At 36.2% G+C, this 72,089-nt stretch overlaps 2 protein-coding genes and 4 pseudogenes across 5 annotated transcripts; 2 read left to right on the top strand and 4 right to left on the bottom strand.

Moving 5' to 3' along the window:
• Nucleotides 1-18,352: 18,352 nt before the first annotated feature.
• LOC149195087 (endoglucanase 19-like) lies at nt 18,353-19,386 on the top strand (annotated as a pseudogene).
• A 566-nt stretch (nt 19,387-19,952) lies between these two features.
• LOC149195088 (cytochrome P450 714A1 pseudogene) lies at nt 19,953-20,300 on the bottom strand (annotated as a pseudogene).
• Nucleotides 20,301-21,554: 1,254 nt separating this feature from the next.
• Nucleotides 21,555-21,983, bottom strand: LOC149195089 (cytochrome P450 72A14 pseudogene; annotated as a pseudogene).
• Nucleotides 21,984-22,787: 804 nt separating this feature from the next.
• On the top strand, nt 22,788-23,872 carry LOC149195090 (endoglucanase 2-like; annotated as a pseudogene).
• An 18,588-nt stretch (nt 23,873-42,460) lies between these two features.
• Nucleotides 42,461-55,025, bottom strand: LOC149195091 (uncharacterized). Of its 4 annotated transcripts, none has more exons than XM_089405242.1 (5): nt 54,214-55,024; nt 53,659-54,050; nt 43,151-43,237; nt 42,965-43,057; nt 42,462-42,792 (listed from the first exon to the last, which is right to left on the bottom strand). In XM_089405242.1, exons 2-5 carry the CDS (start codon nt 53,800-53,802, stop codon nt 42,595-42,597), a joined length of 522 nt encoding a protein of 173 aa, XP_089261368.1. In that variant the 5' UTR covers nt 53,803-54,050; nt 54,214-55,024; the 3' UTR covers nt 42,462-42,594. The 4 variants fall into 4 exon arrangements, with proteins under 4 accessions (XP_089261370.1, XP_089261368.1, XP_089261367.1 ...); XM_089405241.1 differs by having other exon boundaries at nt 53,659-54,076; XM_089405244.1 differs by lacking the exon at nt 43,151-43,237 and having other exon boundaries at nt 42,461-42,792; nt 53,659-54,076; nt 54,214-55,025.
• LOC149195092 (pentatricopeptide repeat-containing protein At3g22690-like) lies at nt 53,819-54,694 on the bottom strand. The gene is made up of 2 exons (XM_089407883.1): nt 54,260-54,694; nt 53,819-54,076 (listed from the first exon to the last, which is right to left on the bottom strand). The coding sequence occupies exons 1-2, from the start codon at nt 54,692-54,694 to the stop codon at nt 53,819-53,821; spliced, it is 693 nt and encodes a 230-aa protein (XP_089264009.1).
• Nucleotides 55,026-72,089: the final 17,064 nt, after the last annotated feature.

Below are 72,089 nucleotides of genomic sequence, written 5' to 3' on the forward strand. Positions count from 1 at the left end.
CCACCTTGTGTTTTCTCTTTACGAAACTTCGCAAAAGCTTGTGTTAAAAGTTTGGATTTCATTTTTACAAAAGAAAACAAAAATTGGTTGTTTTTTGACTGATTTGTGATTCTGGACAAATTAGTCCTTAGTTTGCTTGTAGCTAAGTAAAACATCCTTGAAAAAGACATATCGTAAGCTTTGACTTCAAATAGGTTTTTATAGTTTATAGATCTCAAGATTAGTCATTTCCATAGTTTTGAGTGTTTTATAAAAAATAAAAAAATCTCTTTTGGAAAAAACTTTGTTTTTGTAGTGTTTGAGTGTTTTGAAAGAAAAGGGAAATTTTTGTGAAAATAACTAGTTGTCTCGTTTTGAGTGCATTGGAAAAGACAAAAAGCTCTTCTTTTAATTTGTTTGTTAAGAAAGATTTGTGTTTACAAGTATTTTCATTCTCAAACTCTCTCCTAGCTAGAAGTTCATTGAAGGGAAAAGGTTGCTTAATCATCTTAAGTGCATTTTTTAGTGATTTCGAGTCGAGTCTTCACATCACGAGTTTCATCTCCGCACCTCTTGACTTAAACAAAAACCAATAAAAATAACGCTTAAAGTAAAATCTATCTAGTAATATTTTTGTTTCTAGGGCTCTGATACACCAACATAGCTTAGGCTAGTGTCTTGGAGTAGGGAGTAATTAACTCTCCAAGACAGTAAAACAAGAAAGTAGTTGTATCTTGCGGTAGGAGAGAAATCCAATTGTTGCATTTATGCTCTGGGAAAGCTCTTCTTAAGGGAGAAGCACGAGATCGTGTCCAAACCAGTGTGGGAATCAATCCTTCCTCATTGGGAACGACGCCAGATATTCACGTATTAAAAACGGTAAACCTCGGATTAACCATTGTCGAGGAGCCTGGAGTCACTTTTTGGTAAACCTTGGATTATGTCAAGGAGCCTTCAAGGGGATTGAGCTTGTTACTCTACCCTTGCGTGCGTATCGGATCGTAGACTGTTCCCCCAGGTATATTTGTTTCCGTTGGTAACCTTAGTGACCATATTCTATAGGATTCTTCCTAAGGTGACAGTGGTGGGAAGATCCCACTGTACCTCGAGCAGACGTCGGCTAGACTCACTTGGATTTTCTGGGGGGTTCTCTTCACTCGAGACGGTTTGGTGGAGAAACTTGTGCCAGTCTATTCATTAAGCAGGTTGCTAGGGTAACTGTTCCAATCGCCATTTCTGTATTGAACTCTGCGACGTTGGGCTTCATCACCAACTAGTGTTTTCAGTACGGAAAGTTACTGTTTGTGTGTGTTTGATCTCCTAGATTCTTTAGGCGCGTGATTCAAATTTGTTTGGTTCTTTACAGGCTTTAGGTGGTTTTGATTGAGATTTTACTTTGTTTTCGTGTGAAGTAGTTAAAATTTTTAATCGTGGCTGAATTATCGAGGAAGTCCCGTAGACTTCGGGGCCAACCTCCTGAGTTTTCACTGAGCCAGCTTGAAGGGTTAAGAGCCCTCGTAACTCCTAGAGACAGTAGAGTTGGGTCACCTGAAGAAGGAGAGTCTTCTTTGGTGGCACATCCTGATTTTCAAGCTTTAGTAGCAGATTATAATCCACAATCAGTGTCTGTTTCCAAAATTACTGGTAGCTTTTCATCTACTAGTGATATAGGTGAGGAACCTGAAATATTCGAGCCTGAAAGTGAATTTGCTGCTACTCCAACATCGGGGTTTACCTCTCCAACTTCTAGTGGTCTTGATTCACCCAGGGTAGAAAGAATAATTACCCAAAATCTTCCTTCTGGACTTATTGCTATCGAAGAACTTGCTACTTCGGAAGAAGAAGTAGGCATCCCTATCCCTGAAAATCAACCTGTTATTGAACTTCGGGAGTGTGAATCAATTTTTTACAGTCCACCTAGGAGCAGTGCTTGGTATCTTTCATTGACTAATTTTTTGGAAAACCCAGGGCTAAGTTTTTCACCACCTCGTATTCCTTATCACCCAACACCTAGAGGTTACTATCCTCCGTTAAATATGTCAAGACAGTCGTCAATGTTTACTCAATCGCCAGAATCCTTTTTGTACGGTGGTCCTTCTATTCCCTCTGGGTATCAGTCACTTTCTAGTACTTTTGCGGAAGCATCTCCTCAACCCATTGAACAAGGGTTATTAACTGGAAACAATGGTACTAAACCGTTGAGTGTAGAAGATATTCTCATGATGTTAGGTACTATTCCTAATCCTCAACCTCAAGGTGGCCAGTTACCGCCTGGGGGGCAGCCTCAAAATCCTCAATTATCGCCTGGGGGGCAACCTCAAGGTACCCAATTTGCGCTTGGGGGGAAACCTCAAGGACAGTACATACCTACGGGACAGTACGTTCCTCAAGGTCCACTCCAGACTCAATATGTACCTCAAGGTCAACCCCAGTATCAATATGTACCTCAAGGTCAACCCCAGTATCAGTACGTGCCTCAAGGGTATCAACCCCAAGGTCAATATTGGAACCAAGGTTTCCAACCACCCTTCGGTCAATCATACGTTCAAGGAACGGGAAGTGTACCTTTGAATTATCAACCCTACCCTCAACCCGGTTATGGTCCTCAATATTCTCAACCTGTTATGGGTCCGTACCCCGGAATGAACTTAGTGTGGGATCCATCTAAACTCAACAGGTCTTGCAACCGAATGTACAATTGTCATCTCAAACTGGACAACCCTTAGTTTCTGGTTCACCCCAGCAATCTGTCTAGTCTACTATTCAAACTTTTGTACCTTCGGTAGTTTCTCAGCCTGGGCCTAGTACGCCTCGTACTCCACCTCAAACGGCTGCTACAACTGCTGCAACATCTGTTCAATCTACCCCACCTACTTCTGGAGTATCGACAGCTCCGGTTTCTACTGTTCCTGTATCTACTCCTCAGACATCTTTACCTCAGTCTGGATCCACAATTCAAACTTTGGTTCAGATGCCTGTAGGACAACCTGGTTCAAGTACGGTTGTCACAAGTCAACCACAATTTACTTATCAACCGTACCAGGGACAGTACCAATTCGGTCCTGCTGTGCAGCAGCCAGTCTATCAGTATCAACCGTACCCTGGGTATACATATCAACAACCTCAACAACCCCAGTACGGTCCGGTTAATCTTGGTTTTCCGGGAGGATACAATATCCCAAATGCAATTCCTATTCCTAGTTATCTTGGATATCCTCCTCCTGGGGCTGGTCTCATGACCCAGAGTTTTAGGGACCCTAATCGTCAGTTACCATTTATCGCAACTTTGGACTTGCCTGACTTGTTGCACCTAACAAACGATCCCATTAATTATCTTCCGTTTTGGCCGCCAATGCCGAATAAGTTGCCTAGTGATATTCCTAAGTTTGAAGGCAAATCAGGAGAGGACCCGTCGAACCATGTGATGACTTATCACCTCTGGTGTGCGTCTAACTCCATTTCAGATGATTCAATCCGTCTAAGGCTTTTCCAGCGTGCTCTAATTGGTCTTGCGGCCAAGTGGTACATTGAGTTACCGCGAGCCACTTTTTATAACTTTAGTCAGTTAGCTACCTAGTTTTTAACTCATTTTCAGTTGCTAGTCAGATATGACAATGGCACAGAATTACTAACTTCATTAAAGCAGTCGACGTCCACTTACATTTCAGATCACATTCATGAATGGAGACGTTGACGGCGTTTAGTGAAGGTTTTTATTTCGGATCAGATCTTAGCTGAATGGTTTGTAAAATCTTTATTGCCAAATATCACTGAGGATGTAGCTAAGGACAGAGTCGTTACTGAGGAGCAAGTAATTTCTCAAGCACAGTACCTTAACTTGGTTTATACTCAGTCAGGTACGTTACATGAGAAAATCCCCAATCTTCCTAAGCAAAATCAAATTGCTGCAGCTCCTTTAGGGTCTTGTGCCATTGATAGTATGATTGGTACGGTTAACACCAAAAGTAAGAAGACGTCTTCCAAGAATTATTCTCCTATCATAACCTTGCTAGATTCCCCGATAGGAGATTCTTCCGCGGAGATTTCCGCCGATATTCATGTTGTAGAGTCATCTACAGTCAAATCAAAATCCGGTGGTAAGAAGAAAGGGAAGAAGAAAAATAAAACAGACAAAAATTCAAAAGAGAAACCAGAAAAAGCAGAATCAAATGATGAGAAACGCAGACCTCGTTATCCTTGTCTCATTTGTGACGAAGAGCATTTTACAAGAGACTGCCCTCATCGTGCAGAGGTTGCGAAGATTGTCAAAGGTTCCTAAACGCTTGCTGTTTTGAAGGATCCTTTTCCAAGCCAAGACAGTAAGATGATAGGTTCTTCCTCGAGTGCCAATGAAGAACCCATACTGATGATGTCCCATGTTAGGATTGCGACTCGATCGCATGATTATGGTAGTAAAAGTCCTTTTGATGGTAAAGAAGCAGAATCTTCTCATTCTAATCCATCAACCTCAGCTCCCGGTTCCGATCCACTACAGATCGAGAAACCTAATCCAGACTTAGTAATCAAACCGCCTGCCAAGGGTATACTTCGAAAGTCAGCTTTCAATCCACATGCAAGAGCGGCTCAGAACTATAACATTGTTGAGGATTTAGTTGTTTCACCTTCAGCAATGTCGGCTTTGGAAGTGCTGCAATCATGTCCAGCACAGCGCAAATTACTTTTGTCGGCTATAGGAGCTGTTGACGTTCAGGACTTGAACCTAATATTTTTCGATCTAGAAAATGTTACACCGCGCTTACCTCATCAAATGGCTTTCCAAATCCCACTGATAGTAAAAACAGGCCTATTCATAGGACTGTGATCGATGAAGGAGCCTCAACGTGTATTATGTCAATACAGTGTTGGAGATCGCTTGGTTCTCCTTCACTAAATCAATCCCTGATGATTCTAAAAGCCTTTGATGGTCGTGGTTTTCATCCTTTTGGCATTCTACAGGATTTACCTATAGGGGTTGAAGGAAAAACTGTTAATCTAGATGTGGAGGTGGTTGATGCCCCTCTAGATTACAACCTTCTCTTGGGTCGTAGTTGGTCTTACGCTATGACAGCTGTCGTTTCATCGGTCTTTCGGGTTATAAAGTTTCCTCATAATGGAAAGATCGTAACAATAGACCAACTGGCTTACTTTTCGTCCGACCCAGCCTCTACTGAAAGCATTCAGCATGTCGGTAAAACGACTATCCCGTATAAGGATGTTGGAGTAGGACTAGTTAAAGATGTTGGTTTACTGGGAACTTTTCCTTTTCCTCTGATCAACGCATCGTCTTCTTTTGCAACCATTCATACGATTTCGTCAGACACCATTGTTTATGACGATCCTTGGATCGTACCTTCTGAATCTGAGATAGACTCATTTGGTGATGTCATGCCTTTGAGTCCATATGAAATTGTGTATGAGGCCATGTAATCTTTTTCCGACCCATCTTCAACCAAAAGTGACTTAATGAATGTGGTCCATGAGGAATCATTTTTCACATCAAACTCGGATTCAACAACGTTTTCCAAACTTGTTCACTCTGATGAGAAAATTCGTGAAATCCTATGTGTAGATGATTTACCATGGGAAGATCTCCATCACAGATCTTCATTCTTACCCGAGAATGATCATTTTAAAAATGATTTTTCATCAATTTTTACGACTGAATATGTCAAGGAACCTCAGAATCCAATGAAAAATCCTGATTCAGAGTTAAATTTGGGAAACATCTCTCGAACTATTCCTATTGACATTTCGGTTAAGCCTGGAATTGTTGAAAACATTCATATAGGTGCCTCGTGTACAGAAGATGAAATTTAAATATATAAGGCCCTATTTCAAGAATTCCGCGACGTGTTTGCCTGGTCATATGAGGAAATGCCAGGAATTGACCCCGCAATTGTTGTTCATGAAATCAAGACTTACCCGGACGCTAAACCCGTCCGGCAACGTTTGCGTCAGATTCACCCAAGAAAAGCTGCTGCTATTAAAGCAGAAGTTGAAAAATTACTCAAAGCAGGTTTCATTTATCCGATTCCGTTAACGGATTGGGTATCGAATATTGTTCCGGTTAATAAAAAGCAAGGGAAAATAATAATATGTATCGATTATAGGGACATTAATCGAGCCTGTCCAAAGGACAATTACCCAACTCCCTATATCGATCAAATCATTGATGATTGTGACGGCAACGAAATATTCTCCTTCATGGATGGTTTTTCCGGATACAATCAAATCAATATTTTACCTGCCGATCAACCAAAAATGGCTTTCATTTCTCCATGGGGGACATTTGCTTATTGCAAATTACCTTTTGGGCTCAAGAATCTTGGGGCAACTTTTCAAAGGGCCATGTCTTATGCGTTTCATGACATCAAGCACATTGTGCAACCCTATCTCGATGATTTGCCTGCTCATTCATTACATCGAGCTGATCATCTCATCCATTTACGAGCAATCTTTATGAGGTGTAGGCATTATCGGATTAGGTTGAATCCACACAAGTGTGTTTTCTGTATAGAAACGGGTCGATCGCTGGGGTTTGTTGTTTCGAAAGCTGGAATTCGCGTCGATCCCTCGAAGGTTGAAGCTATTGTCAAATTTCCTCCTCCTTCGAGTCTTCGCCAACTCTAAAGTTTGCAAAGGGAAAGCAAACTTTTTACGACGATTCATTCCTAACTACGCCGAGGTTACAAAGGGGTTTACTCGGTTGTTGAAACAGAATACTCCATTCTATTGGGATGAGATAGCTCAGAAATTTTTTGATGCACTAAAAGACGTGTTGACCCATGCACCGTTATTGCATCCTCCCAAATACAACTAGGACTACTTCTTGTATCTCGTCGCCTCTCATTCCACCATTGGAATGGTCTTAGTTCAGGAAGATGAATTCGGTACTGAACATTTGATATATTACCTTAGTCGAACTTTAAATCCAACTGAGTTAAAATACTCACATGTGGAGAAATTGGCATTGGCAGCTGTTCAAGCTGTCCAACGTTTTCGTCACTACATTTTACTACGTAAAACTACAATAATTTCTGATTGTAACCCTATGATCTACATTTTGACCAAGCAATTGCTAGGGGGCAAGTACTCCAAATGGATTGTGATCCTGCAGGAGTTCAACTTGGAGTTTGAAAAATCTAAGTCTAGGAAATCTTTAGTTTTTGCGGAGTTAATGTGTGACTTCCTGCGTGCTGACACGGAAACTGTGGCGGAGGAGCCCATTGCGGACAAATCCTTGTTTCTAACCAGCACATTAGATCCATGGTATGGGGATCTCATCATTTATCTCTAGACCCAATCCTTTCGGCCAGAAATTTCAAGGTCAGAACGCCAAAAAATATGATTCCAGTCCCAACAATTCAGGATTATTGGAGATACTCTTTATCGCCGTGGGGCGGACTCTATTTTTCGACGTTGTTTAACTCACGAGGAAGCTGAAAGGGTTCTTAATGTCTGTCACTCTGGAGCGTGTGACGGTCATATGTCTGGGTATTGCCACAACCCAAAAGATATTGCGCGCTGGCTACTTCTGGTCGTCTTTGTTTAAAGATTGTATTAATGCGGTCCGAAAATGCCACAACTGCCAAATTTTTGATCGTAAGATGTGCGGTCCACCTGCTCCTCTCCACCCTATAATTGCCGTTGGTCCTTTTGCCAAATGGGGTATCGATTTTATTACATGTAACCCTCACTCGGTCGGGGGGCATGCATATATCATCCTTGCGGTAGATTATTTTACCAAGTGGGCCGAGGCGATGCCTACATTTGAGGCAGACAGCAAAACAGCTGCAATTTTCGTGTTCAATCATATAATTGCTAGGTTTGGTGTTCCACAAGCAATTATCACTAATCATGAGCGTCATTTTCGAAACGTTATGATGACCGAACTTACAGGCCAGCTTGGCTTGCGTCACAATAGTTCAACTCCTTATTATCCACAAGCTAATGGTTTGGTTGAATCCATCAACAAAGTTTTAGTCATCATGATCCGACGAATCATTGGGATTCATCGGTCGAATTGGCATAACATGCTATTTCCAGCACTTTGGGTGTATCGAACCTCAGTAAAAACGTCAACATGGTTCACTCCTTTCCAACTAGTTTATGGTCTGGAAGCTGTGTTACCCATTGAATGCGAAATCCCATCATTGCAAATGGCCATCGAGTTACTTCCAGCCACTTTCGAAGAGGAAAAACGTTTGTTATACTTGGCTCAATTAGATGAGAATCGACGTGATGCTGCATTGGCGATCGAAACTCACGCAAAACGTATTAAAGCTCAGTATGATCGAAATGTGACCCCTCGAAATTTTTCGGAAGGAGATCTAGTCTTATTGTACGATCAAGCTAATGATAAATTAGGCGCTGGAAAATTCGTTCCTATGTGGCATGGTCCCTATGTTGTCAAGCGAAAGCTAGCAAAAGGGGCCTATGAATTGGTAAACTTTGACGGGGACTCTTTAGGTAAACCCAGAAATGGTCTTTACCTGAAGAGGTATTATGCTTAAAGAATGGGTATGGAGATTTTTAGTTAGGATAGTTTTCTTTCTAGCTGGTGTGTTTTAGTTTAAAAAGTGTGCTTAGCTTAGAGAGTGTTTTTCGTCATTATTCCTGCTTATCTTGGTTTTACTCTTGATATTGCAGATGTTGATGCCTCTCCAAACATACATTGGTTTCGCTGATGGTGCTTGTCGTAATACATGGAACATTTCTTCCGCAACTTGGGTTATCTATTTGCCCTCTGACGAGTTGGTATCTAGATTTTGAACTCGTTGTATTACAACTTAATAGAGTGTATGCCATTAGAAATCCAGTGTTATTGAGATTATTTTTGAGAGTGCGTCTCTTGGAACGTGAATTTGATTATATTGAATATCAGCATATTCCAAGATCTTTAAATACATTAGCAGATGCAATTGCTTCTCGAATGTTAAGTAGACATTTGCAATAATCATACATGTAAATTTAAAACCATCCCATAACATGATTTACAAGATAAGCTGGTAATAGTGATATATAGGAGTGTGTCAAAATATACATCGTCCTCGATCATAGGTTGAAAAACACCTTATGATCGGCAAAAATGATAAGTACAAAAAGCAAAAATGTCATATGTGTCTACAATAGGCGATCATCCTATCACTGGTGATGATGTTGATAAGAAACCACTGTACGAGCCACCTTACAAAGGAACCTCCTAAAAGGTCCTGGGACCCCAATCACATAGCGCTGTAGTCGACGAGGAATGTCATCTATGCCGGTCTCTGTAATGTCCCCTGTCAAGCGCTCTAGATGACTCTCCAACTCGGCCAAGGTCTCTACTGATTCGTCCTGTGGGGTTGGTGCCGCTGCAGCTGGTTGTTTCCTCTCGTAAGGCCAGAGAGCGGCTGGTCGCTGTGGACCCACATCTGCATTGAAACTTTTACTATCAGTTTTGGGACGACATAAAAACAAAAAAAAAAATTTAATAGGAAAATGTTGAAAATATTTTTACCTGAATCATCCCATTGCTCTCCTGGTGGAAGAGCCATGTCTGGGTCACCGCGAAAATCTACCCCAGCATAAGGGAAGTCCTCAATAGCAAAAACCTGGTTTTCCAACCAATGGAAATACTCAGGTTTGAATCGAACGACCTCTGTCCCCTCGTCCGGATGACGGGCCATAACTGCAACCCATCGCATCAGTTTGGGCTCTCGAGGAAGCCCAGCTCCAACAGTAAGGTGCTGCGGGACCAACATTGGGACCCTCTCCAGACCAAAACTCACAACCAAAGCCCCATAACCAAAGGTATTCAGTTGTCCGTTCTTGGCTCTGGTCAGTTGGCCTTTTACATTAGCCAACACAACATCGCACCAGTTGAAGATGGTGCCTCGAAAGCAGTCAACTGCCATCCGCATCTGGGATCCGGTGGAAATATGTAGTGCGGCACTCCCGCAAAGTCTGGTGATAGTAAACGCGATCACCATGAGTTCAGGACGAGATATGGTTTTAATGTCTATCCCTTTGTCTCTAGCCTGGTTGTTGCAGAACTCTAGCCGGAGGCTATCGACAGACTGGCCACCTGGGCTAGTCCCGAATAGAGTCAAGTCTTCACCTCTCTTAGGTAAACCAGTCAAAAAGTATATGTCTGCCAGCTCAATTTCGAGCTGGTGGCCACCAATGAAGAAGCACTGGTCCTGTATGCTCCACCTGTCTACCAGCCATTGCAAGAATTCCACCTGGGCCCTCATGCCAGGTATGGCCTAGAATTTGTAAAAGCCGCATGCCTTCAATGCATCGATCAAAGGTTGGTGATTCAACGCGGCAAGATCCACGACCTCATGCTCCCGTTCTCACCAATCAAGCATGATGTACACTCTACATCCAACAAAAAGGCAAATTAGAATGCAAGAAATTAAATTGTTTGGGTCAATTTTGAGAATTTTTGGGTTAAAACCCTTGCTACGGGGACCGCACCCTCTCTATCAGAGACAGTGCGTGGGTCCGCACCTTGCCTTCATGGAAGGTGCGGACCCCTGACTTTTTCCCCATTGAGAAAAAGTCGGGGTCTGCGGGCTGCTAGTGTTATGCCTGCGGGCCCCTGCGCGTGGGTTTCTAGCCTAAAAACCCTAAAAAAAATGAAATAAAACCCTAAAACACAAATTGAAACAGTTGAAATTAAAGAGTAGGATGATGTGGATTACCTGGAGGAGACGACGTTCGATTCCGACGAATGGATTTTCCGCAATATTTACGGGAAGATTTGGAACAAAAGCAATATTTTCTCACCCAAATCTTCAACGGTAAAAATGAAATGACGAAAGCACTTTTTATAAGTTTTTTGAATAAATGAATTGTAAATTTGTTTATGTTTCACTTTAGAAAGGTAACTTTTACAGCATTTTTATCCATGTCAAACAGGTATGAGTAATGTTTGCAATTTTTGTTCAGGATAACGGATTGTTCAGGCGAAATCGATCATTTTCGACAAAAAAACATTTAGAGTCACCTTTAAGCTTTTTTCTGACTCCTAAAATATGAAAAGATCACCGAGTTTTTCTTTTTAACTCGTTAAAACGGAACTAAAAAGACGGTCCACTTACAGCTCTTTTCTGACCGTAAAAACATGAAAAGATTGCCGGATTTTTGTCGTTTCAAATTCGATATTGGTTATAAAACGATGTGTCATTGATCGTTTTTTTACTTTTTAGGATCAGAGGCACTAGTTACGAAAATTACTCCTTGGACGTAAAGAGAAAGCGGTTCTCTCAAGTATTATTTTATACTTTTTCGGGCTTGGGAGACACAAATTTACGAAAAAGGTCAACCCTGGAGTCTTCTTAAGTTTTTTCAGACTCTCTAAAATTGAAAAACGCCGAGTTTCTCCTATACTGGACTCGTTAAAATTCCATAGTAAAGGACCTGTTCAATTACAAACAGGAACGAACCACTACTTCTTAGGATTCGAATTTAAACTAAGTTGGACTCATCCGAAGGATGAGCTTATAATCAAGAAAATGTTATCCTCCTTAAGCTTGTCAAAAATAAAGAGGTACGTGCCAGAAATGGTGGGGGAAAAGAGAGAAAAATGAGCCTGTTTTTCATACTTTGTAACCACTCTTGAACATGACACTTTTATTCACCTGGGTTGGGAAATCCTTTGCCTAACAGTTGATCAAACCACATTGAAAGTCTTCAGCCGGTTTCTGGGTATTAACTTTGGGTCAATTATCACCAAACCATCTGTTGTGTCGTTATGTGTTCAAGAGGTCACTGCCAATAAAGCCATTCATCTACAAAATAGCTGTCATCCATCTTGACCATCCCTGAGTCAGTCCTTGCAACTAAATTTCTTCAACTTGATCTATGATTTCGTGTTGTGGGCTTGCCTGCGACGGATCACTTTTTATCGACTTCAGCTCATTATCTAGAAAGATGATCTAGAAATCATCAGTACCTTGGGACCTGCATGCCTCAATGGCAGGTTTCTCGCCTTTGACGATAGGTTGCATCATTGACCTTCGATCAAAGGATTCCGTGACATGTTCGACATCAACACATCTATTCACATCTCATGGATTGTACTGGGTACTTTGAGAGCCATTGACATCACTGGTGGTTTCTCTCACACTTGTTAACAGTTTACATCCTTGACTAGTAATCAAGTGGTTTCTACCATGTTCGACTTCAACACATTCATTCGCATGGATAGAATCGTATTGTTTCGGGAAGTAGAAATGAAGACCGTGGATCTAGTTTCCACAATCTAGGTTGCGAGGAATTTTGTATTCATTATATTGTGGACTATTCATAAACAGATGGCTGCATCCATACTGGGTCTACATGAGTCTATACTTGTGATGTATTACAAGATCATTCCTGTATCAGAGCAGTAGTTAGTTTTCTAAGTCAGTTTTTATCTGAGTATGGGAATGCCTACCTCAGCGATGATATGATCTCATATATATATCTTGCATTGAATGTTTTTACAGGTTTCGACCGGGCTCTCCACAAGATGATCCTCGAAATGATAAAGTACTTCACTCTTCCTAAATGATAAATGAAATCCTCATCTACTACAGACTTCGCACTTTAGGGGGCAATCTGTTACACAAAAATATCGTCACCATGATTATTTGCAGTCAGTATGGGTCTATCATCACTTGTACTGTCCTTCTAAGTAAGTCTCAGACCTCAGCTCTTCAAGTCAAGCTTTCAAAATGAGAGAAAGAAATTGAAAATCAACAAAGCTCTGGTTCCGCACTTTCTCTCACTGTTGCCTGCGGTCCCGCACCCCCTGTTCACAAAAACTGCAGACCTGCCCGTTCTGTCCCTAAAGGAGTGGGTGCGGACCCCTGTGAAAGTAAAAAAGGCGCAAGTTTATTCTAAAAAAACTCACTTTGGGTTAATTCTAGAAGGAATTTTGACGTGGATTGGTCGCTCTTAGGTGGTTCATGCATCCCAAAAGAGAAGGAGCTAATCCCTTGATGAGAGGAGCTATCCCTTTGAAGGAGGGCTTTATCCCTTTGAAGGAGGACCTAGTAACTTCCCTCCATTGCACTATAAATTAAGGCATTGGGCTGGTTGCTAGGGAGGTTAGAAGCTGAACATTTTTTAGGGTAAATGCTGGTGGAATTGAGTCTTCCTAGTTAAGCTTGAGAGGAGAGATCACATACCTTTTTGGCTTCATTGGGAAGAGAGTGAAACTTGTCAAAGTAGAGGAGACTTCTTGTTGGACCCTGGGAGGAGCTTGTACAACATCAAGGCACAGGTTGTAAAGTTCTTCTTTGATTTGAATTAATAAAATCAGATTCATTTTTCTCAACAAATTGTCTTATGTCATTTGTTTCATGAATTCCTTGATCATCATGTTAAGTATGCTTTATGATATTGGCTTTTCAGGTGCTATTTAATTTGTTTGCTTGTTTGTGTTTGCAGATTCGCAACAAGGGAGCTCATCGGATCAAAGGAGCGAGGCTTCCACAAACTTGCATTGGACCCAAGGTAGGCCTAAACACTTGTTTGCCTTTATTTATAAATGCATATTTAGAGAAAGATAGTTTTTGATTGGCTTGCTTGTCACTAGATATCGTTAGATTCTAGGAAGGTCTATCTTGTCCGCAAGATCGACTCATTCTGTGTGACAAGGTGTGATCCAAAATGGATCTTGGATAGACTTCTAAGTCTAAAGTGTTCCTCACAGAGGAAAATGAAAGTCAAAGGATGCTCTTGGAAATAGTCCCATTGCGTAGATCTTCTCATTCTGAATCTACTGCAACTTGAATGGGCTAAAATGGACTTTGGACAAAGAAGTTATTGTAGAAATAAGATTGCCTTTGTCCTTTGGAAAATGAGGCATTTGTTCCAAAAATGACCTAAAAGGCTCCTTAAGGAAATCGCATCGCAAAAGGCCAAAGGGAAGGACTTAACGCAAAGGTGGAAGGACCCTCGATCAGTGATTTCCGATATATCGGATTGGAGGTAGGCCTTAGCCCGATATCGGGACCCCAGACAATGCGACATGCAATAATGTGATAATGCGATTGCGATATCGACGATCAGAGCGATCAACTGATCGATGATAGAGGGGTAGAAGGCATAGATCCACGTCGATACTATACGCGAGGTGCGATATCGGCGATTGGCGATCGGGGCGATTGACGGATCAGCGGATCGACAAATCGATGGTTGGCATACCCAAAGGGTAGACCCTCGAGCCGTTGCAATTGCGATTAGCGATTAGGACCCGGACCCGATAGGGATTATAGACCCGATTGCATAAAATTTGAAGTTCGGTAACTTCAGAATTTCAATGTATTTCCCATGTATTTGGGTTTTGGCCATTGCGCCATGCGATAGCGATTTGCAATAGAATGGCAGACCCGAAAGGTTTATAAATGTAGCCCTATAAATTTTGAAATCCGTGGTAAGCGGGATTTCGGGCGAGCCTCAAGCGGTAAGGGGTTTTGAACAGGCGCGGCCTGAACCCATACACTAGCCAACACGTGACATGGTTGAGGAGAGAGAAAACCGCCTTTTTAGGCGGGTAACCTCCGTGCACGTAAACCACTCGAAACAGACTCTCAGCCGTTAGATCGGCGATCACGTAGATCAACGGTGGGCTTGTGATAGCCATAAAAGGCAGACCTAATAGGGTTTTTAGGGGTGATTCAATAATATTTGAAGTCTGATTAAATGCTCCATGAGGCGTTTTCCTATGTATTTCTGGTATATCTCTGTGTATAGGGAAATATGGCTTTTTTCAGTTTTTCACCTGAAGAAAGGCCCCCAATTCCTTGTAACTGCCCCTAATCATTGTGCCACGCTGCAAGCAGGAATTTTATAAGCAATGATGCGTTTGTAACACCGAGAGAGCCACAGAGGCATAGAGACAGATGCTGAGTCGAAGAGACAAGGAGAAGAAGAAGCTGCAAAGCCACAGAGGAGTGATTACACGCAGAGAAACGACTAGGGAAGCCACAAAGATGGAAGAGGCCTCACAAAAGCCAGAGAGCACAATTGCTAAGGCAGCACAGAGAGTTTCGAGAGTCACTTGGAGGTCGAGTGAACCAGAAATCTTAATTGACAGCAACAGAGATTGCTGAGGGCCGTTGGAAGGTTGCTAAGGGGCGCTTGGAGGTCAAGCGATCCATTGATGCACACAGAGGCCGAGGGAGAGCTCAGAGAAGCCAGAGCCAAAGAGCTAGAGCTAGAGCGAGAGCTAGAGCCAGAGCCAAGAGCCAGAGCCACGAGCCAAAGCCAAGAGCCAGAGCTAGAGCCAGAGCTAGAGCCAGAGCCAGAGCCAGAGCCGAGAGCCAGAGCCAGAGCCAGAGCCAGAAAGCCGAGAGCCAGAGCCAGAAAGCCGAGAGCCAGAGCCAGAAAGTCGAGAGCTTATGAGCCAGGGATGAGATGGTGTTTTAAGCCCATTGTGTTCTGTGTAAATCAGTGGAGTTGAACGTGGAGCTTGTAAAAGAATTGTTGCCATAATCCCAGAGAGCCTAGTCGAGTTGGCTAAAGCTCAAGGAGACGTAGCCCAAGAGTTTTGGGTGAACTCCATATTATATTGTTGTTATGTGTGATTGTTATTTGCTACATTGTTCCACTGTTATATGTTTTATATCAGTTCAAGAAAATCATCTTACAGCACATAAACAGTTTTAAAATAAACACAAGCATGCACCTATTTTCAAGAATATTTAATTCCGCAATTGGTTAATCACTAGATCTTGGGAATAATTAAGCTTTGGAAGTGGGAGAGGTTCTTGTAAGCTTGACAAGAAGCCTTTAGCGCCCCATTTTCAAATCAACAAGTAGGACTATTAACATGTTATATGGCAAAGCTAGTTATAGTGTATTTATGACATTGTCTCCATTAATGGTTGTGTTGAATCCTCAAAGGATGGAAACTCGAATGCAGGATCTTGAATGATCATGATTGATTCTTTTCTTTGCAATGTGATGTATAGAATTGCTTGTGTCAACTTGGTTTATGAGATGCCTATATATAGATGCATGTGACAACTATTACATATAATCCAAGCTAAATTTAGTGAAGGAACATAATATGTGGTTTTTAATATTGTGTCAAGGAGGTATCTGTCAATAGTATGTGGTTTTTAATATGGTGTTAAAGAAGTATGTGACACTCCTTAAGGGTCAAGAGATCCAATCACTCGAGAATTGAGGCTTGATATTGGTATCATTCAAGCCACATGACATTAAAGAATGGAGAATAATTAATTGAAAAAACTGTCTCAAAATTATCTAAGATTGAGAACATCCCAATTAGTTCTTTAACATAACATAACCATTCTTCTTATATCATATGACACCTTGATAAAATAAATAATATAATAATGTTTCACTCTTAACTTAAATTTTATAATAAATATAAACTAATTAACTTTTTATAAATAAGACCAAACAACATAATTTAGTTATTAATATTAATATTTTTATTAATATTAATATTATTTATGTTATTTGTATTAAAATTAAAATTATATTATTTATAATATAAATATAAATTTAATTTAATTTAATATAATTATAATATTTTATAAATAAAAAAAATATGTTTTCCCCAAGTAAACTTTCAATTTACTTTTATGTTCCAACTTAATTTAAATAAAAACGCGAACCAATCACAACTTATTGGTACGTTAAGCTTAACCTTACAAATAAGCCCACCGTTTACTTACCTTCGCGGCCATTGAAACCACGGTTTACTTGACAATAGATGTCATGGTATTGGTTGCTGGACAGATGTCATTTTCATATGAAAATGGTAAATGGTAGACTAAAAGGTGAAGTCAACTAATTTAAAAGAAAAGTTTATTGGCTTAAAAATATATCAATTTAAATAAATTAAAAATATTGCTTGATTAATAATTTTATTAAATAAATAGTAAAATAATTTAATTCAAAAAATTATTATATAATTGTTTTTTTCCCACCTGCAAATATTTTTTTAATAATTACACTTAAACATGTTTTACAAATATTTAATAACCACCTTTTCTAGGAATTTCAATGACTTTCAAACCACTACTTTGAATATATCAATGTAAAGAATTATTCCATATTTTTTTTTGCACTTTGTTAATAATTTTCTAAGAATTAAACTTAAACATGTTTTACAAATATTTAATAACCTTGTTATTTTTTTTTGGGAATTTCACTAACTTTCAAACTAGTACTTTAAATATGTCAATGTTATATGAGTAATGATATGAATAATTCTCTTTTATTTAGAAAAAATTAAAAATCTGAATTTTGTATTAGTTTTATAATAATTTTTAATTAATTAATTAAATATAATATATTTTTATTTTTAATAATGTTTTTTATTGGGTCAAGTTGTCTTTGATATTCCAAGTTTGACTTGTGCCTTGAGAAACAACCATTTAGGGACATCTAATCTGTTAAAGTCACCCAGGAATCGCACCTGGCCCAGGCCACACTAGCCCTAAGCTTATTTTTTAGCATGTCTCCTGCCCTTAGCACAAGAACAACCACCCCCGTGATGTTTAATATTGGGTCACATTACAACAAGTTGTGCTAGTAAGACTTGACTTATCTTTAATAATGTAAAAAATATTTTTCTTATAAATTTTCAATTTTTATTATTTTTTATTTATAGAAAAACATATTTAATATTTTATTTTGTACATTATATCAATAAAATTATTAATAATAGTTTTAATATTAAAAATATAAGTAATTAATAAATTAAAATTATACTAAATTATTTACAAGCCAAGGTGTATTGTTAAGTCACTTCATGATGTGAAGGCCACCAATTCTAAACTTAGTGGGCAAAATTCCAGCCATGTTAAGAGTTGGTGTAGCCCAAGCCAAGTGCGCCGGGTGATTTTGATGACTTAAATGCCCCTGAGTAACGATTTTTCAAACCACAAATCAAGCCTGAAATAATCTTTGGAAAACTCAAACAACTTAACAAAAAAATATTAAACTATTTACAATATTTATATTAATAGTTTATATATCACAATAATATCCATAATCTTACTTATACTAATTCCTCTACACAGTAATTATAAATTCATACTATCTTTTTCACAAGTCTCTATATTTATGCCGTAAAGCATTTCCCTTTGAAAACAACTCCCTTAGCTGCCATTGCGTACCTGTTTGCACCATTATATCCAACGTTAGACGATTAAAATATTTTAAGTCATTCAATCATTCATCCACGGCCTCTAACCACCTCCACCACCTCTAACTACCTAACTAAATCTTGTAAGTTTGATCGGTATTGTAGGTTCTTTAATGGCTTTGGTAGCGGTTCATTTCTTGCTCACAAAGCTACACTGCCTCTAACTACCTAACTAAAATTGGAAGTTTGATTGGTTTTGTAGGTTCCTTGATGGCTCTGGTAGCGGTTCGTTTCTTGCTCACAAGAGCTATGCTGTGGCAACAAGCTGGTCATGACTATGGTGCAGCATTGAGCAAGAGTATCATGTTTTATGACGCTCATAGACCTATAAAGCTTCATTGCAATCAGAGAGTCACCTGGAGGGCTGACTTTGGTCTCATTGGTCTAAGTGATGGATCGGCCAACAGGGTATGAGGTTTTTTGGGGTTGGTTTAGATATGTTTTTGCTATATTTTTTCACTTGGGAACTAATGTCAGTGTTAAATCGAAATCCTTGCATTTTATTTTTCTGTAGGTGGGTCTAGTAGGAGGATACTTGATGTTGATGATAATGTTAAATTCGCCCTCCCAATGGCATTTAATATCACCATGTTCTCGTGAAGTGTTGTTGAATATAGCAAACAATTGGATAACAGTGGTGAGTTGGGTCATTCGATGGAAACTTAGAATATTAGATGGGGGACTGATTATTTGCTCAAGGCACATACATGATGTACTGTATGGGGATGTTAGTTTCTGAAAAGGAAGATTTCAAAATCCATCTCATTTAGCTTATAAAAATATTTATACCAATCTCTGATCTGTGGATTTTCCTGGTGTTTCTTTCCCTTAGGTGAGTGATGGCAACTCGGACCATAAATGTTGGAAAAGCCCATAAGACATGACAACACCTCGCCAGGGAAAAAAAATTAATGCAAACAATTCTTGCTCGGATTTCACCGGTGAAACAACAGTTGCAATGGCTGCTGCTTCAATTGTTTTCAGGCAATCTGATCTCGCTTACTCCAATGAGCTTCTCAACCATGCCAAACAAGTCAGTTTTTGCTTTCAGTTTTCAGTTTTTCCCCTGAATGTTGCCATTATTATAATTTTATCTATGTTATTTCGCTAAAAGATATGCTGTGTGAACTCTGCAACTTTTCTCATTTGTTGACAAGTACAGAGGCAAATATGACAACAACATTATTGTTGCACATAAGTATTATGCCGCCAAGAGGGGATATGCGATAATCTTGACTGCTTAAACCCTAATTCTACTCTGGCTTTATTGTTTTGAAATGCCTTGAAGTTGTTCTGTTTGGGTCATTTAGATATGGAGGTTATCTGGAATGGTACTTGTTTGTGGTTATTCATATTTCTCTTCTTGTTGATGATGGTGTAGTTGTGTTCTTCAGGATGAGCTTCTTTGGGCCTCGACATGGCTTCATGATGCTACTAGAGATCTGTCTTAAATGAACTATGTGATTGACAATGCCGCTTTTCTAGGTGGAACAGGATGGAAAATGACTGAATTCAGTTGGGATGTGAAGTATGTTGGAGTCCAGGTCCTAGCCTCCAAGGTGGGTGATGATGAAATCTTTGTATTTATGTTGGACACTATGTTTCCGTTGAGCCAGTGTCACTGTCTTTCCCTTTAATTCGGAATATGTTACTTGTTTCTCTAATCCAGTGATATTGTCTGCACGATGTGAATGATTTTCACAGGACTGAATGTGACAATACATATCCCTAAGTCATTGAACAACATCGGTGTCTTAGCAAGAATTCAACAACATCTTATCTCTACCATGTAAAGTAAGCAAGCAAGATTTCAGTTTGAATCAACCCGCTCGACGATAATTAGTATCATGTGCGGCGGAATGATATTGGCGAATGCCATTGTGGCGTGCCTATACAACGGAGAAAATGTGAATTTGAAGTGTTTGCGAATTATGGATATAGACAACTTGGCTTCCAGAAGTGCAAATTTATGGCCAATACAGACTTGCGGCCCACTCGAAAAGTGCAGGAAGGCCATTGGATGATTGCCTGCAGCTGCTGCTACTCCATCTTTCAAATGCTCAGGCCTGAACTCATTTGCATCATCACCACAATACTTTGGATTTTTGTGGACTGATAAAATGTCGACCATCACATTCACACCTTTGGGAATCACCATATCTTCTCCCAATTTCAAGTCCTTAAATGCCTATCTTATGGTCCCTGCAACTGGGGGATATAATCTCAAGGTCTTGTTCAACACCGTTCTAATCTGCATAGGGGAGATCCAATCTTGTTAGTTAAGAACCAAAAGTAGTTAAAATTGTGATTAAGTTGTGCAGGAGCTGCCCATATTTATGTCTACAAGTTAAGCAACTTAGGATGGACACTAACAGAAGTCTATCTTCATCTTCATGGATTCAAATTTGAAGAAGTTGAGTAATTTCTAGTTCCACAACTTGGATTTTCTCATCTCCTTGTTGTGCAACTTAGAACAAGCAAATGGATATTACAACATATCCATGTACATTGATTTAAACTCAAGGAGTTGTGCATAGGAGAAACAACAACTGCAATGGTTGTTACTTCAATTTTTTTCCCGTAATATGATCTCGCTTACTCCAATGAGCTTCTCAACCATGCCAAACAGGTCAGTTTTTGCTTTCAGTTTTCAATTTTCAGTTTTTCCCCTAGATGTTGCCATTATTTATCATTGTATATGTGTTATTTCGCTAACAAATATGCGGTGTGAACTTTGCAGCTTTTCTCATTTACTGATAAGTACAGAGTCAAATATGACATCAACATTACTATTGCCTAGAAGTATTATGTCGCCAAGAGGGGATATGCGGTAATCTTGACTGCTTAAATCCCAATTCTATTGTGGCTTTGTTGCTTTGAAATGTCTTGAAGTTGTTCTATTTGGGTCATTTAGATACGGAGGTTATCTGGAATGGTACTTGTTTGTGGTTATTCATATTTCTCTTCTTGTTGATGATGGTGTAGCTATGTTCTTCAAGATGAGCTTCTTTGGGGCGCGACATGGCTTCATGAGGCTACTAGAGATCTATCTTAAATGAACTATGTGATTGACAATGTCGCTTTTCTAGGTGGAACATGATGGCAAATTATTGAATTCATTTAGGATGTGAAGTATGTTGGAGTTCAGCTCCTGGCCTCCAAGGTGGGTGATGATGAAATCTTTGTATTTATGTTGGACGCTAGTTTCCGTTGAGCCAATGTCACTGTATTTCTCTTTAATTTGGAATATGTTACTTGTTTCTCTAATCCAGTGACATTGTTTGCATGATTGAATGATTTTCACTGGACTGAATGTGACTATACATATCCATAAGTCATTGGACAACATCAATGTCCCAGCAAGATTTTAGCAACATCTTATCTCTGCAATGTAAAGTAAGAAAGAAAGATTTCAACTTGAATCAACCCACTCGACGATAATTAGTATCCCGTGTTGCAGAATGATGGTGGCAAAGGCCACTGGGGCGTGCATATACGATGAAGAAAATCTGAATTTGAAGTGTTTGAGGATTATGGATATAGACAAATTGGCTTCCAGGAGTGAAAATTTCTGGCCAATGCAGATTCGCGGCCCACTCGAAAAGGGTAGGAAGGCCATCAAATGATTTCCTGCAACTGCTGCTACTCCATCTTTCAAACGCTCAGGCCTGAACTCATTTGCATCGTCACTCCAGTACTTTGGATTTTTGTGGACTGATAAAATATCAACCATCACATTCACACCCTTGGGAATCACCATATCTTCTCCCAGTTTCAACTCCTTAAATTCCTGTCTTATGGTCCCTGTAGCTGGGGATCTCAAGGTCTCGTTCAACACCATTCCAATCTGCACAGGGGAGACCCAATCTTGTTAGTTAAGAACCAAAAGTAGTTAAAAATGTGGTTAGGCTGTGCAGGAGTTGTCCATATTTATGGCTACAATTTAAGCAACTTAAGATGGACACTAACAAAGGTCCATCTTCATCTTCATGGATTCAAATTTGAAGAAGTTGAGTAATTTCAGGTTCCACAACTTGGAGTTTCTCATCTCCTTGTTGTGAAACTTAGAACAAGCAAATGGATATTACAACAGATCCATGTACATTGAGTTAAACTGAAGGAGTTGTGCAACTTCATGTTAAGCAAGCAACTTAGAATAGGAAATGGACATATCCCTGTACATTGATTTAAATTGAAGGATTTGTGTAACTTCATGTTAAGCAATATAGAGTTTCCCATTTCCAGGTTTTAGAAACTGAAGTTGTTTAGTTAGGGCTATCCCATCTAGCCCATCTCCAAGTTTAGAAGTAGATATCAAAACTATGTTTAAATTGGTAGCATGTTTATTTAGATGGGTTGGTTTCAACTACAATACAGTGTGAGTTCTCTATAATTTTTTCTAAGTGCTGAATTCATTTATGCATTCAAAAATGCATTTTAACTAACAAAAATTGAAGATGTAACCAAAAATTGTTTTGCCAAATTGACTTAAAAATTCCAAAATTTTGAATAATTAAACAAGGCCTTTGTGTTAGCATGGAGAGGTATTTATATAGAAAAAATAATATTGTGTTAGTATGAAAAGGTATTTATATAGAAAAAACAATATAAATATTTAGAGATTTTAGATATATCAGATTTAATAATGGGTAATTTTTTTTAAGAATATATATTAGAAGATTTTCATAAATAAAGGGATAAGGAAGTTCCAGTAACAAGTAACAAAAATATTTATAGTACAATGAATTAAAAAATTCTGCACTTACTATTTTCAACTTCCCCACAAAATCCATGGAATGAATATCATGATTTTGACTAACTAAGATAGCAATCAGAGAGTCACCTGGAGGGTTGATTCTGGTCTCAGTGATGGATCGGCGAACAGGGTATGAGGTTTTTTGGGCTTGGTATAGACATGTTTTTGCTATATTTTTTCACTTGGTCACTAATGTTAGTGTTGAATAGATCAATAAACTGATCGAAATCATTGCATTTTGTTTTTCTACAGGTGGATCTAGTAGGAGGATACTATGATGCTGGTGACAATGTTAAATTAGGCCTCCCAATAGAATTTACAGTCACCATGCTCTCGTGGAGTGTTGTTGAATATAGAAAAAAATTGGCCAACAGTGGTGAGTTGGGTCATTCGATGGAGGCTATTAGATGGGGGACTGGTTATTTGCTCAACACACATACAAAGCCTCATGGAGAGCTTAGTTTCTGATAAGGAAGAACTCAAAAGTCATCTTATTTAGCTTATCAAAAGCTTTATAATAATCTCTGATCTGTGGATTTTCTTGGTGTTTGTTTCCCATCTATGAGTGATGGCAACTCGAACCATAAATTCTGGCAAAGGCCAGAAGACATGACGACACCTCACCAGGCATACTAAATTGTTGCAAACAATCCTAGCTTAGATATCATAGGAGAAACAATGGCTGCAATGGTTGTTGCTTCAATTGTTTTCAGGCACTCTCATCCTGCTTACTCCAATGAGTTTCTCAACCATGCCAAGTAGGTTAGTTTCTCCTTTCATCTTCCAGTTTCTCCCCTGGATGCTGCCATTAGTTATGATTGTATCTATGTTATTTCACTAACAAATATGCAGTGTGAATTCTGCGAATTTTCTCATTTGTTGACAAGTACAGAGGCATATCTGATAGCAGCATTACTGTTGCACAAAAGTATTATGCCTCCAAGAGTGGATATGCGGTAATCTTGACTGCTTAAACCCCAGTTCTACTGTGGTTTTGTTGTTTTGGAATGTCTTGAAGTTGTTCTGTTTGGGTCATTTATATATGGAGGTTATTTGGAATGGTACTTGTTTGTGGTTATTCCTCTTCCTCTTCTTGTTGATGATGGTGTAGTGTTCTGTAGGATGAGATTCTTTGGGCAACGACATGGCTTCATGAGGCCACTAGAGATATGTCTTACATGAACTATGTGATTGACAATGCCACTTCTCTAGGTGGAACAAGATGGCGAAAGACTGAATTCAGTTGGGATGTGAAGTATGTTGGAGTTCACGTCCTGGCCTCCAAGGTGGATAATGATGAAATCTTTGTATTTATATTGGACACTTTTTCCGTTGAGCCAATGTCACTGTCTTTCTCTTTAATTCAGAATATTTTACTTGTTTCTTTGATCCGGTGATATTGTCTACATGATTGAATGATTTTGACTAGGCTGAATGTTCATTTAAATTGTTGTAGTTCCTCATGCAAGGCATAGGTGGGCAGAGTAATATTGTTCTACAAAACAGTCAGGCAAATGCGGATGTGAAGTATGCTACTACTTTTATAAAAAGGCAAATGCACAAGTTGACAAGTAGATTAAAATGTATAAGACAATGGTAATTTTTAGCTATATAAAAAGGAAAATACATAAGTAGATAATTACTGCAGTGACTTCTTGTTCATAATTTACTAGATAGAACCTCTGAATTAAGGAATTAGAACCTCCGAATTAAGGAATTAGCTGGTTTAAAATTTGTCTAATTAAAAAAAAATGGTCTTTTTTTCCTAATTGGATAGTTAAATTGGGTTGGGAGTAAAACTAATTTATTGTTATAACTTCTCAAGGTTGCATTTTGTCTTCTATTAAGTAATCTTTACCAGGGTCCAAGTATTCACATCCTCAGAAATCATGTGGAATTGATTCAATGCTCCCAAGGATTTTGTCTACTTCCAAATAAGTATCTTCTTTCCAACTTGTTGCTCAACCTGAAAATCCTCATGGATAGGTCTTTCTCACAAATTTTTACAGACGCTCCACAAAAGTTCTAGGTAGAGTCTTCCTCACAATTCCATTCTTCCAGTGAACAAGAATATGGGAAGTGTGAGCGGGAACTGATTGTCACTTTGCTGATTTAGAAGAAGAATAACTTTCGAGGAAGGGTCAACAAGTATTGGCTCTTTTTTATTGCAATAAGTTCTAACATTTCTGATGGGGTAAAGAATTATAAAATCAAGTTGTCCATGCATTATGAGAAAAATGGAACCTTTCCAAATGGGTTGAAGTGCAAATTTTCCCATGGACACAATGAGCTTAGGCCTTTATCAACTTCATCAAGTCTTCTATCACGTGCAAGAGTTGGAACTATACCTTCAACTACATCTTCTCTAGGATCTTATTCAAGTGAGGAATTTGATTATGTGAATTCTCCAAAGGTCTTTGTTGGCTCGTATTTCATTGGCCATGGGAGATGATGTGGGAAGGAATTTTTCTTTTTATCTTTCGTGTTATCATCACTACTACTACTCAGCCTTCTCAACCTTCTCTATCTTCCAATTTTTATATGTTTGATGGCGGATTACATTCACTAGGTTCAGATGTAGTAGGTTACCATTAGCATTTGACACAACTATATTCATCTGTTGAGCTCCCCTAGTCATTAGTTGCAGATGTTCTTTAATCCCTGCAACCCTTTGCCTACCAAACTGCAGGTTATGTTCTGAAGAATAACAAGTTGATTCCAACAAGAGAACAAATAAAATATTTTGAAAATAATTCAAGACATTTTCCCTGCCATTCATGAAAATTGTATTTTGGAAACTTGTGTGAGCTCTATTACTAATGAAAACTATCCATTTTACTAGCAAACTAAACACTCATTGAAGGTATAGGTAATTCCCTTTATAGTTTTTCACTTCATTCTTAAGATTTGTTGTCTTCACCAACTCCTAGTACTATGCCTTCAACATTGTTTACTTCCTTTTCAAATGGTAATAAATGCACGAGTATCTTAAGCAGTCAACCATTTACTTACTTTATTAGTGGTGCATCTGATGTATTTTTTAGCATTATGCATGAAGCCAGTGGTTCAAGTCAAATTAATGGTGCTAATGATGATAAGGATCTCTAACTGATGCTTTAATTGCCAAGGGTGAGCCTTGTGCCAGAGCCAAAGCAACCAAAATGTTTTTCATGTAAAACATTGGCTTCTAACTGTGGTGTCAATGTAGCTATACCTAGAATTTATTTTCATAATGTTTGGGAACGAGATACCTTAGCTAGTCATAAAAATTGGGATTCTCAGTTTTGGTATTGTGAAAATTGGTATGGTTATGCTCAAGAAAAAGCAGAATATGAATCTCAAATTTTAGGTGCTTCAAGGTGTTATTATATGCTTGAAAAGACAGGACCCAACAATTTCTTAGGTGATTTTTTCTATAATGGTTTTTTATCTAAAGGTTTTGGATATGGTGAGGATTATCAAATTTCAGTTGGGTCACAAGGACCTCCAAGAGTTTCTCCAAGAGATATGCCACTGAAAATGGACACTTTCAAGGATTTAATAGCTCACATGAAATTGTTTCTTATGATTTAAGACAGCTAAAAAATTTCGGGATGTTGAATTCAGGGTTTTGGGTTATAGGAGCCTGTTGGATGATTCATTTTAAAGTTTGAATTGCTTCTTGTAAATGGTTTTCAGAAGAGCTCACTGAATTATTCATAATAGAGTTTGACTTGCTTCTTGGAAACAATTTTGAGATTATTGCACATGTAGTTTCTTTTGCATCTTTCATTTTTGTACTTGTAAGTGCATTTAAGCAGCAATGTGTTATGAGAATGCTACATATCTTTCAACCACAGGCTATAAGAAAATTTGTATTCACAAGGAAAAGCTTTATAATCTATAGTAGATTATTTTGTCAAAGGTTCTTTGATGATGCACCATATTGGTTGTACACTTATCTTCTACTTTTGAAAGGCATTTTGTTTACTAATTTGTATCTTCAGTGATTCTTTATATGTCATTATGCTTCTCGTATTTATGCCTTACGACATTTCCTTTGCAACATTTGGTTCAATTTCTAGTTGTATTAACATTTTATATATACTAATTCCGAGTATGGACCATGGTTGACCATGCTTATCACAATGTGACGTTCGACCATAAGATGATCTTTTTCAGATTGTGACCATGGTTATTGAGCATGGATGATCATGATTGACCATGTTTGATTTTCATATTGAGGTAATATTTCTCACAATGCGACGTTGGACCATGATTGACCATCGTTGACCATGGTTGATCTTCATATTGAGACAATCTTTGTCATAATGTGGTGTTGGAGCATGGTTGACAATAATTGTCCATGGTCAACCATGTTTAACCATGTTTGACCAGTGCTGACCATGATTCACCATGGTTGACAATGGTTGAGCATGATTGACCATGGTTGACCATAATCGATTTCAATATTGAGAAATTTTGTCACAAACCCAAGGCATTCATATTATAAACCTAAGAGATATAAACCCAAGGAATTAATATTAAAAACCCATGGAATTATAAACCCAAGGGAATAAAATTGAACCTTGGCATTAATATTAAACCACGTGAATATAAACCCTAAGATCAATAAAACCAAGGGAATAATATTAAAAAACCAAAGGATTAATATTGAAAACACAAGAGATTAATAATATAAACCATTGAGATTAATATTATAAATGTAATCAATTATTAATATTGTAAACCCAAGGAATTTATATTATAAACCCAATGGATTATAAACCAACATGATTTATATTAAACCTTAGGATAAATATTACAAACCCTGTCAATAATATTATAACCTAACAATATGAACCCTTATATTAATAAACCCAAGGGATTGATGTTATAAACCTAGGGCACTAATAAACCGAAGCGATTAATACTAAAAATCCAAGGGAATAATATTAAACCCAAGGGATTAATATTATAAACCCTATGATAAATATTAGAAACCCCAGAACAAACATGGTTAACTATGGTTAACCATGGTTAATTTTCATATTGAGACAATCTTTGTCACAATGCGATGTTTGTTGGCATTATGACAAATTTGTTGTCCTTGATGGCAAACTACTTAATAACGATGTCAACGTGATAATAACAGGATAAGTATTCAGGCTAGTATACATGTGACATAAATATTGGACAAAGGAATATCAATTCAAAGATAGAGGAATGATAAAGGTGATTTTTTAAGAAGTATACGCAAGTCCTATGAACAAAGGTCGCATACATATGCAGGTATGGTGAATAAAAGTCATGTACAGTTTATGCACCATGGTATTCTAAATACCAGGGGTCTTTACTATGGTATTGGCCCATAGCAATGAGCGTGAAAATGGATATTTGATCTCATCAAAGAATACCATCGGCATAACTATGGAATTGGCCTAAGGTATTGGCTAAGGCTTAAGCTATATAAGGAGATCAAGATCAAAGTGCTAAGTGTGCATGTATTGGGTTTTTGATACTTGGTTTGATCTGAAATAACTGTGCACCAAGGAGTATGATCATGGATCAGATCTATTAGATCTAAAATGACTATATATTTAATAATCTTCTTATGGTTTGATAGATCTATGATAATGATTTTATGATATGTATCTGTTATGGTGTGTGCCGAGATTTGGGTTTGACAAGTGTTCTAAAGTGCAATGAAGGTTTGACTCTATAATTATAGATTTGTACATAGGTGTGCTTTATAAAAATCACATACATACACAGATCTGATTTTGGATAGTCCCGTATACATTCTACAGAATAGACATACATGTACACGAATGTCAAGTATAAAATGCACGTACATATGCGGAAGTGCTTTATAAAATTTGTATACATCTACCAGGGTTTTTTAGTATCAGCTGATGATAATGGTTGATCTATTATGTTATGCTTTTTGTTGTATGTCTATGAAGTATATTCTAAATATTTGTATTTGACAGTACTATTTGGCCTGAATTGATTGTGAAGTAAAGTATTGAATTGTGATGATGCTGCTAGATGATAATCTGTATTTGGTTCAGTGATTTATGTTGGTTTTATTATTTGTTTGGGTGATTGATTCAATGGTACAGTGATACAGATTTAGATAGCAATATTTTGATATTTTTACGCGAGTATGCTTCAGGGGAAACATGTACATACACAGGTATGAGTAAGAATAGTAGCATATATATTCTAACATGTGTTTAGACAAAGTTTACAGTGACAAAATCTGGTTTCAGTGATGAATAGTTTGTGGTATGATATTCTGATGAATGGGTGTAAAGTGATATAAGGTGGCCTTGTTTGAATAATTTATTTTTATGTTTGACCTAGTGATACAATTGGTTCAGTGATTAAGTGACTTGGTACAATGTTGGTTGTAGTATTTTTGTCTGATATTTGAAATGGATCTAGTTTGAAACATTTTGAAAAGTGATCCACAAAGAACACAGGATAAGGGGGTCGTAGCTCCCTTCCAGTAAAAGTTGGAAAACAAGAGAAGGTTGTGGCCTTTTACATGTGGGTGCCTACATACTGGTATGAGTCTGTGCTAGTACAAGTTTGTAATAAATTTCTCTTTATAATAAAAGAAGAAGAAAGAGACAACAACAATGGTGGTTTTTTCCCACATTGGGTTTCCACCTAAAATCCTAATGTTCATGTGTTGCTTGTGTGTGATGAATTGTTATGTTCTTACTGCACATGGTTATTATCTAATTAATGTTTAATAAAGTACTTATATAATGGTTAAAGTTAAACAAATGATGAATTAACTGAAAAAGTTAGTGAACTGGATATATGCTACTTGTATTCATCATCGTCATGTACATATGCAGGTTTACTTCATAACATTCGCATACAAAAATCTGAATAAGAAAAGAAAAGTTTAAGTAGTTTAAATCACTGATTCACCCGCCCCCCTCCCTTCAATATTTTTCCTAACAATTGAAACAGAGCATGCCCTTCAGAAGAAGCTTGATCACTTGAAGGCAATTTCATCTAGATAAGAAACCAAGAGGGAGAAACATCTATCAGACCACCATTGTTTATTGGATCCAATATGGCTTTCTGGAAAGTCAAAACAAGAGCTTACTTACAGTCACTTAGGGTGGATGTTTGGGGAAACATTGAAGAAGGCTATCAATCTCCATCCTCCATTCCCATAGCTAAAGCAAAAAAGAAAAAGTATGAGACCAATGCAAAGGTTGTCAATGCTCTATTAGGAAGTTTGGTAGAATTAGAATTTTTCAAAGTCATGTAGTTGAGTACCGCAAAGGTTATATGGGACAAGATCATCCAAATTTACGAAGGCGACAAAAAGGTAAAAAGTGCCAAACTTCAAACTCTTAGAATTCAATATGAAACCCTCAAAATGAATAATGATGAAAGTATTGCAAGTTTCTCTTAGGGTAGATGACATAGTTAATTCAACGAGAAATATTCGTGATGAAATAAAATAATCATCACTGGTTGAGAAAATCTTAAGATCTCTAACCTAAAAAATTGATTCGAAAGTCCCTACCATTGAAGAAATGAAGGATTTGAAGAACCTTACTATTGAACAACTTCATTAGATTTTAACAACCTATGAAATGGGAAAAGGGGGACCCTCAGATATCATAGAAGCTGCATTCAAAGCCACTTCCAAAGGAAAGGAAAAGGAGGAGCTCAAGGAATCATGGTATGTATCAGATGAAGAAGAGGAAAAATTTATAAAGCAACTCCAAGTAGGCACAGGCATATTCAAAGGTAAGCTTATTTTCAAATGTTTTGCTTGTGGAAGAGTTGGTCACTATGCTGTTAAATGCCCTTGTAAAGAAAACCGTGAAAAAGGGAAAAATTCAGCAAAATTAAATTTTAGAGGAAGGTTTGAAAACAAGAGAAGCTTCTACACACACGAAGATAGTGATGGTCTTTCAAATGGCGAAGAAGGTGAGTCTGTTCAAGAATATCAATTACTTATGGCATTTGAAGATAAATGTATTGATGAATTTGATGATGTCTTTAAGGATTCCATAGAAGAAAAGGATAATCTCATAGAAGAAATAACTTTGCTTAAAATTAATTTAGAATAAGTTAAATTAGCAGAAGATGCTCTGAAGAAACAAATGCTAGAAAAGGAGAGGCATTTTTGAAAGTTAGAAATAAAAGTTGTAAGTCTAAGGAAGGAACTTGAGAAAAAAAAAAGAGTCTAAAACTTAGATTTTCTAAAGGATCTGATACCCGAGAAGGAATCATCAAAGTAAAATGATCTCCTATTATAAAAACATACAATGGAGAATCATCAAAGACTGTAAAATCTTTTGAAACAGGTACAAGCTATCTCAATGCAGTAAAAGGAAGCAATCAACAAAATTCCAGCTCTCAGCAAAGGAATAAGGGATCAAATGTTTCTCAGGTGAATCACCCTTATCACAATCAAAGGGAAAGATACAAAAGAAGGTACTACACTCCCAAGAACTTTTACTTTAATGGTAAATGCTTCACTTGTCATAATTTTGGTCATAAGGTTTCTTAGTGTGTTGCTTATAAAACTATCATGACTAGAGAAGCTAGAAAACAAAAGAATGAGACTGGGTTAAATAAATACTCTTACAATACCTTCTCACTTCTCCAAGATAAATCTGAATTTTCCTTTTTGTTATGCAATTAGATCACAGATAATATCGATCAATGACTTAAAAATTATCCTCTTCGAGGGAGGAACCTCCTTCACATTACATAAATGAACAATTCTTGGAAGATACAAATGACAAGACATGCTTTGTATATATAAGAGTCTAAAGGGTCACAATATAATTAGAGGCTACATAACAATATTAATGTAAGGGCACAACGTAACAATAGTGGGCTTCCATGGGGCACAACAATAACAATACGGGGGCTACATGGGCACAATAATAACAATAAGGGGGATACACTAGTATTATAGGGACCTAAAATGCCCCTCTCCTTAAAAAAATGTTGTCCTCAATGCTTGAGTAGTTTTGGATGCTTATGTATACAATTCTCATCCTCCCATGTGGAATCTTCAGCGAGTAAGTTCTTCCACTTAATGAGATACTCTAAAATTGATCGATTCTGTAACTGTCGGGTTCTTTCTTTTGTGATTTCTTTAGCCTCAAATATAATTTTTCCTTCTTCATCAAGCTCTGGAAACATTGTTTGAACTAGCAACTTGTCACTGATAAGATTATTTAAGCATGAAACATGGAAAATTGGGTGTACTCTAGAAGATGCAGGAAACTCTAATTTGTATACCATAGTACCAATATTTTGCAACACTTGTAAGGACAGTATTACTGGGGTGATAATTTATTATCTTTCTTAGCTTTCTTGAGAGACATTTGTTTTTATGGTTGTAGCTGTAAAAATACCCAGTCACCAACATCAAAACTTTTTTCACTGTGGTGCTAATTTGTTTGTTGTTTCATTCGATTATGCACCAGAGTGAGGTTGTCATTGAAGAGTTGGAGAACTTGTTGTTGATGCTCGATGTCATATTCCACTACTTAAACCTTAGGATTTTCTCTTAACGATGATGTGATGGGTGGTGGATGATATCCATAAAGTGCCATAAATGGGGTTATTTTTCCTGACGTATGGAAGGAAGTGTTATACCACCATTCAGCGAGAGGTAACCACTTGACCCATTATGTTTGTTTATCAGATACAAAGAAACGAATATATCCTTCCAAAGATTCTTTCACTACCTAAGTTTTCCCATCAGATTGAGGATGATAAGATGGGCTATGAGCTAATTGAGAACCAAGATAAGAAAATAATTTCGTCCAAAAATTTCCAACGAAAATGGGATCTCTGTCACTTACTATAATCTTTGGATTTTGATGAAGCTTTTGAATTATTTTCATAAATGCAGTAGCAATTGTACTGGCTTTAAAAGGATGAGATAATGCACAAAAGTGTGCATACTTGGTAATTTTATCAACTACCACCGTGATGACACTCTTTACTTCATAATTGGGTAAACTTGTGATAAAATCCATTGATACCTCCTCCCAATGCTGACTTGGAATGGATAAAGGTTGTAATAGACCCGGGGTCTTATTTGTCTCAACTTTAATTTGTTGGAAAACGAAACATTCTGCCACAAACTTCTAAATATCATATTTAAGGCCATCCCAAAAAAATTCCTTCTTGACCCTATGGTAATTTTTTAAAAATCTTGAGTTCCCTCCTAAGGAAGACGTGTGCAATTCGAAAATAATATTTTGTTTGAGTTGGGAATTCTTGCAAAGATATAAGCGATATTTGTACCATAACGAATCATTTTTTTAGCTAAAGGTATCGTATGTACTGGGATCTTACTGCAACTTTTGAATGAGTGGCCACACCTCTTTATCATTCTTTCATGCATCCCTTGCTTCAGTTATCCACTCAGGTTGGATAATAGAAATGGCACAAAGCAATGCTTCCACATCCTTATTCTTTCTTGAGAGTGCATCTACAACAACATTTTTCTTCACTTTTTTATAGAGGATTTCAAAGTCATAACCCAACATCTTTGTCACACATTTTTGTTGCTCTTCTGAAGATAATATTGTTCCAAAAAGTATTTAAGACTATCATGATCTGTTTTTACCTTGAAGTGTCTTCCCATTAGGTAAGGTCACCATTGCTTTAGTGCATGTAGTATTTCAAACATTTCCTTCTCATAAATAGGTTTGTGTAAATACTTTCCTTTGATTGGAAGAATTTCAAAAACAACAGGTCTTCCTTCTTGCATTAAAACTGCACCAATTCCATTTCCTGAAGCATCACATTCCACAATAAAAGTTTTTTTGAAGTCTGACGTAGCTAAGACCGGTGCTTGGCACATTGCCTCTTTAAGATGTTAAAAGGCCTTCATTGCTTTTGGAGTCCAAGAAAATGCATCTTTATTCAGTAGTGATGTTAGAGGTGCCGCTATTCTCCCATAATTCTTAAAAAACTTATGGTAATACCTTGTCAGCCCGAGAAATTATTGAAGATTCTTTATGGTTGTGGGGATTTTCAATTCCTAATTAATGGATTTAATTTTGTTAGGGTCTACCTTAACACCCTCATGAGATACAATATGACCCAAATATTCCACCTCCTGTACTCCAAAGAAACATTTGGAGGTTTTTGCATATAATTGTTTCTCCTCCAATAGTTTGAGTACCTTGTCAACATGTTGAACATGATCATTCCAAGACTTGTTGTAGATTAGTATATCATCAAAAAATTCTAACACAAATTTTATAAGGAAGGGTTTGAAAATGGAATTCATCAAACCTTGAAATGTGGAAGGTGCATTAGTAAGGCTAAAAGGCATGACCAAAAATTCATAATGACCCTCATGAGTTCTTAATGCTATTTTCATAATGTCTTCAATCTTCATTCTAATTTGATGATATCCTGAACAAAGATCCAACTTGGTGAAGTAAATTTCTCCATTTAATTCATCCAACAATTCATCAATGATAGGAATGGGAAATTCATCTTTAATAGTGAGCTTGTTGAAATCCCTATAGTCTAGACACATATGCATAATCCGTCCTTCTTGTGCACCAATAATACTGGAGTAGAGAAATAAATTTGACTAGGTTGAATTATACCATCCTCTATCATTTCTACAACCATATATTCAATTTCACTCTTTTGGGCATAAGGATATCTATAAAGCCCGATGTTTGGAGGAACACTTCCTAGAATCAATTGAATCACATGATCATGATCATGAATAGGTGGGAGGAATTTGCGAGTCTCAAACACCTTGGATTGACTATCCAAGACTTTTTGGAGATCCAGAGAAATAGAAGATTTTGATTTTTGAACCCCTAGTGAGAATAATTGTGCAATTTACTCCCATTTGTTCTTTATTCGAAAGCTTTGTCATGCCATTAGAGCTGATTATATTTCCTAGTTTCCCTGTGATACCCCTAATTCAACTTCCTTTCCTTCCCAAAAACAATTCAGGAACATTTATTAAAAATTGAAGCCTATCGTCCCTAATTATTGTAACCATTGGACTCCTAGTACAACATCAACACCACCCATTGGAATGGAAAGCATTGGAATATTCAATAGATATTCCCCGATGGTTAGCTTGATATTATGCAACTTTCCATAGAAATTTATAGTTCCTCCATTTGCAACCATCACTTGGCACTCTCGTGCTGGATATAGGAAGAAATTCAATTCCTTGGCTATCTTACAATGAATAAAATTATGGGTACTACTTGAATCAATCAACACTATTACCTTTTTCTTCTTAATATATCCTTTTATCTTGAGATTTTGAGGAGTGGTAATTCCTTCCAATGAATTACAAGATATGGCCAGATTCATTTCTTCTTTCTTTGGGGTTGGTTTCTGGTGTATATCCTCCTCTTTTGTTGTTTCTTGTTCATTTTCTTCCTCCTCTTCGTTGTCTATGTAGAATAATGTCTTCTCAGCACACTTATGACCTTTAGTGTATTTTCTATCACAACTATAACAAATCCCTTTTGCTATTTTTTCCTCCAATTGTTGTGGTGTCAACCTTTTAGGTTGTGGAATACTAGGAGTAACAACACTTACATATTTATAGTTGTGAGTGGTAGACTTCTTTGTTGCCATAATTTTTCTTTCCACCCTGAATGCCTTCTCGAATGAATGAGGTTCCCAAAGGAGAACCTCATGTTGAATGTTATATTTTAAATTCCCTATGGAGACATCAATCCTTTGCTCCTTTAGAATACCATTTTCCCTGATATTCAATTTTTGGAAGTCTTCAATGTGCTTCACCATTGAACCCTTTTGTTTGAGATTTATCAATTGGCTAAAGAAGGTGTTTCTATTTGTATCTTAATAATGTGATATAATTTCCTCTGTAAAAATTGACCAAGTGACAAGTGGTTTAAGAGAACAAATCCATCTATACCATACAAACTGATTGGGTTCTAAATATAAATATGAAATACATACCTTTTGTTAGGGTTGCGCATCCTGTAGATCAAAATATTGCTCCATCTGTAGTATCCATGTTACCAGATCCTTGCCATCAAACTTCCACATATCTATATTTGGAATGTGGTGGTTCTTAAACCCCACATTGGAGTCTCTAAAATCGTAATTCATATTATTTTTGTCCTCATCATGATTTTCATGGATTACATTGTGGGCATTGGGAAGCCTTTCTTGCAACAATTTTCTCATACATGCCTTCAAATCTTCAATGTCTACTTTTAAACCATCCATCTTAAGGTTCATTCCATCCTTCAAACATTCGATGTCTTGTTTTAAACCATCCATGTCACCTTTTATTTCATCTTTGGTTGCTCTTTGTGATAGAAAAATTTGTTGCATTTGGTCTTGTAATTTTGATATATCATGCCGTAATTCTTCCTCTTCGTGTGTCAAAGTAGAGCTTTCTAAGGGCTTAATGGGTGTATAATTCTTTTTCTTAGTTGTCATTTTAGAAACTAATACTAATATCTATGCTTCAATATGCCCTTGGAATCACTTCAACTGATTTTTCAAACAAAATTATGCAATTTAAAAAAAATGCAAACTTTTTTCTTGCTTTTAGGAGCCCGATCTTGAAAAGGTTGTAACTTTGTAATTTACGATATCCAAGTCCTGAAATTTCTTCCTTTGTATATCTTTGAGTCTTCGTTCCAACCCCACAAGTCTGATTGATATTGGATTCTTCAAGAAAGAGTTATGCCAAATCTCCCACGATGACCTGATTATGGACGGGTTTAGTAGATCGAAGTTGTACAGGATGTCACGTGTCACTTTTTCAACCTTCGACTCTAAAATTAATGCAAAAAAACCTAAATTTTATGCAATTTGAGCCACTTTTTACAGAATTCAAATCCGGTGCCTCAAACGAAAGTTATGATGTTTTTCCCTAGGTCACATATTTGAGATTGAATTATCGAGCTTGCAAAAACCCTAAATTCCTCAGATCATATCTCCAAAAATATATCAAACCAAACTCTAAAATTTCTAGACAAAGTTCATTAATATTTCGGCTCCACTTGGTAAAAATTTCAGCTTTTTAAGGCTCGTAGAAAAAATTTTATAGTGAAAATTCCAAAATGACTTGTTTGAAGAAGTGAAACCTAGAATCCAAAGCTTTGATACCAAATGTTATGCAACTAGCTCACAAAAAAGAGAGATCGAATTAAAAATTATCATCTTCAAGGGGGGAAACATCCTTTACATTACATAAATGAACAAGTCTTGGATGATACAAATGACAAGACCTCCTTTGTATATATAATATTATAACGGGTCACAATATAATTAGAGCCTACATAAAATAAATAATGTAAGGGCACAACATAACAATAGTGGGCTTCTATGGGGCACAACAATAAGAATATGGGGGCAACATGGGCACAAAAATAACAATAAGGGGGATACACTAGTATTTTAGGGACCTAACAATTTTTCAATAACTTTGGGCATAGAGAAACTAAATGCAGAAGAAAAATACGATCTACTCTTCAGAATGAACAAAAAACAACAACATCTAAAGTATGGAAAAACAAAACCATAGAATCTGAGAATTGTGGTTTAGATTTATCCAGGAGATCGAGAAAATGTGTGGTACATTAACAGTGGATGTTCAAAACATATGAAAGGTGATAAAGATAATTTCATTTCCTTTAATGAAATAAAGAAAGAAAAGAATGTAGAATTTGGAAATAATTCACCTGTTGTTATCAAAGGAAAAGGAATTGTTTTGCTGAAAGAAAAGGTTAAAGATGGAAATGTTTTGTTTGTTGATGGATTAAAACATAACTTATTGAGTGTTATTCAGATGTGTGATCAAGGGCATAAGGTGGTTTTCAGATCAAATAATTGTGTGGTACGAAATCTTGATACATGTAAGATCATAATAAAGGTAACAAGAACTCTAGGTAATGTTTATGTCTAGAAAGTACCATATGCAAATCATGTCAATTCAGTAAATAAACCAAGGTATAGTTTAATGCCAAAGAAGGTACTTCAAGTAGCCACTTTAACTTATTCATATTTATTTGAGTGGTCCTATGAGAAAGAAGTCTCCTCAGGGGGAACAATACTTCATATTATTCATTGATGATTTTACGCGTATGTGTTTGATTAGCTTATTAAAACATAAAGATGAAGCATTTGATAAATTTAAAGTCTTCAAATCTCTAGTAGAGAATGAGTTAGATTTGAAAATAAAGTGTCTTAGATATGATAGAGGAGGATAATTTAACAAATGAATTTTTTGACTTTTGTGAACAACATAGCATCAAGAGGCAATTTTCTATAGCTAAAACTCCTCAACAAAATGAAGTGGAAAAAATAATGAATAGAACAATCCAACAAATGGAACGTGCCATGCTTGATGAGTCTGGAACACCTCATACCTTCTGGGGGGAAGCAACACATACAACAGCAAATATCCTCAACAAAGCTCATATTCGAGTAAACAGTGACAAAAGTCCTCATGAATTATTGTTTGGTAAACCTCCAACTGTCAATCATTTTAGAGTCTTTGGAAGAAAATGTTACATAAAGGATAATGATAATAAACTTAGAAAGTTTGAAGCTAGAGCTGATGAAGGAATCCTCCTTGGACACTCCTCTAGAAGAAAAGGATATAAATGCTACAATAAAAGACTTCAAAATATTGTTGAATTCATTGATGTCGTGATTGATGAAGCATCCACAAATACCAAAATGGAAGCACCAGCAAATGACACAGATACAACTACAACAAGACAAAAGGATGTTGGAGAAGGAATCAATGAAGCATCAGAAGAAGGAATTTATAGTATAGAAGCATCAGAAAAGACTCCATCAAGGTATGCTCATAAAAATCATCCAAAATCTCAAATTCTAGGTGATAAGGAAGCTGGAGTACAAACTAGAAGAACTCTTGTTGGAACTTCTAGTTATTTAGCCTTATTATCCACCATTGAACCACAAAATGTAAATCAAGCTAGCAAAGATGAATGTTGGGTTAAGGCTATGGATGAAGAACTTGACCAAATAGAAAAGAATCATACACGAGAATTAATACCAAGACCTCATGATAAAAATGTTATTGTGAGAAAATGGGTATTCAAAAACAAACTAAATGAAAATGGGGAGGTAATTAGAAACAAAGAAAGACTTGTATGCAAAGGTTATACCCAACAAGAAGGAATAGGCTTTGAAGAAACATTTGCACCTGTATCCAGGCTTGAAGCCATAAGAATGTTCTTTGCATTTTCAAGCTTTCATAACTTTAATTTATATCAAATGGATGTTAAATATGCATTTCTGAATGGGGACCTAGAAAAAGAAGTTTATATTGAGCAACCTGGAGGATTCATTCTAGGAAATGATAAAAACCTTTTTTTCAAACTCAAGAAGGCATTATATGGGCTAAAAAAATCTCCTTGTGCATGATATTATCGCCTTGACAAATATCTTCAACAACAAGGTTTCACTGAGAGATTTGCAGATAGAAATCTATATATAAATATGGATGATGGTAAACTTTTAATATTTTTTGTTTACATAGATGACATCATATTCGGAAGCAATCAAGATTCTATGAGTCAAAGTTTTGCCTCAATCATGCAGCAAGAATTTGAAATGTCAGTACTTGGTAAAATAACATACTTTCTTGGTCTTCAAGTTCAACAAGCAAAGAATGGAATCTTTCTCTTGAAGACTAAGTAGCTCAAGAAAAATTTAAAGAAATATGGAATGGAAGACTGCAGACCTGTATGAACATCAATGGTAACTGGTTGTAACCTCATTTCACATGATTATTCTCCTTCAATAAATCAACCATAATATAGATCTAAGGTCGGGAGCTTGCTCTACCTTACAAGCACAAGACCAGACATCATGCATGCAGTTGGGATTGTTGGACAATTTCAAGCAAATCCTAAAGAAACTCGTCGGCATGCAATCAAGAGAATATTAAAGTACCTACAACGAACTCGAGATTATGGAATATGGTATCCCAAAAATGCAGTTTTTTCTATTCATGATTACACAGATGCAGATTGGGCAGGTAATGTTGATGATTAGAAAAGTAATAGTGGAGGAGCATTCTATTTGGGACCCCACTTAGTATCATGGTTCAACAAAAAACAAAGCTCCATTGCTTTATCTATTGCTGACAAAATATGTTGTTGTTGCATCTTGTTGTACTCAACTTATATGGATGATGCAAACATTACAAGATATTCAAATCACTTGTACTCAACTTATACCTATTTTGTGTGATAATACTAGTGTCATAATTATTTCTAAAAATCCTATCATTCACTCAAAAACCAAGCATATTCCAATCAAATATCACTTTCTGAGAGAACAGGTTGTTGGCATTATGAATTGTGTTGTCCTTGATGGAAACCTACCTGATGATTTCTCTTTGATGACAACCTACTTGATGAGTTGTCCTTGATGGAAACCTACTTGATACAAATGTCAACAGGATGTGTCTACAGATGTTACTGAGTGTTTTGACAAATGCATATAGTTCAGAGGTAGAGGAATGACAAAGTTGAAATTTCAAGAAGTATATGTGGGTTATGTTAAGAAAATTTGCGTACACATGCGAGTATGAAGAAGAAAATGAGCGTATAGTTTCCGCACCATGGTATTTCCCCGTGGTATTGAGCCCAGTAACAGATGTTTTGATCCCATCTAAGAAAACTATCAGTTGTAGTATGGTCTTTACACTACAACAAAACCAGCGATTTGCGCCAGATTTAGCGCCAGATTTTAGTGCATTTTTTTTGTAATTGTGATGAGCAACCTGGCGCTAAATCTGGCTCTATTGTACAATTTTTAAAGCGTCCTTTTTTGCACCTAATTTTGCATCCTTTTTCACGCTAGATTTTGCATCATTTTTTACACCAAACTATGCATCATTTTTTGCGTCAAATTTTGAACCAAGATTTGCATCTTATTTTATGACAGGTTTTGCTTCTAGTTTTGTGTCATTTTTTGCATCTATTTTTCATTCTCTTTTGCTTCCTATTTTGTGTCATTCTTTGCTTCCATTTTTGCACCATCATTTGCATCAAGTTTACACTGTATTTTGAATCCAATTTAACATCTTTTTATGCATCCATTTTGTGTCAGTTTTTGCATCTAGTCTTACGCCAAGTTTTGTATCTAGTCTTACACTAGTTTTTGCTTCTATTTTTGCACCAGCTTTGGTGCCTATCTTTGCACCATGTGTTGAATTTGATTTAGCACCAAATTTTGCATCCATTTTTGTGCCCATTTTTGCATCTTTTTTTGGACCATTTTTTACATCCACATTTACGTTTGATTTGTCTCCATTTTTCCCATCTCATTTTGCACCATATTTTGCGTCATTTGTTTCATCCAATTTTGCATCATTTTTAACACCATCTCTTGCATCTAATGTTACATCATTTTGAGCATCCAAATTTGCACTTATATTTGCATCTTATGTTGAGTCATGTGTTGTGTCCACCTTTGCATCTTATTTTGTGTCTAATGGTACATTCAATTTAGAGCCATTTTTTACGTCTACTTTTGTATTTGTTTTTACACCAAGTTTTGCATCCAATTTTAAGCTATTTTATGCCCCTTTTTGCACCATTTTTTTGTGTCTACTTGTGTCCAATGTTGCACCATTATTTACACCGACTTTTTCATCCAATTTTGCATTTTTTTGGTGTCTAGTTTTACATCGTTTTCACCATCCAAATTTGCATCTTTTTTGCCTCATTTTGTGTCCACATTTGCATATAATTTTGTGTCTGAGTTCGAGCCTAAATTTGCATGTGATTAGGAATCATTTTTTACATCCAATATGGCATCCTTGGTTTCACCTTTTTTCAGCCCCATTTTGCATCTTGTTTTATGTCTTTTCTTACATCTTTTTTTTTTCCTTTTTTTGCACCCAAGTTTGCATCCCAAATTTACACCATTATTTGCATCATCATTTGGCATATTAATTTGTAACGTTTTTTGCTTCTTTTTAACGCTCAACTTTGCATCTTATTTTACATCTAGTTGTTGTCTTTTTTTGCATCTAATTTGGTGCCCATTTATGTGTCCTTGTTTTTGCCCAATTTGATATCCTTTTGTATGCCATGTTTTGTTCCCTTCTTTGTGTCAACTATTGCACAATTTTTCACTTCTAATTTAAAACACTTTGTATGTCAATTGTTTGCATTTTGTATTAATTCCTAGTTTAACATCCAATTTTGCATCCATGGTTACATCCGCATTTGACTTCTTATATAGAGTATATTTTTCTTTACATATATGACCCCCTTTATAGATTCATAGTGAAATATATGATAGTTTCTAAATATCATTAAAGCAGATATCACAATTCAAAATCATTTGTAAAGAAATTTAAGAGAAATTGACAACATCCATCCAAAAAAATAACAATGTGTCATTAACAATTTTCAAAACATGTATAAAATAGCAACATAATACTAATAAAATCAGTATTATTTTTAATCAAAACAAGTAAAGTTCAAATATGATTAACAAATCAAAATATTTCATGAATATCGTTATTCTACGATAAATTAACAACATACATAAATCAAACTCATCGTATGATTACAAAATCAAAATGTCTCATTGATATAGGGTAAATTCACAACACCCATCTAAACATAACAATGTCATTCTACACAATAATTTCTTCATAAAAAACAATGCATGTGCATGCCTAGCTACCACCACCAAGATCATCCTCATGATCATCTTGACCATCCTCATTACTCTGATCCACATCATCACCAACACCGCAACTATCATCATCATCTCCTCCTTCACCACCATCATCCTCATCCTCATCCTCATCATCTCCTGATATATGTTGAACATAATTTGGATCATCGTCTTGGCAATCATTACCTATAGCATTCTGACAAAAAAAATCAATATTACATGTTAGTATTAATTACATAACACAACGCATGTTTTTGTTATACAATGTTAACCATAAAATGAGGTAAGATATAATATCTAATAGTACTAAAAAATAAAATGAAAATATGGTTTAAAAGTATATTGGAAATCCAACTAAAATTACATACCATAGAGTCCATCCAAACAACAAATTCAACCCATCTCTTTTGCTGCAGCACCTCCTTTTCCAAATGATTTGGAGGTCTTCCATATTTTAGTTCCTATCAATCAGTAAATAGGGAGAAATTAGATAACAATGACTTTCTTCTAGTACAAAATTTATTAAAAAAATATCACATGTTTAATATACTTACAAAGGTTGTTATCAGTGCTTTTAAACCTTTCTGGCCACTACGATGAGTGACTTTTGTCTTGGTTAACCTCGCCTTGGATGCCTTGTCCTTAAACATAAACCAATTCAATTTATTTTCACACAAATACATGTCTAAGATACTTATAAGTATTAATACATTCTAAATAATGTTTAATGAAAAATTCAATACCTGAATGCTCTCATTGCCGGCTTTTCTTTGTGCATCCAACTTCTCATATGATTTTACAAGTTCTTTCCATACTTTAAAAGGTATGTCAATAGGTCTTTGTTTCAGTCTTTGATCTTGAGGCATTTTTTTAATTTTTCTTGTTTGGTTAAAAATTTTGGTTAAAAAAAACCGAACAAGTAATTCACATCAATGGCATGGGGACTCTATGGATATGTGTAAAAAAATGGCTATAAAGAAAACATCCAAAAAACATATGAGCTCTCCCTTTGATGGTCACTTGGGGCATATGGCTGGAAAGGAACAACTCCATTTTTGAAAATCAAGGACAATCCTTTCTCAAAGTCCTTCCTAATATTTGCTCCAAATGTCTTAAAATGAAAAACAAAATTCAAACGTCATCCTTAAACATCTCCCTTAAATATAACGTTGGACCATAAATTCTTCATTTTTATTGTTATCGGCTCTGGAATGATTTTTCTATATGCAATTATATAATGAAATATGTGTGCACTAATGAAAAAACATTGAGTTTCATTTTTCATAATCACAAACAATGAAAAAAGAATCACACGTAACTAGCATCATTTTGGAAATTTTATATTTATTAAAAATCTTTAACATGTTTTCCTCCCATATCTCATAAAAAGGTGTGAAATTTTTTATATACTCTCCAATAAGCACTACAACAAAACCAGCGATTTGGAGGTTTTACACTAAGTTTTTCAACATCGAGCTTACTAGGGCTTGCACCACCGGGGTTATTAGTAAGAATCTCATGAGGTTTGCATAGCCATGATTATTAGAATCAAAATAGTAGGATTTGCACTAAAAAACAATTCATAGTGCTTTCCTGCTGGGGAGAAAATCACAAGTTCAACTTCTGCAGTGCAGAGCACCGAGAGCTCGTAAGCTTTCTTCAGCAATCCACCTACGTTTGGAAAATGTAGCCTGCCTGCTGGCGATGTTCTCAATCCTCTTCCTCTGCATCTTTCCCCTCACTATTCTTGTATGTCCTCTTTCGTTTTTCCCTCCAAACAAACCCTCTCAAATTGAGAAAGCAGAATAACTCACTCGATGAGAATCCGAATCCAATTATCGCTTCTAACAATAACCCAATACGATACCAGAAGTGATTACACAAAACCTCATTGACTCTTCATTTGTTTGGAAAAGAGCCAAGCATAAACTTCTGACGAGGGTTTCCGTCTCAAGTCTGGCTCGCAGGACGTCGCTTAGTCAATTGCGAGAAAAGTTTTCCACCTGCCTGTCACATATGGTTTGTCACACTATATATTAAAATAAGGTTGATCATACTAACAATAAGGTTGTATAGTGTAAAAGGAGGGCTCTCCTGACTGCATTTGGTTGGTTTATAGAAAAGATTGCTGGAATGTGTAATGTGAATGCTCTGCTAACTGTTTTTTAAGCATTTGGAAGTATTAAAACCCCCTAGGATAATTAATGTAATACCTGTTAATTAATGTGTAAATATGGCTATTGTCCTTGGGCTACCTTAGCTGTTCGTGTTTAGTGATCTGTGGTATTATGACTCCTCAAGTCACTATTAAACCATGAGAACCATGCCCAGGCAGACTAGTGTGACATTGTGGATGAGAACCAAAACTAGACTCCTATAACCTCCTTTTTCATCCTTTAAATTGCAGAATTAACTGACTGTTCTAGTAATCGTTCTTGAGCACCTGAAGATGTGCACCCTAAATAATAAGAATAATACCTTGTAACATATGAATAGTCCATCCTGTGCATGTAGGATATGCACATGAGGTCCAATAAAATCACTAACCAGAATACCAGGTGTTATTAAAGCCTCTACAGGTTGATATATATGAATGTTACAGTGTGCAGGAGTATGATTCAATTCCATACGAAAATACAAAACATCTGATAGGATTTCCTTATACCTCATAGGCAAACAACCATTGTCCCTTCTATAGATGAGCAGAATAAGTGCTTGGTTCTCTACACTAAATAAAGACAAAGTATAGTACTTATTGCTGACAAAATAGGATTTAAATCGCGGTTCAATTGCTTGACATTCAGCTGGTCACAGAATTGTAGAGTGCATAATCATAAGTGATGTTGCGAGCCTCATTGCTCAAATTCTAAGGGTCTTGCGAGCCATAATCACAGCCATGTATGGAATATCTTGTGATTATGGCATTTTATGAGGTCAATTCTTGTGAAGACATTTCAGTTTATAATAAATTTTGAACCTCAACAGAGTTTTGGCAAGACCTGGCTGAGCTAGGACATCAACAACACAGCTGATATGAATGACATAATCTAGCCTCAAGAGGGAGCCTCTTTTGTTTCATCACTCTAACAATCTATGAAGTGGTGGAAAGCATAACAACTTCCCCTTGAATATGACACCTAAACTGAGTACAAATCCTAAATGATGCAGCCTTTGGTGCATGTCTCTCAAAGTATCGATATTTCAAATGTTGAAAGCTCTTGTGCCCATTTGATATGCATTCGATTGCAGTTCCCCTGAAGAAAGAATTTTATAAAGGTGAGGCCATGGCCAATATGTTAGCCATATCCATTGGAGTTGCCATTGCTTGACAACTTTAGTGTGATCAGTCCCACCATGATTCACATGGGCTTCTACTCAACACTGGCTGTTGCTATTGTAAGAGTCTTTAAGCTCGTTGAACCCATAGTATTGATAAGTGTATTCTTTGGGTCTCTGGTTTTCAAATTCTGCCTATGTTTTCCTCTCAGTATCATTATTTCAAATGTTGAAAGCTCTAATTCCCATTGCTGTGTATTTGATTGTGGTTTCCCTGAAGAAAGAAGCTTATAAAGGTGAGCCCGAGGCCAATATGTTGGCCATATCCATTGGAGTTACTATTTCAGCTTATGGGGAGGCCAAGATGAATGCATGGGAGGTGATTCTCCAGTTAAGTGCAGTTGCATGTGAGACTACCCAATTGGTTCTCATACAAATTCCACGAACATCAAAAGGGATTAAGTTGAATCCCATCACATCTTTGTTGCTCCTTGTTGCCTTGTTTTTCTCAGCACCCCCTGGGCCTTAGTAGAATACCCATTTCTGATAATCAGGGTCTCTTCCTTTGATTTGGATTACATGACATTCTGCTTGTGCCTTGGCTCTTAATCTTGCAGTGTTTCTTCTGATAGGAAAGACTTCAGCCTTGACTATGAATGTTGCTGGTCTTGTCAAGGACTGGCTGCTCATAACATAATCTTTGTCTGTAATAAATGAAAAGGTTACAGTCATAAACTTGAGTGGGTGTGGACTGGCTTTTTTGGCTGTCTGTTACTATAATCATTTGAAACTTCAAGCTCTCAAGTCCAATGACAACCAACCAACGTACCTCAGCAGTGCAGCTGATGCCAATGATGAAGGAGAAGGTTTGATAATGACGAGTGGGAGATTCTCAATCAGAGATTCAGAACCAGTAGAGAAAAATCAAACTCAAGCTTCAGGATTAGGTATTTAGATCATTAATATTGTCTTGTGCTAGAGATTACTATTCTTGGATTGGATCCTCTATGCCCAGATCTATTTGCAGGGAACAGGCCAGTCATTCACAGTGAAGAAGATAATGACAAGATTAGTGTATAATGATGGACAGGATGGTGCCATGGTGCCAACCTAAATCTCAAGTAAGGAGACATCTGTTCATCAATTTGTCAAGAAGCATGGCCTACAATTCAATTGCTCTAACCCTATCACTTCTTCCACCTGTCAAATAAATTGTTTCCTGTTTGTTTAGTTGACTATGGTTCTAATAAATATACTATTGTTTGATGTAAAAAGACAAAACAAAACAAAAAATATGGAAAGTTGTGACCCCATTTTCTAACTACAAATTGAAATCGGATTACCATAGTGACCACCTCTGCTTATTGGAATCAAAAAGGGGGTGGGTTATGCACAATCCTCCGTATCATTTTCTATTACCAGAGATAATTAAAGCCACCCTAAACTCAAGTCTTAACTATGCTGATAGGGTGTTTGGGGAGGGGGATCCCTTACCAACCCACTATAATCTGCACAAAAGCATCCTAAGAACATATGCAAAATGCTCTCCTATCATCTAATGTCCAAGCAAGGAAACTCTTGAAAATATTATCTCTGCTCTGCTGAATGTAGGGCTAGTCTAATAGGTGGAAGGTGCCATACTCTGGATCAGTCTGGAGCTGGTTTACCCCTAATGGGTGGAAGGTGCCATACTCTGGATCAGTCTGGAGCTGGTTTACCCCTAATGGGTGGAAGGTGCCATACTCTGGATCTGTCTAGAGCTGGTTTACCCCTAATGGGTGGAAGGTGCCATACTTTGGATCTGCAAAGTATCTGTCTGGAGCTGGTCCATAACTCGCTCTGATTATGTATGGCCTAGTCTAATAGGTGGAAGGTGTCATACTCTGGATCAGTCTGGAGCTGATTTACCCCTAATGGGTGGAAGGCGCCATACTCTGGATCTGTCTAGAGCTGGTCCATAACTCGGTCTGATTATGTATGATCTGTAACCTAATATGGCACAACCCCGAACAGGCATCAAAGATGTTGATTGACCACCAAGGCAGAAGGTTGAGGTGAGATCCCATCTAAAGTTGGAAGGAAAGAAACTATGGATAAAATCTTGGCTGCTCCTCTGAATCCGGGGTAGAATAACAGTTAGGAAGTACCCTGTGTAAATGATGAAACAACATAGAAATGCTCCCTTAGTGCTTCCAGATGTATACCAATTAATGACCATTCAAATGTTATTTCAAATATGAATCAAATTTGAAACAATGTCAAAATTTTCCAAAATTCAAGAGAGCAGTGCTGTAAATGAAATCAAAGTTTAGATTCCAACATACAATGGTCAAACTAGTGCCAAATAAACACATTAATGATGTTCAGATATGACAGAAAGACACCAGCACCAAAGCACAAGACTATGTATGTAAAACAATGCATCCACAATAATAATAATAAAAAATAAAAATAAAAAATAGAAGATATATACTAGTTCCAAAACAAGAAAGTTTACATAACAATGATGCAAATAAACCCCAAAGTTTGATCATTCAGGACGTTAGCATGATCTCAAGAATTCTGCAGTAAAAGCTAGTACTTGAACTCCTAGTAACAGAAGATAGAACCAGTGTGATGCTAGTATTATTGAGTGGATGTTTGGGCTGTTATCAGCACTGATTTAGTTTTGGATATACCTGAGATATCAGTCATGCAAAAATTTTCAAAAAGGAAACGTTTTGACAGAGCAGAGTGTGATCTGGTTGCAGAGTAGCAAACCTTGTTCATAAATTCCAAAGGGCAGAGAGATAGGCTTGTTCATGCGTTAATGTGAGTCTTTAGAAGATGTATCAAGCTATAAAATACCAAACCCATCATGAATACTTGCAGATTAGAATAATGTGATCTCAAACTCCAGACATCGAACTTCAATAACATAGATCATTCCAATTATATTAGTCAAATTGTTCATCTTGTTTTGGCATGACTCTGTCCTTGGAGATGTTCTCTGTTGCTAGATTTATCAGAATGATTGCAAGAAAGCAATGGAAACAGGCTAAAAATTAAACTGTTTATGCAGTCAATTGTTCCATCATGAAAGTGACTTGGAAGGCGTGGATCTCATGCATTTGAATGTTATGATGAGCAATAAATGATTATTATGCCATTTGTGTGTTTTATCTCTCATAAACAGATTCAGATCTGAAAAGAATTAGATTTGTAGCCTTGAACGTCAAGCAATTAGGGCAGAATTTATTCAACTTGCCAAGCAAGTTGTTCACCTTGATTTAGGGTCGACGCTTCTGTAATGTGTAGATCAAGAAAATGGTGCAACACTTACCCTAAATCCTTAGTATGTGAACTTACACAGGAACTAATGGAAATTTCAAGCCTCCTGCAAACAATTCTGCCTAAGGATAACGCAAATGACAAAAAGGTAATTTGTATCAACAGGATGACCAATGTCAAATATTTTTTTTTGGGAAGATTAGAAAACATCCAGTCATGATTTTGGCAAAACTGAAAAATCAGTTGCCAATCAGAAGATGCATATATTTTTGCCTAATTAATATATACATTTTTTTTCTTTGAAAAAAAAAAAAGTCAAATATTATGTAGAATATTACAAGAAGGAACATAGGTTATCAATAAATGGATTCCAACTATAACTGTGAAAAAAATTATTAACCTCGGAACCATTCTGCAATCACAAGAAATTAACATAAAAGCCACTTATCCCTGCCTGATAAATAAAATTAAAAAAAAAATTAAGAAAAATCTCATCCAAGACTTTCACAATGAACTCTGGGAGCAAGAGTAAATCAAATTGAAATTGACCGGCCTCTGCTTTTTTCAATCTTAGAGGAAGTACTAAAGAATTTACAAACCGTTTCTCTGTTTTAAACATCTTATACACTCCAAGATAATTGAAAATTATTCCTTTTAACCTGGGATATAGATCAGGACAGACCAATCCTGTAAAATACAATAGCAGTAGATTGAATAAACCATTAACTTGGGGAGGATGAAAAGAATATTTAGTTCCACAGAATTCTATAGAAAGAATAGGAAGTTCCACAAAATTGTAAAATAGAATTCATGGAATGCTAGATGACCAGTCTACAAATCACTTTTATTTAGCTTAGTTTATTTATTAGTGAAAAGTAACCTTAACTCAGCTGCAAACAGTTGTATCTTAGGCAACTACTCTCCATGGTCAGTCCAAATGGTGAATAGAATTCATACTTGCAATGTTCAGAAAGGTTCAAATCTCATGGGGATTATACTGGCCTTGACTCATGAGGACTTCTCACTCTATTCAATGAAGCAAAATAACTTGAGACAACTGCAAGCAACTAACTTGTTTCTGCCTTTCTGGAAAAAGTAATTGAACTCGAATTGTACCACCTTGCTACAGCAAACACATAGTTAGAAAGCTATGTCGCACTGGCTTTGGGACGGGGGGTAGCAGGGATGGTGGGTAAGTTTCTGGAACCACCAGAGTGCACCCCCAAATTTTTCAGGGGACAGAAAGTTGGAGATGGCAATAATATATAAATTATTTTATATATTATAATAATAATAGTAATAGTAATCATAAATATTTAAAATTTTGAAAATAATAAAATATTAAATATAATAATAATAATATTTTTTTCTTAATTCACCACGATAAATATAAAACATTTAAATAAATTCCAATTGCAAATAAGAAACATTGTGAATAAGAATTTAAATAAATTCAAAGAGAAAATTTAAATAGATCCCAAAAGCCGCCGTTGATGCCCACCCCCCTGACACTGATAAAGATTATAAATACAGTCAGGGATAAGAATTGCAGAGGAATAGCAAGTATTGACTGAGAGTATGATGCACTGGAGTCTGTGAGTGCCAGCGCCGCAGAAAGGAATTGCTGAGAACAATTTTAGAATGATATGCTGAGATGACAGGTAGGATTTAGAAAATTAGAAGCAGGTAGGATTTAGACTTCAGGCAGGTGCAGGGATGGATTTAGGTTATATATATCTATATATATAGATATAATCTTGAACTGTCAGTAGGTTCAAGGGTCAGTTGACTGTCCCAGATATTTTTGTGAGGGACAGATTGGGAATGCCCTAGAAGTTCCCATGTCTCCAATGATGCCCCCAGCTATTCTGGGACATTCCCAAGCCATTTTTAAGTCCCCAAAACACTGGAATGCAGGGTACAAGGGATTTGTCATCAGGCACATGTTGACTCTCATGCAACATAGTTGGAAAGTAAGAGAGATATGGGAGACACGAGTTGAAAAAAAAAAATAAAAAAAAAAAGAGTCTGAAGTACAAGTTAATTACAAAAATGTAGATGAAAGTAAGAATGACCAAAAATTCTTTCAGTACGAATGACCAAAAACACTCCAGTGGTATTTCATTAAAGAACATAAGTTTATTATTTTGAATCCTGACTGTCTTATCCCATATAATCAACTTCTAAAAGGTTAAAAATTCCTTTAAAGTTTAGCAAACAGACAAGTTGCTGAGTCGAGAGAACAAAGGAAGGCAAGTAGCATCTGTCTCCCTCTCAACCCTGCACATCCTACCCCGCACCTAGAATGGTTTCGCTTACTGTGGAGGAGATTCTGTAGCACATAAACAAAAAACTTAAGAGCCACCCTTATTGTCTTTAGCATAAACACTCTCAATAACGAAAAAGAATTTGACTTTGTGTTTAAAATGGCAAATGCATGATGTAGAAGTAGTTTTAGATAAGCTAACTCTAGCTGCTTAGTACTTACTAGATTAGGAATGACTGCCACAGGTTATTCATGGATATAAATTTTAAGATAATGTGTTGGATAGCAAAAGGTTAGAATATGATTTTTATTAGTATATTTGTTGTACTTTGAACTGCAGCATTTTGCTTGGAACTGGATACAACTTACGCTTAATTAATTAAGATAAGCTAACTATAGCTGATTAGTAGAATGGGGACGACTTTCAGTGGTTGTTAATAGTAAATTAAAAGTTGGATGAAAAATTGTTAGAATGAAACTTTTATAAGTTTAGGTTTGTTGTACTTTGAGCTGCAATATTTACTCAGAACTGAATAAAACTTATGCCTGATTAACAGCACATGCAACAAAATATTCAATATGAACATATAAGGGTTTAAACCAGGAATTTCAAGTAAGGAGATGTTAAAGTCCTCTCTTTTTTTGAAAGATGTAAAGCAATGAAAAATATAGCACATACTCAGAATCAACAGGGGAAACCATTATTATCCTCATTTTGTTACAAGTTGTATTTTAATAAAATCTTAATTACCCCAAAAATCAAAGCATGCAGCATGAAACAATATTGAAGACGACTGTGCTGAGATATTATCTAAATAGCACTGTTGAATGAAAAGAGATTCAAACTTCCTAATGCCAATCATTTTATGGGAATGGAACCTAAGCAACATTAAGCTAATTAAGACTCAAAATTTCTGTATTTAAATTTCATAGACAATTTAATTCCTCCAGAGCAGATGGCTTCTCATTGACTTGAAGTGTTTTGAGCTGTATTTTTCACTCAATTTAGGTTCAGCGAGTCATACGATTAGCCCTTGTCACATGCCAGCCAGAGGTCACAAGTTCAAACTGTGCAGAATCAGCAATTGCAAAAGTAAACCTCTCAACGAGCCACTCAGTTTTGCACTTCAACATGTTACATAACACACAAAAGTTCTCGCATTATCTAGAAGCGTGATGATTCATGTTTACAGCCCTAAATTTGATCAACTTAGCAAATCGTTAACAACAAAGACTCAACGAGAACCCTTTTAACATAATGCTACAATTCATTTGAAGGTAAAGCTCAACCTACATGCATAAAACTTCAAATAACATAACAATCAACCCTCAACATAGCATGATAGCCCTTTACACATGCCAGCCAGAGGTGACGAGATCAAGCCCTGGGGTCACCGATTGCCAAAGGCAACATCTCAATGACCTAACAAGTTATGTTCTTTCCGCCACTGTGATCAAAAACTTCTAGGATTTTCTATCTAGCGACTTCATTGATTATCTGTGAAGTTAAGACAGGCTATCCTGATATTTGAACTTTTACCCATGGAAATTAATCTTTCATTCGAAAGGAACACTTTAGTGATTATCTATGAACTTAGGACAGGCTGTCGTGATATTTTAGTTTCACACACGGCCATAGAGTTTTGCTTTTAAATGAATACCTCATTGATTATCTCTAAAGTTAGGACAGGTCGTTGTGATATTGGAAGTTTTAAGCATCGAACCGCGCTTTGCTTTTAAAGAAATTGAAATGCTACGTCGGAAGTGATTGTTATCGGGTTTACAGATCTAGTGTAAAAAACATTGGGATTAAATGTTAGAAGTCTAGGATGTAGTGATTTCATGCACTATATTTTTTTAAGTTAGGACGGGCTTAATAAACCTCTAGAATTGTCTAGATGATTAAATCATCGCCTAAATTCGATCTGCATAACTCGAAGAAAACCGTTTTGGGCAAAAAAAAATGCAATTCATTTTAAGGTAAAGCTCAACTTCCATGCTTGAAACCTGAAATATCATAACCTGTCCTAACTTTACAATTTATCAAAGAAATCACTACATTCTGAACTCATCAAGAGAACTAACGCTTCGCATTTCATTTTTGAAAATCATTCGTCACAGGCTATCTCTAAAACGCAACAAGAACCTCTTTATCGCGAATTCTTTTAAAGGAAAAAGCTCAATTTTCTTGAAAATATAAATAACGCAACAACATGCCCTAACTTGAAAAATGATCCATGAAATCGGTACCTGGGAAGCTTGAACGAGCTCGTCCAGGGAAGCCGGAGGTGGCAGCTGCTGCTGCTTCTGGCTGTGATAGACCGCGCCCAGTTTCTCTTTAACTCCATGTTTGCTGAGTGAAAACCCTCGCAGCTTCCTCAGAGAAGACTTCATTTTCGCTACAGAGATTTTATGCTTCAGAAACAAAACCTCGAATCACCGTCTTAAAATGCAGAAAACCCCCCCATCCTGAATCTGTCCGAACTCCATTACGCAAACCTCGCAATAGCCCCTCTGAAACGGTCAAGACATTATTGAGGGTCTTGGTATGAACGGGCATGCTGAAAATGCTCTTGGGCTCTTTTCTCAAATGGAGCACAGTGGCGTGAAGCCAACCTACATCACATTCGTGGGTGTTTTGACTGCATGCAGTCATGCCACAACATCTCTGTCAAGACATTTTGTCAAACAATAGACGTTCCATTTCAATACTTGCACATTTCGAATAGAGATCTGTGAGGGAGGTATCTACAAAGATGTTGATCTCAATCTCATTTCTAATCATGAAACTATGCACACACTTACCTCGTTGAAGAGCTTCGACCTATGTACATGCTCGGAGAACACTAACCATAGTGACGGGACTCGGTACCACCTCCTCTAGCAGCATTTGATGGAAAAGCGTCAATGCCTCATAGGCATGTCCATTCTGAGAATATCCAACAATCATAGAGTTCCATGACACCAAATCTCTCTCACACATTTTGTTAAACACTTGGCGTGCGTTCTCTATACTTCCACATTTTGCATATAGAACAAGAAGGGCGTTCCCCACAAATAGATTGCAATCCAATCCGGCTCTTATTATAAAATGATGAACCTTCATCCCCTTCAGAATAAAGGGAAGAATGAGTTCATCGGGTTGTATGCCTTTCTGCCGCATTTGGGAATAGAGTAGGAGGGCTTCCTCACAGGGTCCATTCATGGCGTACCCTCTGATGGGCACATTCCATAAAACACAGTCCCGTTTAGGGGAATTTTCAAAAACCAGTCGTGCATAATTCATGCGGTCGACTTTGTATAGAGGTTTATTAGTTTGCTTAGCAAGAAAATATTTCCATGAAACCCAAATCTGAATATGTGTGTACAAGCTTGCAAATATGAAGCCACACCTTCGTAAGTATCAATAACGGCGTTTGGCTTCTGTGTCTGTTTCTGTTTGTCAGTGGTTTTGCATTTAATGGTAGTGGAAGCTACAGTTGGGCTACGACAATGGATGAGATAGGCATCGCCATTGATGTTGATGTTAGAGTGTGCATGAATATTTACATGCTCTTCCTTTTTAAGTATGTGACGAAATTCTGCTAAGTTGGAGGTTGCACAAGGTAGGATTGTATGTGCCAATTCCATTCTTCAACTGAGGGGACGAGAAAGACACCCCATGTATTTATTTCCAAATTAGTAATTAGTATACGGTAAGCTTCTTCGCACTCATAATACAGGGAACCCTTAATGCAAGAAATGTTACATGTAGAAAGCGAGAATAGCTAGAGTTTTTATTTTTTATCGGGAGAGGAGAATACATAAAATTGCAGAAATGTTACATTGGAAAGCGAGAATAGCTAGAGTTTTTCTTCTTACAAGGAGACGAGAATTTGAGAAATTTTATATTGGAGCAATACTTAACAACACTCTTAATTGGGGTTTAGTGGGCTTTGGGTCTCAAAGGAGGGACTTTCTTTTTGGGGCAAAACTAACCTTTTTTCAAAAGATAGTTTCTATAATTGAATCCATCTTCAATATCCATTTCTTCAACCCCACTCTGCCGGATTTGAATATTGAATCCCCCCTACTTATTTTGGGATGAGATGATCTTTCAAAAGCCAACATAAATATATTGGGGACTTACAACAATATACAAACTAAGCAAGGAAGGGTATACACACATGTGTTAGAATTTGAATTGAAGTTGACTTGAGCAAAGGTATAACAATGCATATTTAATTAAATATTGGTGATTTTAACAACCACGTCCATTAGATTAAAATAATGATACTTTATGTGTATCTATATGCAAAGACAAAATACTTGAAAGGCACCTTCCCAACAACAAAGGTCATTATAAGAAAAATGGAAAAATAACAAGTTGATGGGTGGTATGATTGAATGAAGAATCAAAGGGCAAGAAAGAAGAGACATCCAAGTTTAGTCCTAATAAAAGATGTTATGGCCCCTTCCAAGGAGTGCGTTATTAAGAGGGACACAAACATGATCATGGAGTCTGTGCTAAAGTCTTATGGGAGAAATAGGAAGCATGTGAATGAGATATTATGGATTTCAAAAGAGAAATCATGTTATTCAATCCAATAGAAGCAAGGGGATTGGTGCTACTTGAGACTTCATAAGCTCTAAATCAATGGGTGAAAGCAAGAAGTCTAAAAGATAAATGCAAAGAAAGGAATATCCATCTATGTACAAATCTACAATAAATAAATTCAAAATTATACAGTGTTTCCATATAGACAATGTTAGGTCCCTATAACACTAGTGATTCCCCCATTACTAGTGTCATTGTGGCCCTTACTGTTATTGTTGTGCCCTTATTGTCCCCATATTGTTATTATTGTGCCCCATAGAAGCCCACTATTGTTATTTTTGTGCCCTTATATTATTATTGTTATGTTGACTTTGATTATATTGTGACCCCTTAGACTCCTATATATAGAAATGAGGCTTTGTCATTTGTATCATCCAATAATTGTTCTTTTGTGTAATGTAAAGGAGGTTGCCCCCTCGAAGAAGCTGATTTCTAAGTTGTTGATCTATCTTTTCTATCTTTTTGTGAGTTGGTTTCATAACAGACAACCTAGGTTCAAACCCTAAAAAGTGTAGGGTCTTTGTGAGTGTTTGTGAGGGAATGTGTTTGACATCACATAATTGGATTCCCTTCATCATCAAAGAGACATGTGTCCCAAAATCAATTTGGTTTAAGTGGATGTTAATATGATACATTGTATATTTTCTGAGGGTAGTAGCACAATTGGAAAAAAGCATGTTGGCAAGCCCTTGTGTATCCAAGTGATCGAAAGTTCAATCCCCCAGACATATCTCACCAATTGAACTTAAAAAAAATATGATACATTGTATATTGCAAAGCCATTAAGTTAAGTAATGACCTTGGCTAACCCAAATATTTAATTAGAATTTAAGCTCAAACACAACATTAGAAATGAAACCTTCACTCTAGATCTAAGGATATAGGGGTCAACATTGGATATTGGATACAAGACAAGGTGATCAAATGTATCTCTTGGACTAGCATTTTTTACAAAGGAATACAAATTTTAATGCTTATATTAACATGTATGTATAATATAATAATGAAATAGTCACTCTTTAGTTCATGGATAAAAGTGTTGGTGTGGAAGGAAATCTCGAGGGATGTGTCACTATAGTCATAAAAATTTCATTTTTTGTGGCACATGGAGAACTTATTAATTCGGTGTAGCTTTAAAAATGGATAGGAGTGTTATCCTCCCCACCTAACTGCAATTCCTACAAATGACATATTTAGTGATTAATGAGTATATTGTTGTAATAATTTTGAACCCTGTGTTAAGAAATCCCTATGCAATCCAATTTAACTTATGTACCATCCTAAAAATGAGGAGAAGTCATTTGTGGGTTTCCTTAGAATGTGTATTTCAAGGAAGAATGTGTACTTTGTCGATATGTTGAAAGGTTTTACGGTCTTTGTGTTTTAGTGTACCATGTCATGTTTGGCATTGAGCGTTAGGTGTGTTGGAAGCCAACTCTTGGTAAACTCAAATACACTTTTCCTAAGGAGGGAGTTGGGGTTTTAAGGTTCTCTGGTTGTAAAAGCTTTCAAAGTCAATGTTTTTCATCCTCTTCTTGCATATTGCAGCCTCAAGGCCATTCGATGAGTTGGTGGTCATGCTTAAGGTTTTCATCCTATTCTTGCATTGTGCTTAAGGTTGATTGGTACCTTGTTCCATGAATTATGATCAACTTTGAGTCCTCTTTCAGTAGACACCTCCTAGCCACAGTATTAAAGGCAACATATTGGTTTCCTTTACTAATTTTAGCTTGTAATAAATTTAGATGTAATGGTTGTCACACGCGTTCATATACAACTACCTCATAACAAAGCTAACACAAGCACTTCTACCCATGCCTACATCACATCACAGAGGAGGAATCAATCAATATTATTCAATATCCCGCATTCGAGTATCCCTCCTTTGAGGATTCAATCCAACATTTATGGAGATCAGGTCATCCATTTACAATAACTAGCTTTGCCATATAGCATGTTCATATTCCTATTGTCATGACCGAAAGTACCACCGACATATATCTTATGTAATACGAATAAATAATTAGAACGCCTCAATGGATGCAATTCATCCTATAATGCATAATGCATATATTAGATAACCCGAACCATAGGCTCCACCGTTTCAAAACAAAATCATTTATCATACATAATCAATAATCCGTCTGCCACAGTTGCATGACACGTTAACATGTGTATCTTAGGGATTATGCACAATTAATCAGAAGCGCAGCATTGGATGCATAGCACAAATAACTTGTACCATAGTTTATACAGTCGAGCCTTAACCACAATTAACAAATTTGCATAGCGGCTCAAGCACGACTATTCACTATCTTAACAAAAGACAGGTTAACACCAATTCTACATAAGATCCACATACTATGACTGTAATTAGAATTTCATTTATGTGCATCCATAAAATCATCTCATTAACGCCACATGCAGTGCATTTAAAACTCAAGCAAATTCTCTCATATGCTAAGGAATTTATAACATAGAGGGTAAGAAACCAACATACAGAACAATCCACGCAAGTGAGTCAAACTAGATCAAAAGAGAGAACGACACTTGGAAAACAGAGCACCACTACCCAACCTAGAAATGACTCTTCAGTTCACCACCGAGTCGAGGTTCTTGCCATGGATCAACCGCCTCCAATTGATCTATGCAATGGGTATTTAATACCTTCTTTCATGATATGGTTTCCATTAGCGGTGTCTCGCTTTTATGGATCTTTTTATCCATTTGCGTAGGCTTATCTCATAAAAGCTCACCTTTCTCTCCCATGAGGATTTTCCTCATAGAAGATTGCCTTTCTCTCCCGCACAACTTTTATGTTTTTCTCAATGGATATTTATCTCCAATCCATCAAACTTATCTAGAATTAAATCGAGAAGCTTTACCATGAAAGAATTATCCTTTCCCATTCACCAATGTGATTTGGCAAGAATCTCATCTCTTGGTGTCTCGCTTTTCCAAGTGATTACTTTATTAATAATGTATTTACTTTTTATATTACACATCATACCTAGCTTTTCTCAGCTTAGGTTTGCAAAGTTTGACACACAAGGGAGGGGTGTTACATTTTGGATCCCTCTCTTTCCTTAAGATCCCTCCAACGGCAGCTAGAGTTCTTAGATGACTGTAAGGAGGAAGCCCCTATTGGAAAGGGACAGACAGTTTGAAGGTGTCTATCTTGTTGGTAATTCCTATATCAAAAAGTTGTATTTTCATAGTCCAGGGGTTGGGAATACACAATTCCCATCCACTTGAGCTCAATTTTATCTCGCAAAACTTCATTGGGATCTACCTAAACACATATGCAAACATAGGTGAAAATGCCTTTCAAAAGTCTTTCCCTGTCTACTTTGACGAATCTTCCAATAAAATTACCCACTTTTTCTAAGAGATCTAGATGGGTAAAGTGAATGGGAAAACTAGGAATCTTACCCATACTAGAGTAGTCATCGGCAACATAGTGAGAGGATTGAAGTTGGGAAACCATGGCTTCACTAGAAGACCAACTCATCCCCAAAACCATGGACCTTGGTCAAGGATTTTTTTCTTATCCTCAAGACATTTGAAGATCACCACAAAAAAACATGGGTCTACATCCACCCAAACCGGCGTTCATCCAATCCTATCATAATCGAACAGAAAAACGCTACTTTTTCAATAGAAAATGGGGAATAAAAGTATCACCCAAGGATAATGACCATCGCATCAAGCGCTCAATCATAAGGGAGGAGCAATAATTTGACAATCACACGTCCTTGATTTCTGTTGATTTAACTCTGAACACTCACGTAATATTCTCTTGCTTGGCGAATTAAACACCACTGCATGGAATGGACGAGGATTGAGCCGAACCCTGGATGAAGCCCACTTCATTCTCATCTAAACACAAAACTATATATACGTCAAAGCTATTACAATAGATTCTGACTGTCAACACCTCAAAGTTCTGTTTATATGTGGCTACCTTTTATGGTTACTATTGAATGTGTGATTGGCAATAGTAATGGCAACTTAGGGCTGCCAAATTTCCTTCGATTCCCTCACTACATCCTAACACAAATAGTTGTTCAATGCCTTGGTTGTCTTTCAAAACTGGTAGGCAGCGTCTTCTTTGATATTTCTCGATGGTTTTAATTCCACTACAATCACAACTTTCATTTACATAAACTTCGTGTTTTCGCACGAGCGACGATTGTTCCAAGGTGAAATGTCACTTGGATGGTTTCAATGTTGTTGACCCATCATAACTAACTAACGGATATGCCCATTACAACTTTATACCACCCCATTATCAATATCAATTATGCATGGGAACCAATTAAAGCAACTTTTCACATTAATTTTATATGAGCATGAGAACATGTGTTAACAAGCAGCCCATAAAGCCTCATTTTGAATGCCATAGTCACTTAGAAGGAATTCCTCTTGTAGTAGCATCCTCCCTACTAAACTTTGCTAGTGCTAACATTAGAACCACCATTACAACAAGATATCTTTCTAGTGTTGACAACACCATTATAGTAAGATACCTCAAGAGAGACAGAAAATTTAAAAAGTATGATAGTAATACGTATCCAGAAGATGGTATTGAAACTAGTAATTGTTCACGAATCCATAAGATTGTAAGGTCATTCTCATTATCATAATCATTGTCATCATCATCACCATCATCCTTGTCATTGTTATTGCCATCATTACATTATCATCATAATCACCATTCATGCCATCATCATCATCATTATGGACATTGTTTGCAATTGTTCATAATTGTAGATGTTGTAAGAAATATCATCAACCCAAAAAATGTGATCAGTGCTAGAAAAGGGTTGTTTAGGACACATTGATATACGTAAGAGAAATAACAACTCTATTTTTGACAGATGATCGATGATGATCATCATCACCACCATTATCATCGTCATTGTCATTTTTATCATCCCCATCATCATCATTAATGTAATTTCTATCGACATTGTTGTAATCATGCATCATCATCATTCATGCCATTATTGTTTTTTATGATGACCTAGATGAAATTATGATCATGACACCAAAGATAATGCTTATGATTATGACAATGACAACATCTAAAATTGGGAAGATTCGCCAACGTCATTAGCATCGTCATCATCATAATCATTGCCATCATCATCATTGTCATTGCAACCACTATCGTCTTTATCATCATAATCACAATTCATGTCATCGCCATCATCTTCATTTTCATCATTGTCAATATTATTGACATTGTCATCAATTGTTCATAATTGTCAATTCCATAAGGAATATCATCAATGCAGAAAATATGATGAGTGTTGGAAAAGGGATGCAAAAGCGAACATAGAAATGGGGGCAACAATAGAAGTAAAATTGGATGAAAAGTGGATACAACATAAGTAGATGCACAACAACATGAAAAACCTGACACAAAAGTGGATGCAAAAGTAGATGCAGTTGTCAATGCAAACTTGGATGCAAACATGAAGGCAAAAGTGGAAGCAAACATGGGTCCAATGGTAGGTGTAAAACTTGGCACAAATTGTGGTGAAACAAATGTGGATGCAACAACGGAAACAAAAGTATATGCAAAAATGGATGAAACAAAAGTGGATGCAATAGGGGATGCAAACGTGGAAGCAAATGTGGTTGCAATGGTAGGCGCAAGATATGGTGCAACAAAAGTGGATGTAACAATAGACAAAAAATATGCAAAATAAGATGCAAAAATGGATGTAAAAGTGGAAGCAAACATTGATGCAACAGGCAAAACAAAATTGGATGCAAAAAATGGATATAATGTAAGTAGATGCAAAAGTAGATACAAGACGAGATGCAAAACCCAATGCATAAACCTGACATAAAAGTGGATGCAAAAATAGATGCAATATTTGATGCAAAAGAGGATGTGAACATGGATGCAAAATTGGAAGCAAACGTGGATACAACAGTGAGTGAAAAACATGGTGCAAATTGTGGCATAACAAAAGTGGATGTAATGATAGATGCAAAAAAAGAATCAAAGTATGATGCAAATGAAGATGTAAAAAGGGATGCAAAAAGTGAAATTTAAAATGGGTGCAACAGTGGATGCAAAATTGTGTGCAAAAGTGGATGCAATAGAAGTCGATGCAAAAGTAGATGCAAAACGAGACACAAAACCCGATGCAAATCCCAGTCCAAAATTGGATACAAAAAAGGATGCAAAAATAGATGTAGTAGTTGATGAAAACCTAGACGCAAATGAGGATGCAAACGTGGATGCAAAATTACAATCAAAAGTGGGTGCAAAAGGAGGTGCCAAACTAGGCGCTAATTGTGGCACAAAAATATTAGATGCAATAGTGGGTACAATAATAGATGCAAAAGAGGATGTAAATATGGATGCCAAACAAGAGGGAAAAGTGGATGCAACAAAAGTAGATGCAAAATTTTATGCAAAACTAGACACAAAACACGATGTAAAACTTGGCGCAAAAGGGATGCACAAATGGATGAAAAAATGGATGCAAAAAATGATGCAAAAAAGGATGCAAAAGTCGATGCAAAAGTTGATGCAAGTGTAGGTGCAAAAAGTGGATGCAAATGAGGATGCAAAAGTATGTCAAACAAAATTAGGTGCCAAACTTGATGCAAAACCTGGAACAAAACCTGGTGTAAAGGATGATACAAAACTTGGCATAAAATTTGGTGCAAAACGTGGTGCAAAACCTATTGCAATACTTGGTGCTAAACTTGGTGTAAGATTTGGTGCAAAACTTGATGCAAATTTTGTGTCAAGTTTTGCACCATATTTGATAAATGGATGCAAATAGCACCAAAAATGGGCTCTAGATGCAAAAAAATAAGTAAAAAGGGACGCTAATCGCTGGTTTTGTTGTAGTGTTACATGTGGTATTAGATAAGGGTTAAGCTATATAAGGAGATGATGATCAAAGTGTTAGTAGTGTGCAAGGTGATGAATATCTTATGAATAGTTAGATATGAAGAAAACATGCATGTAATCGACTATTGATGTTTTTCTGGATCTAAAACTAAGTGTGAACTAAGTATGCATCTGGGAATTTGATGATGGATTAGATCCAATAGATCTGAGATGACAATCTTGTTTATGATTTGATTTGATCAGTGTTGATAGTGTCTTGATGCATGATTTTTCTGTGTATGCCAAGATCTGGGTATGTCTGAAGTTTTGTGTTGCAGTGAAGGCTTGATTATGAAATTGCATATTTTTACACGAGTTTTATATCGTGCAAGGCATGTACACACACGGGTGTGATACTGGTAAGTATCATACATGCAGTTTTGTTTCCTGAAAATCACATATACACATGGATATGCTTTAAGGAAAGCACATAAAGAAAGTAGGGTTTTGATGAGAATGATGTCTGATCAGTTTATTCAATCTTACTATCTTTCTTTTGTCTGTCAATGAAGTTTTCTTGATGATCTGGGCTTAAATAATGATGTTTTGATTTGGGATTGATTGACTGAAGAATGATGAAGATACGTGTTGTTTGTGATTGAAGTTCAATGAAGGTTTTGCAGTTGTTTCAGAATGATGAAGTGAATCTGTATATGATTCAGTACTTAATTCATAATGACAGTGGTTCAGTTTTTAGAAATAAGTGATTTAAGATCTGTACGCGGGTATGCTTCATGGAAAGTGTGTACACATGGGGGTTTGCTACTATAAAGTAGCGTACATATTTTGACATATGGCTGATTAGTGTTTGCAGTAACAGAATTTGGTTTTTTTGATGTGCAGTATGTTGATTGGTATTCTGGTTACATTGTTCTAACTGTTTTGGTTATTTAAGTTGATTGATTTGGATTTTAGTTGATTCAATGATTGGGTTTTAGTGATTGTTTTGTTATATTGGTTTAGTTATTAGTTAGTTCAATGGTTGAGTTACAGAGATAATTTTCAGTTTTGATGATTGGTTTTGAGCTTAAATGTTGGTAGTGGGTTCAGTATAAAAATTTGATGAAACGTGGCCTATAAGTTGTGATGTGTTGTAGTAGGTGGATCCTGTATGAAAATTTATGAAACATGGTCCCTGAAGGTGTTGAAGGTTGGAGCCTTCAATGAGGGAGTTGAAGCTTCCTTCCAGTGGTAGTTGTTAAATTGGATTAGGGGGTTGGATCTCCCTTTCGGTGGGTGTCATTAAATGAGATCAGGGGGTTGGTGCTCCCTTCCAGTGGATGCTGGAGAACGAGCGAAGGTTGTAGTCTTCTACAGGTTTGTGCCTGCGTACTGGTATGAGTTTGCACTAGTACTAAATTGTAAGAAGTTTCTCTTTATATTAAAAAGAAGACATAGACGACAATAGCGATGGTTTTTTCCCACATTGGGTTTCCACCTTAAATCCTGGTATTCATGTGTAATGATTATGTGTGATGGTTTATTTTGTTCTTATTTCACATGGTTATTGCTTATTTAGTGTTTAATGAAGTATTGATGGACTGAATCAAGATAAACAAAAGACGATTTAACTGATAAATATGTTTTACTGGATATACATTATTTGTATGAATAAAAATTGCGTAAACATGTGGGTTACCTTCAGTAAATTCACGTACAGAAATAAGGATATGAAATTGAAAAGTCTAATGGTTTTAAAATACTAATTCATCCCCCTCTCAGTATTTTTCCCAACACATGTACATGAAAAAAAGGTCAAACTGGAGTATGTTCCCTCAAAGGAACAAGTTGCAAATATATTTACAAAGCCTCTTCCACATGATTCCTTTGAATATCTCAGACAAAAACTAGGAGTGGTCTTTGCTTCATCACTTCATTAATTATTCTGACAGATATTTCATATTTAGGGGGAGCAATACATATGTTGTTTTGATGATGTATCCCATGGTTGTTTTGATATTCATGTTGCTTATATTACTAATAGTACATATGATGTAGTAACAGTGAATAGGTAAGCAGTACAGGCTTAGGGGGAGTTGTGGTTATGAAAAAAAATCAACATTTTTCTTTTTATACGCGGATATTATGAAAGACAGCCACATATATACGAGAGCCCTGATCTAGACAGTTGCGTATGTTTCTCTATGATGAAGAAATAGTGGGACAAACTTAGGGAAAGGCTCTGATATGCTTCAAACAATTATTATTTGGCATTTTGGTCTTGATGTTGATTGGTGCTACTTAGAAGTGGTGTTGTCTTATGATGGTTTATGAGTTGTTGCAATATGACATTGATGCTTTGATGAACTTACTGATTGATGAAGATAATTTGATGGCCTAAGTTAATGTGATCAGATATGATGGTGGACAATTGGCACAAGTTTAGGGGGAGCTATGCTTCTAATAATGCATTGTTGGCATTATGATTTCTTTATCATTCTAGATAGGTATATATCATGGATGATGCTTCGAAAGACACATATGTTGCTGAAGTGTTTGTTGTAACACTTAATTCTTATGGTGCAGATCCTATATGGTGTATGATAGTTGCTAATGACTATCATAGTATTGTTGAGGTCTTTTTCTTTGGTTATAAATGCCATATTTGTCTCTTGGTGTAAAGATCATGTAAAGACCTATGTTATAAATCATTGTAAAATTCAGTCATGTATGGACTATTGTGGTCAAGTCATGTAATCTCTTCATTTTGGGCATGTGATGTAATGTTGAGTCAAATATGTAAACCCAATGTGTTGGGTGATCAATATAAACATGAGTCATTGGTGATACGAAATTTCATGTCTAGTTGAGTCATAGATTCATATACTTCTTTGTAGATATTCAGAAAATTTAGCATGTGCTAAGGGGGAGCATGGTTAGTATTTAGTGTTCATACTTAGTAGATCATATCTATAGTGCTCATGGCAACAAAGGGAGAGAAGCCTTCATTCATCCCTTTGCCCTTGATGTCAAAGGGGTAGAGAAGCTTGGTGTTTGGAGAATGCTTGGTGAGTTGGGAGAGAACCTTGGTATATCTACATATGTGTTTACAAGTATCTATAGGTGGTGGTGACCAAACACCAAAGTGGTTTCCATAAAGTCCAAAGGTAGAGATTATTGGAATTATGACAAATGTGTTTTCATTGATGGCAACTTACCTAATAACGATGTCAAGATGATAATAGCAGGATAAGTATTTAGGCCACTACAAATGTGATAAAAATATTGGACAAAGGAGTATTAGTTCAGAGACAGAGGAATGATAAAGTTGATGTTTTAAGAAGTATACACAGTCTAGTGAATAAAGACTACATATATACATGCATATGGTAGATAAAGTTCATGTACATTTTTCGCACCATGGTATTCCAAATGCCAAGGGTATTTACCATGGTAATGGCCCATAGTAATGAACACAACAACGAATATTTGATCCCGTCAAATAATACCATCAACATAACTATGAAATTGGCCTAGGGTATTAGCTAAGGCCTAAGCAATATAAGGAGATGGAGATCAAAGTGCTAAGTGTGCACCAAGGAGTATGATGATGGATCAGATCTATTAGATCTAAAATTACTATATATTGAATAATCTTCTTATGTTTCGATAGATTTGTGGTGACGATTTTATGATGTGTATATGTTATCGTGTGTGCCAAGATTTGGGTTTGACAGGTGTTCTGATGTGTAGCGAAGGTTTGACTCAGTAATTACAGATCTATACATAAGTGTGCTTCATAAAAATCATGTACACACGTGGATATGATTCTGGATAGTCGTGTATACATTCTACAGAATAGACAAATCTCTATGTGGATGTCAAGTATAAAAGGCGCGTACATATGCGGAAGTGCTTTATAAGAGTCACATATATCTGCTAGGGTTTTGCAGTATGAGTTGATGATAATGGTTGATCTATTATACTATGTTTGTTGATGTCTATCTATGAAGTCTCTTATAAATATATGTACTTGAAAATATTGTTTGGCCTGAATTGATTATGAAGTAAAGTATTGACTTACGATGATGATGTTAGATGATAATATGTATTTGTTTCATTGATTTATGTTAGCTTCAATATTTGTTTGGGTAATTGATTAAATGGTATAGTGATACAAATTCAGCTATCAATATTTTGAGATTTGTAAGCGAGTATGCTTCAAGGGAAATGTGTACATACATAGGTATGAGTAAGAATATTAGTTTATATATTTTGACATGTTTTTAGACAGAGTTTGCAGTGACAAAATCTGGTTTCAGTGATGAACAGTTTGTTGTATGGTATTCTGATGAATGGGTATACATTGATATAAGTTAGTCTGGTTGTTTGAACAAGTTATTTTTATGTTTGACCTAGTGATAAAATTGGTTCAATGATTAAGTGACTTGGTATAGTGCTGGTTTCAGTATTGTTGTATGATTTTTGGAATGGGTCCAGTTTGAAACATTCTGAAAAGTGATCCACAAAGAACATAGGATAAGAGGGTCGTAGCTCCTTTCCAGCAGAAGTTGGAAAATGAGAGAAGGTTGTAGCCTTTTGCAGGTGGGTGCCTACTTACTAGTATGAGTATGTTCCAGTACAAGTTTGTACTCATTTTATCTTTATAATAAAATAAGAAGAAAGAGATGACAACAGCGATGGTTTTTTCCCACATTGGGTTTCCACCTAAAAATCCTGGTATTCATGTGTTTCTTGTATGTGATGAATTATTATGTTCTTATTACACATGGTTATTGTTTAATTAATGTTTAATAAACTACTAATATATTGGTTCAAGTTAAATAGATGATGAATTAAATGAAAAATTTAGTGAACTAGATATATGCTACTTGTCTTCATCACACTTGCGTACATATGCGGGTTTAATTCATAATAGTCACATACAAAAATATGAATAAGAAACTAAAAGTTTAAGTAGTTTAAAATACTAATTCACCCCCCCTTTCAGTATTTTTACTAACAACGTTGGCCCATGGTTAACCATGATTGATTTTCATATTGAGAGAATGTTTGTCACAATTTGACGTTGGGCCCTGATTGACCATGGCTGACCATGGTTGATTTTCACATTGAAACAATCTTTGTCACTATGCGACGTTGGACCATTATTGACCATGGTTTCCCATGGATGACCATGGTTGTCACAATGCGATGTTGGACCATGATTGACCATGGTTGACCATGATTGGACATGGTTTACCATGTTTAACGATGGTTGACAATCATTGATGTTTATATTGAGACAATCTTTATCACAATCTTTGAAACAAACATGGTTGACCATGGTTGATTTTCATATTGAGATAATCTTTGCCACAATTTGATGTTAGAAAATGGTTGAAAATGGTTGACCATGATTGATTTTCATATTGATAGAAGCTTTGTCACAATGTGACGTTGGACCTTGGTTGACCATGATTGACCATGGTTGACTATGGTTGATTTTCACAATGAGACAATATTTTTCACAATGCAGCATTGGACCATGTTTTAATATGGTTGATTTTCATATTGAGACAATCTTTATCACAATGTGACTTTGGACCATGGTTGACCATGATTATTAACCCAAGGGATTTGTATTAAACCATAGGGTTAATATTATAAACCCTATGAATATTATTATACCTTAGGAATATAAACCCTTAGATTAATAAACCCATGGGATTGATATTATAAACCCAAGGGAGTAATAAACCAAAAGGATTAATACTAAAAACTGAAGGGATTATAAACCCAAGGTACATAAACCGTAAGATATATATTATAAACCCTAAAACAAACACGGTTGACCATGGTTTATTTTCATATTGACACAATCTTTCTCATAATGCAACATTAAACCATGGTTGACCATGATTGATTTTCATATTGAAAGAATATGTCACAATGTAACATTTGCCCATGGTTGACCATTTAAATATGTGTGGAAAATTCATTGGAATTTTATGCCTTTAAACATGCTATATAAAACATCATGAGTTGTGAAAACCATGAGTTTTAATTAAATATTTATTTATTTATTAGATTAGAGAAGAATACCATGGGAAAAAACCATGGGTTGTGAAAGTAAGTCAAAATTTTTAATAAGGGTAAACTGAATATTTTATTTAATTAAATATTTTTTTATTCTATTTTATTTTTATATTACTATTTCTCGTTAATTTCTTGTTTTATTATTTTATTTTTATGTAATTATATGTAGTCAAAGTGTTTTATTAATAATTATAATCATTAGTTTTTTAATTTAATTTAATTGTGTTCATTACATTTTAATTTAATTTTGTTTATTAAAAATTATGACATCTATCCTACATTGGGGGATAAAGGAGGAGATCATCTTCGGAAACAAGGATAGTGTCAAAAATACTATTACCTCCAAATTTAAGGATAAATTGTGAGATGATAAGGAGTTGGAGGAAAAGATGAAGCTAAGATATTATAAGGAGGTGGTCAATTCCACCCTTGCACCAACACAAAGAAAAAAATGAACATTGCTAGGATAAGAACTGATTCTCATGAACTTCAAATTGAAACCAGGAAGTGGACTCTCCCAAAACTCCCTAGGACAAAAGAATTTGTCACCTTTGCAATGTTAAGAGGCTGGAATATGAAAAACGCTTCCTCTTAGATTGCTCAACCCTTACTCACATCCATTCTCCTTTCCCTAACATTTGCACACCTCCAATATTCTTGATATGTTAAGTCATCATAACTATAGTGATCTTGGAGAGCTTCTTTCCTATTTTTTTATCATAGAAATAAGATCTTAAAGAATCACAAATAGATTTTTATAGACTGCATTGGTCTCAGTGGACGTTAATCATCATTATCGTTATTTTTATTTTTATGTAATTTGACCGAGTCAAAATGTTTAACAAGACACAATGAGATGTTACAACATCTTGGATTAGAAAGCATCTATTTATAATTAATATTAATTAAAAATTTATTAAACACTTAAAAATGATTGAAATATAAATATTTATATTTAAAAAATCTTAAATTAAGATATATTTAATTTAATTTGTTTTATATACTTAGATATTACATGTGTGGCAGTGAAGGGGAATGGGTGGACACAGGGTTGGAATTTGGATTTTCTTTTACTCGTCAAATATTTTTTTTGACATTTTGGGTCTTTATGTTTCCCATTAATAAACGTTATGTTTAAAATTTTTCTCTTTAAAAGCCATGTTTTGATAATAAACTAACCCTTCACCAATAAATATTTCATTAAAATAACTACCCTTCAATAACACATTCATGTTAAAAAATTCATATATTTATCATAAGAAAAATAAATGACCATAACACACAAATGACTTATTGAATGTTGAATCTTCGTTTGAATTTGCGTGGAATACTCACAATGAAATATTCACAACCTCTAAATTGTATGAGAAATGACTAACTAGATCTTATAGGACGTATAAGATACCAACAAAGTAAAACTATTGAATGTTACCAATAATAACTCAAAAGTAGATTAATTAATATGGTTTATGCTATGATTTTCATATTCTAATATATACTATTGGATTTAAAGACAAAGTACACATTTGACAATATATATTTTAGCATTGCTTTGGATCATGGGATATAGACTAATATTCACAAGATTGAATTCATAGTACCTGAACCTCTCAAAAATCAAAAGGCTAAACTTATAACAAATGGATATTGTAGATCTCTTAACATCATGTTTGATCCAAATCTTGGTGTGAAGCCCCCAAGATCTAAAACATTGAAATGGATCTTGGAGGAGGAGGCCCCCAAGATCTAAAAAATTGAAATGCTAGAAGAAAATAGTAGAACACACATTAAACAAAACCACCAAGAAACTTTTTATTAAAATAGAGAATAATTGTAAAAGTTACATTGTGGTGGACAATTTGTCCTTTACAAAATGCGACTTGTTACTTATAGTCTTTTTTAGTTACAATACCACAGGTAAATTCCATGGGTGGGTAAATATCATGGGTGAATAAATACCATGGGTGGATGTGTTGAAATGTGGCAACAAGAATATTCCAATTTTAATTTGTCCTTGAATTAAAATTCGAATTTAGTCCCACCAACTGCTTGAAAAATAATTAATTAATTCATCTTGAGTTAATTAGTTGGAGAAATTCAAGTTAGAAGTCTTTCTGAAGTCATGCAACAGTTATCCCTTAAATTAAGGAGATTATCCCTTAATTAAGGAGATAAGGTTGAGTTGTAATTAGTTAGCTCAGTTAGATTAGTTCCAAACTGTTTGAGGAACTAATTGTGAGTTTAGTCAGTTAATGCATGCATGCATCCAACTAGTGTACCCCAGATAACTGAAGATTCTCTCATCATTAACTCATGCATGTATATTTTGAGAAAGACCCAGTTGAGATTAAAGACAAGGACATTGTACTATTAGTTGCTTAAATTTTCCTATAAGGAAAACTCATGCATGCAGAAGGAATTCATTCCTTGAGGATTGCGTAGTTTTACAGGCTGTGAGATCAGTGTGAGTGATCAATGTTACACATGGTAACAGTAGGATCACCCATAAAAAATTTCGCTAGGAAATAGGATCTTGGAGGGCAGTGTGGAGGACTTATGAGAAGTCTATTTTTCCTGTGAGCATCTGTGAGGATTGTACTAAGAGTTGGATAGCTGTGAGAGCTAAATCTTTGTGTAATTCTGAGATATTTCCAACTTGTATGATAATACAGATAGTGGGGTTTTTAGCTGAGGCTTTCCCCTGAGTATTCTTCTATGTTTCATGTGCATTGATTCTTCTTCTAGTTATATGTGTTCCACTTGATCTTGCTCAAATCTATTAAGCTTCTGCAAGTTTGATTGTAGAAGTAGATTAAAGTATTTTACTTTAGTTATATTGCATTATCAAGTTAATCTACAGTCAAAATTTCTACATGGTATCAGATTAAAGGTTATCAAAGCTGTGAACAATATACTAAGAAGAGAATTCGAAGTTTGAAGTTCGGGGTTGCAGGTACAAATCGAATTCATCTCATACTTCAGGTTGGTCAATGGCATTCTATGGATTGAGACTCGAGTATGCCTTGGAAGGTAGCTCGAATTACATAGCATGGAAAGATAGAATAGAAGCTATATTAGAAGACAATGGCTTGAAGTATTTCATTGATCAAGAAATCCCAAAGT

Source organism: Pinus tabuliformis, chromosome 2_2 (genome assembly GCF_031772625.1).
Source record: "Pinus tabuliformis cultivar Carrire ecotype Pingquan chromosome 2_2, CPIR1, whole genome shotgun sequence".
Classification (NCBI taxonomy): Eukaryota; Viridiplantae; Streptophyta; class Pinopsida; order Pinales; family Pinaceae; genus Pinus; species Pinus tabuliformis.

Coding starts and splice junctions, on each gene's coding strand:
- LOC149195092 (XM_089407883.1), bottom strand. CDS start 54,694: ATGAATTATGCACGACTGGTTTTTGAAAATTCCCCTAAACGGGACTGT. Junction 54,077..54,259: donor TACCGAGTCCCGTCACTATG/GTTAGTGTTCTC, acceptor ATGTCTTGACAG/AGATGTTGTGGCATGACTGC.
- LOC149195091 (XM_089405242.1), bottom strand. CDS start 53,802: ATGAAGTCTTCTCTGAGGAAGCTGCGAGGGTTTTCACTCAGCAAACAT. Junction 43,058..43,150: donor AAGCACTGATAACAACCTTT/GTAAGTATATTA, acceptor ACTGATTGATAG/GAACTAAAATATGGAAGACC. Junction 42,793..42,964: donor TTGTTTGGATGGACTCTATG/GTATGTAATTTT, acceptor TTTTTTTGTCAG/AATGCTATAGGTAATGATTG.